The sequence below is a fragment of the Pseudorca crassidens genome, unplaced genomic scaffold (assembly GCF_039906515.1).
Source record: "Pseudorca crassidens isolate mPseCra1 unplaced genomic scaffold, mPseCra1.hap1 Scaffold_46, whole genome shotgun sequence".
In the NCBI taxonomy this organism is placed as follows: domain Eukaryota; kingdom Metazoa; phylum Chordata; class Mammalia; order Artiodactyla; family Delphinidae; genus Pseudorca; species Pseudorca crassidens.
In genome coordinates this window covers 7,702,316-7,774,404 of record NW_027136299.1, presented here as the reverse complement: position 1 = coordinate 7,774,404, position 72,089 = coordinate 7,702,316, and positions in this window count along the sequence as shown.

The window sequence follows — 72,089 nt, the reverse complement described above, 5'->3', positions numbered from 1 at the left end:
ATATGTCTCAGTTTTCCTCCCCTGGTACTCGGGTGCAACATTCCAGACGCTTTACTAACACCCTCCCGACTTGGAGAGTCAGTCCCTTTAACCTCCTGTTTGGCCCAGTTTGCAATTTCTGCGGAAGATGAACAGGAATAGCGAGAACCAATGAGAGACTAGCTGGAGGTGTCTGGACGGGCAAATTTAACTCTCATTTCCCACCAGGAAGAGGAATTAACCAAAGGCTCAGCGTGCCGTGCCGGAACCAGATTAGGGCCTGAAGCCATCCTGCGGTGTTGCGGCCAGCTCAAAAGAAAGCGAGTTGAAGAAAGGAGCTCAGGGGCACTGTAATTCACAAACCTGCAGAGTTATAAATGACAGCTATCGTCCAAAAATATACTGAAGTAAGGCTGCCAAGAGGACTTGAAAGCGGTGCAGAATTGCAGGAAACCGATTTCAGGAGGTAGACTGGAATTGCATTGAAAGCATAGGAAAAGAGGCAGAACGTCCACAATGATGCACTTGGCCAAAAAGGGCGTATGCGTTTTTTCCTGAATATATTCAGGAAAAAACGCATACACCCTTTTTGACCAACCAAGCAAGCTTGCAAAGGAAATCTGCACTACAATGAAGTCTCACTTCCCCCCGGTCAAAAGGGCCATCTGAAAAAAGTGTAAAATCCAGAAAGGCAGGACAGGCCATGGAGAACTGGGAGCCTTGTTATGCTGATGGGCGGGATGTAAATTGCCAACAGACACTCGGGAGAAGTGTATGGTGTTTCCTGAAACATCTAAAAAACAAAGCAACAGAGCCTAGGGCACTTCCACTTATGGTCCTATAGCTTAGGGAAATTAAAATCAAAAAGACACAGCCACCCCAAAGTTTGGGACGCCTCTGTTTACAAGAACCTCGTTTACAGTACAAGTTCAACATCGCAGAAAGTGAAAAATGGATAAAGAAGTTGTGGTATTTACTTACAAAGCAATATCACTCAGCAATGAAATCTATGTCATCAGGCCCTTAGCAGCACAATGAGTGGATTCAGGTATGATGATTCTAACTGATATAAGTCACACAGAAAAAGAAACATCATAAGATATCAGTAATACACGGAATGTAAACTTGGCTACACAGGAACAGAATTACAGAACAGAACAGGGTCTCAAATTTAGAAAACCAACTTATGCTTGCTTAAGGGTAAAGGTGAGTTGGGGTGCTGCATAAAACCAGAGATTGAAATGAGCACAGATAAAGTTCCTTAAGCCAAATATGGAATAGACAAGAGCTACTCCTTGCTCAACGAAATGGACTCAACACCGCATATTAAACGCCTAAGAATGTACCTGACTAGTAAGTATCTTAAAACCTATGGATTGCTATGTCTCCAAAAGAGAATCAAGCGTCTGTACAGGCGGATAAACGCAGCAGTGATAGGATTGGAGAAGTTCGGTGAGCAAATGAAGACCCTTTGAAGTCATATTGCATGGTACCCATTACACGGGTCTCAACTCTCCAGGTTTAAGGTATTCTTCCTTCAGCTAAAACATGCATGTGGAACCCAGAGTATGATCAACCGTGTGAACGGGAGACGTGTTCAAATATGTCTCAGTTTTCGTACCCTGGTACTCGGGTGCAACATTCCAGACGCTTTACTAACACCCTCCCGACTTGGAGAGTCAGTCCCTTTAACCTCCTGTTTGGCCCAGTTTGCAATTTCTGTGGAAGATGAACAGGAATAGCGAGAATCAATGAGAGACTAGCTGGAGGTGTCTGGACGGGCAAATTTAACTCTCATTTCCCACCAGGAAGAGGAATTAACCAAAGGCTCAGCTTGCCGTGCCGGAACCAGATTAGGGCCTGAAGCCATCCTGTGGTGTTGCGGCCAGCTCAAAAGAAAGCGAGTTGAAGAAAGGAGCTCAGGGGCACTGTAATTCACAAACCTGCAGAGTTATAAATGACAGCTATCGTCCAAAAATATACTGAAGTAAGGCTGCCAAGAGGACTTGAAAGCGGGGCAGAATTGCAGGAAACCGATTTCAGGAGGTAGACTGGAATTGCATTGAAAGCATAGGAAAAGAGGCAGAACGTCCACAATGATGCACTTGGCCAAAAAGGGCGTATGCGTTTTTTCCTGAATATATTCAGGAAAAAACGCATACGCCCTTTTTGGCCAACCAAGCAAGCTTGCAAAGGAAATCTGCACTACAATGAAGTCTCACTTCCCCCCGGTCAAAAGGGCCATCTGAAAAAAGTGTAAAATCCAGAAAGGCAGGACAGGCCATGGAGAACTGGGAGCCTTGTTATGCTGATGGGCGGGATGTAAATTGCCAACAGACACTTGGGAGAAGTGTATGGTGTTTCCTGAAACATCTAAAAAACAAAGCAACAGAGCCTAGGGCACTTCCACTTATGGTCCTATAGCTTAGGGAAATTAAAATCAAAAAGACACAGCCACCCCAAAGTTTGGGACGCCTCTGTTTACAAGAACCTCATTTACCGTACAAGTTCAATATCACAGAAAGTGAAAAATGGATAAAGAAGTTGTGGTACTTACGTACAATGCAGTATCACTCAACAATGAAATCTATGTCATCAGGCCCGTAGCAGCATAATGAGTGGATTCAGGTACGATGATTCTAACTGAAATAAGTCACACAGAAAAAGAAACATCATAAGATATCACTAATACACAGAATGTAAACTTGGCTACACAGGAACTGAATTCGAAAACAGAAAAGGGTCTCAAATTTAGAAAACCAACTTATGCTTGCTTAAGCGGAAAGGTGAGTTGGGGTGCTGCATAAAACCAGAGATTGAAATGAGCATAGATAAAGTTCCTTAAGCCAAATATGGAATAGATAAGAGCTACTCCTTGCTCAACGAAATGGACTCAACACCACATATTAAATGCCTAAGAATGTACCTGACTAGTAAGTATCTTAAAACCTATGGATTGCTATGTCTCCGAAAGAGAATGAAGCGTCTGTACAGGGGGATAAACGCAGCAGTGATAGGATTGGAGAAGTTCGGTGAGCAAATGAAGACCCTTTGAAGTCATATTGCATGGTACCCATTCCACGGGTCTCAACTCTCCAGGTTTAAGGTATTCTTCCTTCAGCTAAAACATGCATGTGGAACCCAGAGTATGATCAACCGTGTGAACGGGAGACGTGTTCAAATATGTCTCAGTTTTCCTCCCCTGGTACTCGGGTGCAACATTCCAGATGCTTTACTAACACCCTCCCGACTTGGAGAGTCAGTCCCTTTAACCTCCTGTTTGGCCCAGTTTGCAATTTCTGCGGAAGATGAACAGGAATAGCGAGAACCAATGAGAGACTAGCTGGAGGTGTCTGGACGGGCAAATTTAACTCTCATTTCCCACCAGGAAGAGGAATTAACCAAAGGCTCAGCGTGCCGTGCCGGAACCAGATTAGGGCCTGAAGCCATCCTGCGGTGTTGCGGCCAGCTCAAAAGAAAGCGAGTTGAAGAAAGGAGCTCAGGGGCACTGTAATTCACAAACCTGCAGAGTTATAAATGACAGCTATCGTCCAAAAATATACTGAAGTAAGGCTGCCAAGAGGACTTGAAAGCGGGGCAGAATTGCAGGAAACCGATTTCAGGAGGTAGACTGGAATTGCATTGAAAGCATAGGAAAAGAGGCAGAACGTCCACAATGATGCACTTGGCCAAAAAGGGCGTATGCGTTTTTTCCTGAATATATTCAGGAAAAAACGCATACGCCCTTTTTGGCCAACCAAGCAAGCTTGCAAAGGAAATCTGCACTACAATGAAGTCTCACTTCCCCCCGGTCAAAAGGGCCATCTGAAAAAAGTGTAAAATCCAGAAAGGCAGGACAGGCCATGGAGAACTGGGAGCCTTGTTATGCTGATGGGCGGGATGTAAATTGCCAACAGACACTCGGGAGAAGTGTATGGTGTTTCCTGAAACATCTAAAAAACAAAGCAACAGAGCCTAGGGCACTTCCACTTATGGTCCTATAGCTTAGGGAAATTAAAATCAAAAAGACACAGCCACCCCAAAGTTTGGGACGCCTCTGTTTACAAGAACCTCATTTACCGTACAAGTTCAATATCACAGAAAGTGAAAAATGGATAAAGAAGTTGTGGTACTTACATACAATGCAGTATCACTCAACAATGAAATCTATGTCATCAGGCCCGTAGCAGCATAATGAGTGGATTCAGGTACGATGATTCTAACTGAAATAAGTCACACAGAAAAAGAAACATCATAAGATATCACTAATACACAGAATGTAAACTTGGCTACACAGGAACTGAATTCCAAAACAGAACAGGGTCTCAAATTTAGAAAACCAACTTATGCTTGCTTAAGGGGAAAGGTGAGTTGGGGTGCTGCATAAAACCAGAGATTGAAATGAGCACAGATAAAGTTCCTTAAGCCAAATATGGAATAGACAAGAGCTACTCCTTGCTCAATGAAATGGACTCAACACCCCATATTAAATGCCTAAGAATGTACCTGACTAGTAAGTATCTTAAAACCTATGGATTGCTATGTCTCCAAAAGAGAATCAAGCGTCTGTACAGGGGGATAAACGCAGCAGTGATAGGATTGGAGAAGTTCGGTGAGCAAATGAAGACCCTTTGAAGTCATATTGCATGGTACCCATTACACGGGTCTCAACTCTCCAGGTTTAAGGTATTCTTCCTTCAGCTAAAACATGCATGTGGAACCCAGAGTATGATCAACCGTGTGAACGGGAGACGTGTTCAAATATGTCTCAGTTTTCCTCCCCTGGTACTCGGGTGCAACATTCCAGACGCTTTACTAACACCCTCCCGACTTGGAGAGTCAGTCCCTTTAACCTCCTGTTTGGCCCAGTTTGCAATTTCTGCGGAAGATGAACAGGAATAGCGAGAACCAATGAGAGACTAGCTGGAGGTGTCTGGACGGGCAAATTTAACTCTCATTTCCCACCAGGAAGAGGAATTAACCAAAGGCTCAGCGTGCCGTGCCGGAACCAGATTAGGGCCTGAAGCCATCCTGCGGTGTTGCGGCCAGCTCAAAAGAAAGCGAGTTGAAGAAAGGAGCTCAGGGGCACTGTAATTCACAAACCTGCAGAGTTATAAATGACAGCTATCGTCCAAAAATATACTGAAGTAAGGCTGCCAAGAGGACTTGAAAGCGGTGCAGAATTGCAGGAAACCGATTTCAGGAGGTAGACTGGAATTGCATTGAAAGCATAGGAAAAGAGGCAGAACGTCCACAATGATGCACTTGGCCAAAAAGGGCGTATGCGTTTTTTCCTGAATATATTCAGGAAAAAACGCATACACCCTTTTTGACCAACCAAGCAAGCTTGCAAAGGAAATCTGCACTACAATGAAGTCTCACTTCCCCCCGGTCAAAAGGGCCATCTGAAAAAAGTGTAAAATCCAGAAAGGCAGGACAGGCCATGGAGAACTGGGAGCCTTGTTATGCTGATGGGCGGGATGTAAATTGCCAACAGACACTCGGGAGAAGTGTATGGTGTTTCCTGAAACATCTAAAAAACAAAGCAACAGAGCCTAGGGCACTTCCACTTATGGTCCTATAGCTTAGGGAAATTAAAATCAAAAAGACACAGCCACCCCAAAGTTTGGGACGCCTCTGTTTACAAGAACCTCGTTTACAGTACAAGTTCAACATCGCAGAAAGTGAAAAATGGATAAAGAAGTTGTGGTATTTACTTACAAAGCAATATCACTCAGCAATGAAATCTATGTCATCAGGCCCTTAGCAGCACAATGAGTGGATTCAGGTATGATGATTCTAACTGATATAAGTCACACAGAAAAAGAAACATCATAAGATATCAGTAATACACGGAATGTAAACTTGGCTACACAGGAACAGAATTACAGAACAGAACAGGGTCTCAAATTTAGAAAACCAACTTATGCTTGCTTAAGGGTAAAGGTGAGTTGGGGTGCTGCATAAAACCAGAGATTGAAATGAGCACAGATAAAGTTCCTTAAGCCAAATATGGAATAGACAAGAGCTACTCCTTGCTCAACGAAATGGACTCAACACCGCATATTAAACGCCTAAGAATGTACCTGACTAGTAAGTATCTTAAAACCTATGGATTGCTATGTCTCCAAAAGAGAATCAAGCGTCTGTACAGGCGGATAAACGCAGCAGTGATAGGATTGGAGAAGTTCGGTGAGCAAATGAAGACCCTTTGAAGTCATATTGCATGGTACCCATTCCACGGGTCTCAACTCTCCAGGTTTAAGGTATTCTTCCTTCAGCTAAAACATGCATGTGGAACCCAGAGTATGATCAACCGTGTGAACGGGAGACGTGTTCAAATATGTCTCAGTTTTCCTCCCCTGGTACTCGGGTGCAACATTCCAGATGCTTTACTAACACCCTCCCGACTTGGAGAGTCAGTCCCTTTAACCTCCTGTTTGGCCCAGTTTGCAATTTCTGCGGAAGATGAACAGGAATAGCGAGAACCAATGAGAGACTAGCTGGAGGTGTCTGGACGGGCAAATTTAACTCTCATTTCCCACCAGGAAGAGGAATTAACCAAAGGCTCAGCGTGCCGTGCCGGAACCAGATTAGGGCCTGAAGCCATCCTGCGGTGTTGCGGCCAGCTCAAAAGAAAGCGAGTTGAAGAAAGGAGCTCAGGGGCACTGTAATTCACAAACCTGCAGAGTTATAAATGACAGCTATCGTCCAAAAATATACTGAAGTAAGGCTGCCAAGAGGACTTGAAAGCGGGGCAGAATTGCAGGAAACCGATTTCAGGAGGTAGACTGGAATTGCATTGAAAGCATAGGAAAAGAGGCAGAACGTCCACAATGATGCACTTGGCCAAAAAGGGCGTATGCGTTTTTTCCTGAATATATTCAGGAAAAAACGCATACGCCCTTTTTGGCCAACCAAGCAAGCTTGCAAAGGAAATCTGCACTACAATGAAGTCTCACTTCCCCCCGGTCAAAAGGGCCATCTGAAAAAAGTGTAAAATCCAGAAAGGCAGGACAGGCCATGGAGAACTGGGAGCCTTGTTATGCTGATGGGCGGGATGTAAATTGCCAACAGACACTCGGGAGAAGTGTATGGTGTTTCCTGAAACATCTAAAAAACAAAGCAACAGAGCCTAGGGCACTTGCACTTATGGTCCTATAGCTTAGGGAAATTAAAATCAAAAAGACACAGCCACCCCAAAGTTTGGGACGCCTCTGTTTACAAGAACCTCGTTTACAGTACAAGTTCAACATCGCAGAAAGTGAAAAATGGATAAAGAAGTTGTGGTATTTACTTACAAAGCAATATCACTCAGCAATGAAATCTATGTCATCAGGCCCTTAGCAGCACAATGAGTGGATTCAGGTATGATGATTCTAACTGATATAAGTCACACAGAAAAAGAAACATCATAAGATATCAGTAATACACGGAATGTAAACTTGGCTACACAGGAACTGAATTACAGAACAGAACAGGGTCTCAAATTTAGAAAACCAACTTATGCTTGCTTAAGGGTAAAGGTGAGTTGGGGTGCTGCATAAAACCAGAGATTGAAATGAGCACAGATAAAGTTCCTTAAGCCAAATATGGAATAGACAAGAGCTACTCCTTGCTCAACGAAATGGACTCAACACCGCATATTAAACGCCTAAGAATGTACCTGACTAGTAAGTATCTTAAAACCTATGGATTGCTATGTCTCCGAAAGAGAATCAAGCATGTGTACAGGGGCATAAACGCAGCAGTGATAGGATTGGAGAGGTTCGGTGAGCAAATGAAGACCCTTTGAAGTCATATTGCATGGTACCCATTCCACGGGTTTCAACTACCCAGTTTTAAGGTATTCTACCTTCAGCTAAAACATGCATGTGGAAACTAGAGTATGATCAACCATGTGATCGGGAAACGTGTTCAAATATGTCTCAGTTTTCGTACCCTGGTACTCGGGTGCAACATTCCAGACGCTTTACTAACACCCTCCCGACTTGGAGAGTCAGTCCCTTTAACCTCCTGTTTGGCCCAGTTTGCAATTTCTGTGGAAGATGAACAGGAATAGCGAGAACCAATGAGAGACTAGCTGGAGGTGTCTGGACGGGCAAATTTAACTCTCATTTCCCACCAGGAAGAGGAATTAACCAAAGGCTCAGCTTGCCGTGCCGGAACCAGATTAGGGCCTGAAGCCATCCTGCGGTGTTGCGGCCAGCTCAAAAGAAAGCGAGTTGAAGAAAGGAGCTCAGGGGCACTGTAATTCACAAACCTGCAGAGTTATAAATGACAGCTATCGTCCAAAAATATACTGAAGTAAGGCTGCCAAGAGGACTTGAAAGCGGGGCAGAATTGCAGGAAACCGATTTCAGGAGGTAGACTGGAATTGCATTGAAAGCATAGGAAAAGAGGCAGAACGTCCACAATGATGCACTTGGCCAAAAAGGGCGTATGCGTTTTTTCCTGAATATATTCAGGAAAAAACGCATACGCCCTTTTTGGCCAACCAAGCAAGCTTGCAAAGGAAATCTGCACTACATTGAAGTCTCACTTCCCCCCGGTCAAAAGGGCCATCTGAAAAAAGTGTAAAATCCAGAAAGGCAGGACAGGCCATGGAGAACTGGGAGCCTTGTTATGCTGATGGGCGGGATGTAAATTGCCAACAGCCACTCGGGAGAAGTGTATGGTGTTTCCTGAAACATCTAAAAAACAAAGCAACAGAGCCTAGGGCACTTCCACTTATGGTCCTATAGCTTAGGGAAATTAAAATCAAAAAGACACAGCCACCCCAAAGTTTGGGACGCCTCTGTTTACAAGAACCTCGTTTACAGTACAAGTTCAACATCGCAGAAAGTGAAAAATGGATAAAGAAGTTGTGGTACTTACGTACAATGCAGTATCACTCAACAATGAAATCTATGTCATCAGGCCCTTAGCAGCATAATGAGTGGATTCAGGTACGATGATTCTAACTGAAATAAGTCACACAGAAAAAGAAACATCATAAGATATCACTAATACACAGAATGTAAACTTGGCTACACAGGAACTGAATTCCAAAACAGAACAGGGTCTCAAATTTAGAAAACCAACTTATGCTTGCTTAAGGGGAAAGGTGAGTTGGGGCGCTGCATAAAACCAGAGATTGAAATGAGCACAGATAAAGTTCCTTAAGCCAAATATGGAATAGACAAGAGCTACTCCTTGCTCAACGAAATGGACTCAACACCCCATATTAAATGCCTAAGAATGTACCTGACTAGTAAGTATCTTAAAACCTATGGATTGCTATGTCTCCAAAAGAGAATCAAGCGTCTGTACAGGGGGATAAACGCAGCAGTGATAGGATTGGAGAAGTTCGGTGAGCAAATGAAGACCCTTTGAAGTCATATTGCATGGTACCCATTCCACGGGTCTCAACTCTCCAGGTTTAAGGTATTCTTCCTTCAGCTAAAACATGCATGTGGAACCCAGAGTATGATCAACCGTGTGAACGGGAGACGTGTTCAAATATGTCTCAGTTTTCCTCCCCTGGTACTCGGGTGCAACATTCCAGACGCTTTACTAACACCCTCCCGACTTGGAGAGTCAGTCCCTTTAACCTCCTGTTTGGCCCAGTTTGCAATTTCTGCGGAAGATGAACAGGAATAGCGAGAACCAATGAGAGACTAGCTGGAGGTGTCTGGACGGGCAAATTTAACTCTCATTTCCCACCAGGAAGAGGAATTAACCAAAGGCTCAGCGTGCCGTGCCGGAACCAGATTAGGGCCTGAAGCCATCCTGCGGTGTTGCGGCCAGCTCAAAAGAAAGCGAGTTGAAGAAAGGAGCTCAGGGGCACTGTAATTCACAAACCTGCAGAGTTATAAATGACAGCTATCGTCCAAAAATATACTGAAGTAAGGCTGCCAAGAGGACTTGAAAGCGGGGCAGAATTGCAGGAAACCGATTTCAGGAGGTAGACTGGAATTGCATTGAAAGCATAGGAAAAGAGGCAGAACGTCCACAATGATGCACTTGGCCAAAAAGGGCGTATGCGTTTTTTCCTGAATATATTCAGGAAAAAACGCATACGCACTTTTTGGCCAACCAAGCAAGCTTGCAAAGGAAATCTGCACTACAATGAAGTCTCACTTCCCCCCGGTCAAAAGGGCCATCTGAAAAAAGTGTAAAATCCAGAAAGGCAGGACAGGCCATGGAGAACTGGGAGCCTTGTTATGCTGATGGGCGGGATGTAAATTGCCAACAGACACTCGGGAGAAGTGTATGGTGTTTCCTGAAACATCTAAAAAACAAAGCAACAGAGCCTAGGGCACTTCCACTTATGGTCCTATAGCTTAGGGAAATTAAAATCAAAAAGACACAGCCACCCCAAAGTTTGGGACGCCTCTATTTACAAGAACCTCGTTTACAGTACAAGTTCAACATCGCAGAAAGTGAAAAATGGATAAAGAAGTTGTGGTATTTACTTACAAAGCAATATCACTCAGCAATGAAATCTATGTCATCAGGCCCTTAGCAGCACAATGAGTGGATTCAGGTATGATGATTCTAACTGAAATAAGTCACACAGAAAAAGAAACATCATAAGATATCAGTAATACACGGAATGTAAACTTGGCTACACATGAACTGAATTACAGAACAGAAGAGGGTCTCAAATTTAGAAAACCAACTTATGCTTGCTTAAGGGGAAAGGTGAGTTGGGGTGCTGCATAAAACCAGAGATTGAAATGAGCACAGATAAAGTTCCTTAAGCCAAATATGGAATAGACAAGAGCTACTCCTTGCTCAACGAAATGGACTCAACACCGCATATTAAACGCCTAAGAATGTACCTGACTAGTAAGTATCTTAAAACCTATGGATTGCTATGTCTCCGAAAGAGAATCAAGCATGTGTACAGGGGCATAAACGCAGCAGTGATAGGATTGGAGAGGTTCGGTGAGCAAATGAAGACCCTTTGAAGTCATATTGCATAGTACCCATTCCACGGGTTTCAACTACCCAGGTTTAAGGTATTCTTCCTTCAGCTAAAACATGCATGTGGAACCTAGAGTACGATCAACCATGTGATCGGGAAACGTGTTCAAATATGTCTCAGTTTTCGTACCCTGGTACTCGGGTGCAACATTCCAGACACTTTACTAACACCCTCCCGACTTGGAGAGTCAGTCCCTTTAACCTCCTGTTTGGCCCAGTTTGCAATTTCTGCGGAAGATGAACAGGAATAGCGAGAACCAATGAGAGACTAGCTGGAGGTGTCTGGACGGGCAAATTTAACTCTCATTTCCCACCAGGAAGAGGAATTAACCAAAGGCTCAGCGTGCCGTGCCGGAACCAGATTAGGGCCTGAAGCCATCCTGCGGTGTTGCGGCCAGGTCACAAGAAAGCGAGTTGAAGAAAGGAGCTCAGGGGCACTGTAATTCACAAACCTGCAGAGTTATAAATGACAGCTATCGTCCAAAAATATACTGAAGTAAGGCTGCCAAGAGGACTTGAAAGCGGGGCAGAATTGCAGGAAACCGATTTCAGGAGGTAGACTGGAATTGCATTGAAAGCATAGGAAAAGAGGCAGAACGTCCACAATGATGCACTTGGCCAAAAAGGGCGTATGCGTTTTTTCCTGAATATATTCAGGAAAAAACGCATACGCCCTTTTTGGCCAACCAAGCAAGCTTGCAAAGGAAATCTGCACTACAATGAAGTCTCACTTCCCCCCGGTCAAAAGGGCCATCTGAAAAAAGTGTAAAATCCAGAAAGGCAGGACAGGCCATGGAGAACTGGGAGCCTTGTTATGCTGATGGGCGGGATGTAAATTGCCAACAGCCACTCGGGAGAAGTGTATGGTGTTTCCTGAAACATCTAAAAAACAAAGCAACAGAGCCTAGGGCACTTCCACTTATGGTCCTATAGCTTAGGGAAATTAAAATCAAAAAGACACAGCCACCCCAAAGTTTGGGACGCCTCTGTTTACAAGAACCTCGTTTACAGTACAAGTTCAACATCGCAGAAAGTGAAAAATGGATAAAGAAGTTGTGGTATTTACTTACAAAGCAATATCACTCAGCAATGAAATCTATGTCATCAGGCCCTTAGCAGCACAATGAGTGGATTCAGGTATGATGATTCTAACTGAAATAAGTCACACAGAAAAAGAAACATCATAAGATATCAGTAATACACGGAATGTAAACTTGGCTACACAGGAACTGAATTACAGAACAGAACAGGGTCTCAAATTTAGAAAACCAACTTATGCTTGCTTAAGGGGAAAGGTGAGTTGGGGTGCTGCATAAAACCAGAGATTGAAATGAGCACAGATAAAGTTCCTTAAGCCAAATATGGAATAGATAAGAGCTACTCCTTGCTCAACGAAATGGACTCAACACCGCATATTAAACGCCTAAGAATGTACCTGACTAGTAAGTATCTTAAAACCTATGGATTGCTATGTCTCCGAAAGAGAATCAAGCATGTGTACAGGGGCATAAACGCAGCAGTGATAGGATTGGAGAGGTTCGGTGAGCAAATGAAGACCCTTTGAAGTCATATTGCATGGTACCCATTCCACGGGTTTCAACTACCCAGGTTTAAGGTATTCTACCTTCAGCTAAAACATGCATGTGGAAACTAGAGTATGATCAACCATGTGATCGGGAAACGTGTTCAAATATGTCTCAGTTTTCGTACCCTGGTACTCGGGTGCAACATTCCAGACGCTTTACTAACACCCTCCCGACTTGGAGAGTCAGTCCCTTTAACCTCCTGTTTGGCCCAGTTTGCAATTTCTGTGGAAGATGAACAGGAATAGCGAGAACCAATGAGAGACTAGCTGGAGGTGTCTGGACGGGCAAATTTAACTCTCATTTCCCACCAGGAAGAGGAATTAACCAAAGGCTTAGCTTGCCATGTCGGAACCAGATTAGGGCCTGAAGCCATCCTGCGGTGTTGCGGCCAGGTCACAAGAAAGCGAGTTGAAGAAAGGAGCTCAGGGGCACTGTAATTCACAAACCTGCAGAGTTATAAATGACAGCTATCGTCCAAAAATATACTGAAGTAAGGCTGCCAAGAGGACTTGAAAGCGGGGCAGAATTGCAGGAAACCGATTTCAGGAGGTAGACTGGAATTGCATTGAAAGCATAGGAAAAGAGGCAGAACGTCCACAATGATGCACTTGGCCAAAAGGGGCGTATGCGTTTTTTCCTGAATATATTCAGGAAAAAACGCATACGCCCTTTTTGGCCAACCAAGCAAGCTTGCAAAGGAAATCTGCACTACAATGAAGTCTCACTTCCCCCCGGTCAAAAGGGCCATCTGAAAAAAGTGTAAAATCCAGAAAGGCAGGACAGGCCATGGAGAACTGGGAGCCTTTTTATGCTGATGGGAGGGATGTAAATTGCCAACAGCCACTCGGGAGAAGTGTATGGTGTTTCCTGAAACATCTAAAAAACAAAGCAACAGAGCCTAGGGCACTTCCACTTATGGTCCTATAGCTTAGGGAAATTAAAATCAAAAAGACACAGCCACCCCAAAGTTTGGGACGCCTCTGTTTACAAGAACCTCATTTACCGTACAAGTTCAATATCACAGAAAGTGAAAAATGGATAAAGAAGTTGTGGTACTTACGTACAATGCAGTATCACTCAACAATGAAATCTATGTCATCAGGACCGTAGCAGCATAATGAGTGGATTCATGTACGATGATTCTAACTGAAATAAGTCACACAGAAAAAGAAACATCATAAGATATCACTAATACACAGAATGTAAACTTGGCTACACAGGAACTGAATTCCAAAACAGAACAGGGTCTCAAATTTAGAAAACCAACTTATGCTTGCTTAAGGGGAAAGGTGAGTTGGGGTGCTGCATAAAACCAGAGATTGAAATGAGCACAGATAAAGTTCCTTAAGCCAAATATGGAATAGACAAGAGCTACTCCTTGCTCAACGAAATGGACTCAACACCGCATATTAAACGCCTAAGAATGTACCTGACTAGTAAGTATCTTAAAACCTATGGATTGCTATGTCTCCGAAAGAGAATCAAGCATGTGTACAGGGGCATAAACGCAGCAGTGATAGGATTGGAGAGGTTCGGTGAGCAAATGAAGACCCTTTGAAGTCATATTGCATGGTACCCATTCCACGGGTTTCAACTACCCAGGTTTAAGGTATTCTACCTTCAGCTAAAACATGCATGTGGAAACTAGAGTATGATCAACCATGTGATCGGGAAACGTGTTCAAATATGTCTCAGTTTTCGTACCCTGGTACTCGGGTGCAACATTCCAGACGCTTTACTAACACCCTCCCGGCTTTGAGAGTCAGTCCCTTTAACCTCCTGTTTGGCCCAGTTTGCAATTTCTGTGGAAGATGAACAGGAATAGCGAGAACCAATGAGAGACTAGCTGGAGGTGTCTGGACGGGCAAATTTAACTCTCATTTCCCACCAGGAAGAGGAATTAACCAAAGTCTCAGAGTGCCGTGCCGGAACCAGATTAGGGCCTGAAGCCATCCTGCAGTGTTGCGGCCAGGTCACAAGAAAGCGAGTTGAAGAAAGGAGCTCAGGGGCACTGTAATTCACAAACCTGCAGAGTTATAAATGACAGCTATCGTCCAAAAATATACTGAAGTAAGGCTGCCAAGAGGACTTGAAAGCGGGGCAGAATTGCAGGAAACCGATTTCAGGAGGTAGACTGGAATTGCATTGAAAGCATAGGAAAAGAGGCAGAACGTCCACAATGATGCACTTGGCCAAAAAGGGCGTATGCATTTTTTCCTGAATATATTCAGGAAAAAACGCATACGCCCTTTTTGGCCAACCAAGCAAGCTTGCAAAGGAAATCTGCACTACAATGAAGTCTCACTTCCCCCCGGTCAAAAGGGCCATCTGAAAAAAGTGTAAAATCCAGAAAGGCAGGACAGGCCATGGAGAACTGGGAGCCTTTTTATGCTGATGGGAGGGATGTAAATTGCCAACAGCCACTCGGGAGAAGTGTATGGTGTTTCCTGAAACATCTAAAAAACAAAGCAACAGAGCCTAGGGCACTTCCACTTATGGTCCTATAGCTTAGGGAAATTAAAATCAAAAAGACACAGCCACCCCAAAGTTTGGGACACCTCTGTTTACAAGAACCTCATTTACCGTACAAGTTCAATATCACAGAAAGTGAAAAATGGATAAAGAAGTTGTGGTACTTACGTACAATGCAGTATCACTCAACAATGAAATCTATGTCATCAGGCCCGTAGCAGCATAATGAGTGGATTCAGGTACGATGATTCTAACTGAAATAAGTCACACAGAAAAAGAAACATCATAAGATATCACTAATACACAGAATGTAAACTTGGCTACACAGGAACTGAATTCCAAAACAGAACAGGGTCTCAAATTTAGAAAACCAACTTATGCTTGCTTAAGGGGAAAGGTGAGTTGGGGTGCTGCATAAAACCAGAGATTGAAATGAGCACAGATAAAGTTCCTTAAGCCAAATATGGAATAGACAAGAGCTACTCCTTGCTCAACGAAATGGACTCAACACCGCATATTAAACGCCTAAGAATGTACCTGACTAGTAAGTATCTTAAAACCTATGGATTGCTATGTCTCCAAAAGAGAATCAAGCGTCTGTACAGGGTGATAAACGCAGCAGTGATAGGATTGGAGAAGTTCGGTGAGCAAATGAAGACCCTTTGAAGTCATATTGCATGGTACCCATTACACGGGTCTCAACTCTCCAGGTTTAAGGTATTCTTCCTTCAGCTAAAACATGCATGTGGAACACAGAGTATGATCAACCGTGTGAACGGGAGACGTGTTCAAATATGTCTCAGTTTTCCTCCCCTGGTACTCGGGTGCAACATTCCAGACGCTTTACTAACACCCTCCCGACTTGGAGAGTCAGTCCCTTTAACCTCCTGTTTGGCCCAGTTTGCAATTTCTGCGGAAGATGAACAGGAATAGCGAGAACCAATGAGAGACTAGCTGGAGGTGTCTGGACGGGCAAATTTAACTCTCATTTCCCACCAGGAAGAGGAATTAACCAAAGGCTCAGCGTGCCGTGCCGGAACCAGATTAGGGCCTGAAGCCATCCTGCGGTGTTGCGGCCAGCTCAAAAGAAAGCGAGTTGAAGAAAGGAGCTCAGGGGCACTGTAATTCACAAACCTGCAGAGTTATAAATGACAGCTATCGTCCAAAAATATACTGAAGTAAGGCTGCCAAGAGGACTTGAAAGCGGGGCAGAATTGCAGGAAACCGATTTCAGGAGGTAGACTGGAATTGCATTGAAAGCATAGGAAAAGAGGCAGAACGTCCACAATGATGCACTTGGCCAAAAAGGGCGTATGCGTTTTTTCCTGAATATATTCAGGAAAAAACGCATACGCCCTTTTTGGCCAACCAAGCAAGCTTGCAAAGGAAATCTGCACTACAATGAAGTCTCACTTCCCCCCGGTCAAAAGGGCCATCTGAAAAAAGTGTAAAATCCAGAAAGGCAGGACAGGCCATGGAGAACTGGGAGCCTTGTTATGCTGATGGGCGGGATGTAAATTGCCAACAGCCACTCGGGAGAAGTGTATGGTGTTTCCTGAAACATCTAAAAAACAAAGCAACAGAGCCTAGGGCACTTCCACTTATGGTCCTATAGCTTAGGGAAATTAAAATCAAAAAGACACAGCCACCCCAAAATTTGGGACGCCTCTGTTTACAAGAACCTCGTTTACAGTACAAGTTCAACATCGCAGAAAGTGAAAAATGGATAAAGAAGTTGTGGTATTTACTTACAAAGCAATATCACTCAGCAATGAAATCTATGTCATCAGGCCCTTAGCAGCACAATGAGTGGATTCAGGTATGATGATTCTAGCTGATATAAGTCACACAGAAAAAGAAACATCATAAGATATCAGTAATACACGGAATGTAAACTTGGCTACACAGGAACTGAATTACAGAACAGAACAGGGTCTCAAATTTAGAAAACCAACTTATGCTTGCTTAAGGGTAAAGGTGAGTTGGGGTGCTGCATAAAACCAGAGATTGAAATGAGCACAGATAAAGTTCCTTAAGCCAAATATGGAATAGACAAGAGCTACTCCTTGCTCAACGAAATGGACTCAACACCGCATATTAAACGCCTAAGAATGTACCTGACTAGTAAGTATCTTAAAACCTATGGATTGCTATGTCTCCAAAAGAGAATCAAGCGTCTGTACAGGGGGATAAACGCAGCAGTGATAGGATTGGAGAAGTTCGGTGAGCAAATGAAGACCCTTTGAAGTCATATTGCATGGTACCCATTACACGGGTCTCAACTCTCCAGGTTTAAGGTATTCTTCCTTCAGCTAAAACATGCATGTGGAACCCAGAGTATGATCAACCGTGTGAACGGGAGACGTGTTCAAATATGTCTCAGTTTTCCTCCCCTGGTACTCGGGTGCAACATTCCAGACGCTTTACTAACACCCTCCCGACTTGGAGAGTCAGTCCCTTTAACCTCCTGTTTGGCCCAGTTTGCAATTTCTGCGGAAGATGAACAGGAATAGCGAGAACCAATGAGAGACTAGCTGGAGGTGTCTGGACGGGCAAATTTAACTCTCATTTCCCACCAGGAAGAGGAATTAACCAAAGGCTCAGCATGCCGTGCCGGAACCAGATTAGGGCCTGAAGCCATCCTGCGGTGTTGCGGCCAGCTCAAAAGAAAGCGAGTTGAAGAAAGGAGCTCAGGGGCACTGTAATTCACAAACCTGCAGAGTTATAAATGACAGCTATCGTCCAAAAATATACTGAAGTAAGGCTGCCAAGAGGACTTGAAAGCGGGGCAGAATTGCAGGAAACCGATTTCAGGAGGTAGACTGGAATTGCATTGAAAGCATAGGAAAAGAGGCAGAACGTCCACAATGATGCACTTGGCCAAAAGGGGCGTATGCATTTTTTCCTGAATATATTCAGGAAAAAACGCATACGCCCTTTTTGGCCAACCAAGCAAGCTTGCAAAGGAAATCTGCACTACAATGAAGTCTCACTTCCCCCCGGTCAAAAGGGCCATCTGAAAAAAGTGTAAAATCCAGAAAGGCAGGACAGGCCATGGAGAACTGGGAGCCTTGTTATGCTGATGGGCGGGATGTAAATTGCCAACAGACACTCGGGAGAAGTGTATGGTGTTTCCTGAAACATCTAAAAAACAAAGCAACAGAGCCTAGGGCACTTCCACTTATGGTCCTATAGCTTAGGGAAATTAAAATCAAAAAGACACAGCCACCCCAAAGTTGGGGACGCCTCTGTTTACAAGAACCTCATTTACAGTACAAGTTCACCATCGCAGAAAGTGAAAAATGGATAAAGAAGTTGTGGTATTTACTTACAAAGCAATATCACTCAGCAATGGAATCTATGTCATCAGGCCCTTAGCAGCACAATGAGTGGATTCAGGTATGATGATTCTAGCTGATATAAGTCACACAGAAAAAGAAACATCATAAGATATCAGTAATACACGGAATGTAAACTTGGCTACACAGGAACTGAATTACAGAACAGAACAGGGTCTCAAATTTAGAAAACCAACTTATGCTGGCTTAAGGGTAAAGGTGAGTTGGGGTGCTGCATAAAACCAGAGATTGAAATGAGCACAGATAAAGTTCCTTAAGCCAAATATGGAATAGACAAGAGCTACTCCTTGCTCAACGAAATGGACTCAACACCGCATATTAAACGCCTAAGAATGTACCTGACTAGTAAGTATCTTAAAACCTATGGATTGCTATGTCTCCGAAAGAGAATCAAGCATGTGTACAGGGGCATAAACGCAGCAGTGATAGGATTGGAGAGGTTCGGTGAGCAAATGAAGACCCTTTGAAGTCATATTGCATAGTACCCATTCCACGGGTTTCAACTACCCAGGTTTAAGGTATTCTTCCTTCAGCTAAAACATGCATGTGGAACCTAGAGTATGATCAACCATGTGATCGGGAAACGTGTTCAAATATGTCTCAGTTTTCGTACACTGGTACTCGGGTGCAACATTCCAGACGCTTTACTAACACCCTCCCGACTTGGAGAGTCAGTCCCTTTAACCTCCTGTTTGGCCCAGTTTGCAATTTCTGCGGAAGATGAACAGGAATAGCGAGAACCAATGAGAGACTAGCTGGAGGTGTCTGGACGGGCAAATTTAACTCTCATTTCCCACCAGGAAGAGGAATTAACCAAAGGCTCAGCATGCCGTGCCGGAACCAGATTAGGGCCTGAAGCCATCCTGCGGTGTTGCGGCCAGCTCAAAAGAAAGCGAGTTGAAGAAAGGAGCTCAGGGGCACTGTAATTCACAAACCTGCAGAGTTATAAATGACAGCTATCGTCCAAAAATATACTGAAGTAAGGCTGCCAAGAGGACTTGAAAGCGGGGCAGAATTGCAGGAAACCGATTTCAGGAGGTAGACTGGAATTGCATTGAAAGCATAGGAAAAGAGGCAGAACGTCCACAATGATGCACTTGGCCAAAAAGGGCGTATGCGTTTTTTCCTGAATATATTCAGGAAAAAACGCATACGCCCTTTTTGGCCAACCAAGCAAGCTTGCAAAGGAAATCTGCACTACAATGAAGTCTCACTTCCCCCCGGTCAAAAGGGCCATCTGAAAAAAGTGTAAAATCCAGAAAGGCAGGGCAGGCCATGGATAACTGGGAGCCTTGTTATGCTGATGGGCGGGATGTAAATTGCCAACAGCCACTCGGGAGAAGTGTATGGTGTTTCCTGAAACATCTAAAAAACAAAGCAACAGAGCCTAGGGCACTTCCACTTATGGTCCTATAGCTTAGGGAAATTAAAATCAAAAAGACACAGCCACCCCAAAGTTTGGGACGCCTCTGTTTACAAGAACCTCATTTACCGTACAAGTTCAATATCACAGAAAGTGAAAAATGAATAAAGAAGTTGTGGTACTTACGTACAATGCAGTATCACTCAACAATGAAATCTATGTCATCAGGCCAGTAGCAGCATAATGAGTGGATTCAGGTACGATGATTCTAACTGAAATAAGTCACACAGAAAAAGAAACATCATAAGATATCACTAATACACAGAATGTAAACTTGGCTACACAGGAACTGAATTCCAAAACAGAACAGGGTCTCAAATTTAGAAAACCAACTTATGCTTGCTTAAGGGGAAAGGTGAGTTGGGGTGCTGCATAAAACCAGAGATTGAAATGAGCACAGATAAAGTTCCTTAAGCCAAATATGGAATAGACAAGAGCTACTCCTTGCTCAACGAAATGGACTCAACACCGCATATTAAACGCCTAAGAATGTACCTGACTAGTAAGTATCTTAAAACCTATGGATTGCTATGTCTCCGAAAGAGAATCAAGCATGTGTACAGGGGCATAAACGCAGCAGTGATAGGATTGGAGAGGTTCGGTGAGCAAATGAAGACCCTTTGAAGTCATATTGCATGGTACCCATTACACGGGTCTCAACTCTCCAGGTTTAAGGTATTCTTCCTTCAGCTAAAACATGCATGTGGAACCCAGAGTATGATCAACCGTTTGAACTGGAGATGTGTTCAAATATGTCTCAGTTTTCCTCCCCTGGTACTCGGGTGCAACATTCCAGATGCTTTACTAACACCCTCCCGACTTGGAGAGTCAGTCCCTTTAACCTCCTGTTTGGCCCAGTTTGCAATTTCTGCAGAAGATGAACAGGAATAGCGAGAACCAATGAGAGACTAGCTGGAGGTGTCTGGACGGGCAAATTTAACTCTCATTTCCCACCAGGAAGAGGAATTAACCAAAGGCTCAGCGTGCCGTGCCGGAACCAGATTAGGGCCTGAAGCCATCCTGCGGTGTTGCGGCCAGCTCAAAAGAAAGCGAGTTGAAGAAAGGAGCTCAGGGGCACTGTAATTCACAAACCTGCAGAGTTATAAATGACAGCTATCGTCCAAAAATATACTGAAGTAAGGCTGCCAAGAGGACTTGAAAGCGGGGCAGAATTGCAGGAAACCGATTTCAGGAGGTAGACTGGAATTGCATTGAAAGCATAGGAAAAGAGGCAGAACGTCCACAATGATGCACTTGGCCAAAAAGGGCGTATGCGTTTTTTCCTGAATATATTCAGGAAAAAACGCATACGCCCTTTTTGGCCAACCAAGCAAGCTTGCAAAGGAAATCTGCACTACAATGAAGTCTCACTTCCCCCCGGTCAAAAGGGCCATCTGAAAAAAGTGTAAAATCCAGAAAGGCAGGACAGGCCATGGAGAACTGGGAGCCTTGTTATGCTGATGGGCGGGATGTAAATTGCCAACAGCCACTCGGGAGAAGTGTATGGTGTTTCCTGAAACATCTAAAAAACAAAGCAACAGAGCCTAGGGCACTTCCACTTATGGTCCTATAGCTTAGGGAAATTAAAATCAAAAAGACACAGCCACCCCAAAGTTTGGGACGCCTCTGTTTACAAGAACCTCGTTTACAGTACAAGTTCAACATCGCAGAAAGTGAAAAATGGATAAAGAAGTTGTGGTATTTACTTACAAAGCAATATCACTCAGCAATGGAATCTATGTCATCAGGCCCTTAGCAGCACAATGAGTGGATTTAGGTATGATGATTCTAACTGAAATAAGTCACACAGAAAAAGAAACATCATAAGATATCAGTAATACACGGAATGTAAACTTGGCTACACAGGAACTGAATTACAGAACAGAACAGGGTCTCAAATTTAGAAAACCAACTTATGCTTGCTTAAGGGTAAAGGTGAGTTGGGGTGCTGCATAAAACCAGAGATTGAAATGAGCACAGGTAAAGTTCCTTAAGCCAAATATGGAATAGACAAGAGCTACTCCTTGCTCAACGAAATGGACTCAACACCGCATATTAAACGCCTAAGAATGTACCTGACTAGTAAGTATCTTAAAACCTATGGATTGCTATGTCTCCGAAAGAGAATCAAGCATGTGTACAGGGGCATAAACGCAGCAGTGATAGGATTGGAGAGGTTCGGTGAGCAAATGAAGACCCTTTGAAGTCATATTGCATGGTACCCATTCCACGGGTTTCAACTACCCAGGTTTAAGGTATTCTACCTTCAGCTAAAACATGCATGTGGAAACTAGAGTATGATCAACCATGTGATCGGGAAACTTGTTCAAATATGTCTCAGTTTTCGTACCCTGGTACTCGGGTGCAACATTCCAGACGCTTTACTAACACCCTCCTGACTTTTAGAGTCAGTCCCTTTAACCTCCTGTTTGGCCCAGTTTGCAATTTCTGTGGAAGATGAACAGGAATAGCGAGAACCAATGAGAGACTAGCTGGAGGTGTCTGGACGGGCAAATTTAACTCTCATTTCCCACCAGGAAGAGGAATTAACCAAAGGCTCAGCTTGCCGTGCCGGAACCAGATTAGGGCCTGAAGCCATCCTGCGGTGTTGCGGCCAGCTCAAAAGAAAGCGAGTTGAAGAAAGGAGCTCAGGGGCACTGTAATTCACAAACCTGCAGAGTTATAAATGACAGCTATCGTCCAAAAATATACTGAAGTAAGGCTGCCAAGAGGACTTGAAAGCGGGGCAGAATTGCAGGAAACCGATTTCAGGAGGTAGACTGGAATTGCATTGAAAGCATAGGAAAAGAGGCAGAACGTCCACAATGATGCACTTGGCCAAAAAGGGCGTATGCGTTTTTTCCTGAATATATTCAGGAAAAAACGCATACGCCCTTTTTGGCCAACCAAGCAAGCTTGCAAAGGAAATCTGCACTACAATGAAGTCTCACTTCCCCCCGGTCAAAAGGGCCATCTGAAAAAAGTGTAAAATCCAGAAAGGCAGGACAGGCCATGGAGAACTGGGAGCCTTGTTATGCTGATGGGCGGGATGTAAATTGCCAACAGACACTCGGGAGAAGTGTATGGTGTTTCCTGAAACATCTAAAAAACAAAGCAACAGAGCCTAGGGCACTTCCACTTATGGTCCTATAGCTTAGGGAAATTAAAATCAAAAAGACACAGCCACCCCAAAGTTTGGGACGCCTCTGTTTACAAGAACCTCATTTACCGTACAAGTTCAATATCACAGAAAGTGAAAAATGGATAAAGAAGTTGTGGTACTTACGTACAATGCAGTATCACTCAACAATGAAATCTATGTCATCAGGCCCGTAGCAGCATAATGAGTGGATTCAGGTACGATGATTCTAACTGAAATAAGTCACACAGAAAAAGAAACATCATAAGATATCACTAATACACAGAATGTAAACTTGGCTACACAGGAACTGAATTCCAAAACAGAACAGGGTCTCAAATTTAGAAAACCAACTTATGCTTGCTTAAGGGGAAAGGTGAGTTGGGGTGCTGCATAAAACCAGAGATTGAAATGAGCACAGATAAAGTTCCTTAAGCCAAATATGGAATAGACAAGAGCTACTCCTTGCTCAACGAAATGGACTCAACACCCCATATTAAATGCCTAAGAATGTACCTGACTAGTAAGTATCTTAAAACCTATGGATTGCTATGTCTCCGAAAGAGAATCAAGCGTCTGTACAGGGGGATAAACGCAGCAGTGATAGGATTGCAGAAGTTCGGTGAGCAAATGAAGACCCTTTGAAGTCATATTGCATGGTACCCATTACACGGGTCTCAACTCTCCAGGTTTAAGGTATTCTTCCTTCAGCTAAAACATGCATGTGGAACCCAGAGTATGATCAACCGTGTGAACGGGAGATGTGTTCAAATATGTCTCAGTTTTCCTCCCCTGGTACTCGGGTGCAACATTCCAGACGCTTTACTAACACCCTCCCGACTTGGAGAGTCAGTCCCTTTAACCTCCTGTTTGGCCCAGTTTGCAATTTCTGCGGAAGATGAACAGGAATAGCGAGAACCAATGAGAGACTAGCTGGAGGTGTCTGGACGGGCAAATTTAACTCTCATTTCCCACCAGGAAGAGGAATTAACCAAAGGCTCAGCGTGCCGTGCCGGAACCAGATTAGGGCCTGAAGCCATCCTGCGGTGTTGCGGCCAGGTCACAAGAAAGCGAGTTGAAGAAAGGAGCTCAGGGGCACTGTAATTCACAAACCTGCAGAGTTATAAATGACAGCTATCGTCCAAAAATATACTGAAGTAAGGCTGCCAAGAGGACTTGAAAGCGGGGCAGAATTGCAGGAAACCGATTTCAGGAGGTAGACTGGAATTGCATTGAAAGCATAGGAAAAGAGGCAGAACGTCCACAATGATGCACTTGGCCAAAAAGGGCGTATGCGTTTTTTCCTGAATATATTCAGGAAAAAACGCATACGCCCTTTTTGGCCAACCAAGCAAACTTGCAAAGGAAATCTGCACTACAATGAAGTCTCACTTCCCCCCGGTCAAAAGGGCCATCTGAAAAAAGTGTAAAATCCAGAAAGGCAGGACAGGCCATGGAGAACTGGGAGCCTTGTTATGCTGATGGGCGGGATGTAAATTGCCAACAGACACTCGGGAGAAGTGTATGGTGTTTCCTGAAACATCTAAAAAACAAAGCAACAGAGCCTAGGGCACTTCCACTTATGGTCCTATAGCTTAGGGAAATTAAAATCAAAAAGACACAGCCACCCCAAAGTTTGGGATGCCTCTGTTTACAAGAACCTCGTTTACAGTACAAGTTCAACATCGCAGAAAGTGAAAAATGGATAAAGAAGTTGTGGTATTTACTTACAAAGCAATATCACTCAGCAATAGAATCTTTGTCATCAGGCCCTTAGCAGCACAATGAGTGGATTCAGGTATGATGATTCTAACTGATATAAGTCACACAGAAAAAGAAACATCATAAGATATCAGTAATACACGGAATGTAAACTTGGCTACACAGGAACTGAATTACAGAACAGAACAGGGTCTCAAATTTAGAAAACCAACTTATGCTTGCTTAAGGGTAAAGGTGAGTTGGGGTGCTGCATAAAACCAGAGATTGAAATGAACACAGATAAAGTTCCTTAAGCCAAATATGGAATAGACAAGAGCTACTCCTTGCTCAACGAAATGGACTCAACACCGCATATTAAACGCCTAAGAATGTACCTGACTAGTAAGTATCTTAAAACCTATGGATTGCTATGTCTCCGAAAGAGAATCAAGCATGTGTACAGGGGCATAAACGCAGCACTGATAGGATTGGAGAGGTTCGGTGAGCAAATGAAGACCCTTTGAAGTCATATTGCATGGTACCCATTCCACGGGTTTCAACTACCCAGGTTTAAGGTATTCTACCTTCAGCTAAAACATGCATGTGGAAACTAGAGTATGATGAACCATGTGATCGGGAAACGTGTTCAAATATGTCTCAGTTTTCGTACCCTGGTACTCGGGTGCAACATTCCAGACGCTTTACTAACACCCTCCCGACTTGGAGAGTCAGTCCCTTTAACCTCCTGTTTGGCCCAGTTTGCAATTTCTGTGGAAGATGAACAGGAATAGCGAGAACCAATGAGAGACTAGCTGGAGGTGTCTGGACGGGCAAATTTAACTCTCATTTCCCACCAGGAAGAGGAATTAACCAAAGGCTCAGCTTGCCGTGCCGGAACCAGATTAGGGCCTGAAGCCATCCTGCGGTGTTGCGGCCAGCTCAAAAGAAAGCGAGTTGAAGAAAGGAGCTCAGGGGCACTGTAATTCACAAACCTGCAGAGTTATAAATGACAGCTATCGTCCAAAAATATACTGAAGTAAGGCTGCCAAGAGGACTTGAAAGCGGGGCAGAATTGCAGGAAACCGATTTCAGGAGGTAGACTGGAATTGCATTGAAAGCATAGGAAAAGAGGCAGAACGTCCACAATGATGCACTTGGCCAAAAAGGGCGTATGCGTTTTTTCCTGAATATATTCAGGAAAAAACGCATACGCCCTTTTTGGCCAACCAAGCAAGCTTGCAAAGGAAATCTGCACTACAATAAAGTCTCACTTCCCCCCAGTCAAAAGGGCCATCTGAAAAAAGTGTAAAATCCAGAAAGGCAGGACAGGCCATGGAGAACTGGGAGCCTTGTTATGCTGATGGGCGGGATGTAAATTGCCAACAGACACTCGGGAGAAGTGTATGGTGTTTCCTGAAACATCTAAAAAACAAAGCAACAGAGCCTAGGGCACTTCCACTTATGGTCCTATAGCTTAGGGAAATTAAAATCAAAAAGACACAGCCACCCCAAAGTTGGGGACGCCTCTGTTTACAAGAACCTCATTTACAGTACAAGTTCACCATCGCAGAAAGTGAAAAATGGATAAAGAAGTTGTGGTATTTACTTACAAAGCAATATCACTCAGCAATGGAATCTATGTCATCAGGCCCTTAGCAGCACAATGAGTGGATTCAGGTATGATGATTCTAGCTGATATAAGTCACACAGAAAAAGAAACATCATAAGATATCAGTAATACACGGAATGTAAACTTGGCTACACAGGAACTGAATTACAGAACAGAACAGGGTCTCAAATTTAGAAAACCAACTTATGCTGGCTTAAGGGTAAAGGTGAGTTGGGGTGCTGCATAAAACCAGAGATTGAAATGAGCACAGATAAAGTTCCTTAAGCCAAATATGGAATAGACAAGAGCTACTCCTTGCTCAACGAAATGGACTCAACACCGCATATTAAACGCCTAAGAATGTACCTGACTAGTAAGTATCTTAAAACCTATGGATTGCTATGTCTCCGAAAGAGAATCAAGCATGTGTACAGGGGCATAAACGCAGCAGTGATAGGATTGGAGAGGTTCGGTGAGCAAATGAAGACCCTTTGAAGTCATATTGCATAGTACCCATTCCACGGGTTTCAACTACCCAGGTTTAAGGTATTCTTCCTTCAGCTAAAACATGCATGTGGAACCTAGAGTATGATCAACCATGTGATCGGGAAACGTGTTCAAATATGTCTCAGTTTTCGTACACTGGTACTCGGGTGCAACATTCCAGACGCTTTACTAACACCCTCCCGACTTGGAGAGTCAGTCCCTTTAACCTCCTGTTTGGCCCAGTTTGCAATTTCTGCGGAAGATGAACAGGAATAGCGAGAACCAATGAGAGACTAGCTGGAGGTGTCTGGACGGGCAAATTTAACTCTCATTTCCCACCAGGAAGAGGAATTAACCAAAGGCTCAGCATGCCGTGCCGGAACCAGATTAGGGCCTGAAGCCATCCTGCGGTGTTGCGGCCAGCTCAAAAGAAAGCGAGTTGAAGAAAGGAGCTCAGGGGCACTGTAATTCACAAACCTGCAGAGTTATAAATGACAGCTATCGTCCAAAAATATACTGAAGTAAGGCTGCCAAGAGGACTTGAAAGCGGGGCAGAATTGCAGGAAACCGATTTCAGGAGGTAGACTGGAATTGCATTGAAAGCATAGGAAAAGAGGCAGAACGTCCACAATGATGCACTTGGCCAAAAAGGGCGTATGCGTTTTTTCCTGAATATATTCAGGAAAAAACGCATACGCCCTTTTTGGCCAACCAAGCAAGCTTGCAAAGGAAATCTGCACTACAATGAAGTCTCACTTCCCCCCGGTCAAAAGGGCCATCTGAAAAAAGTGTAAAATCCAGAAAGGCAGGGCAGGCCATGGATAACTGGGAGCCTTGTTATGCTGATGGGCGGGATGTAAATTGCCAACAGCCACTCGGGAGAAGTGTATGGTGTTTCCTGAAACATCTAAAAAACAAAGCAACAGAGCCTAGGGCACTTCCACTTATGGTCCTATAGCTTAGGGAAATTAAAATCAAAAAGACACAGCCACCCCAAAGTTTGGGACGCCTCTGTTTACAAGAACCTCATTTACCGTACAAGTTCAATATCACAGAAAGTGAAAAATGAATAAAGAAGTTGTGGTACTTACGTACAATGCAGTATCACTCAACAATGAAATCTATGTCATCAGGCCAGTAGCAGCATAATGAGTGGATTCAGGTACGATGATTCTAACTGAAATAAGTCACACAGAAAAAGAAACATCATAAGATATCACTAATACACAGAATGTAAACTTGGCTACACAGGAACTGAATTCCAAAACAGAACAGGGTCTCAAATTTAGAAAACCAACTTATGCTTGCTTAAGGGGAAAGGTGAGTTGGGGTGCTGCATAAAACCAGAGATTGAAATGAGCACAGATAAAGTTCCTTAAGCCAAATATGGAATAGACAAGAGCTACTCCTTGCTCAACGAAATGGACTCAACACCGCATATTAAACGCCTAAGAATGTACCTGACTAGTAAGTATCTTAAAACCTATGGATTGCTATGTCTCCGAAAGAGAATCAAGCATGTGTACAGGGGCATAAACGCAGCAGTGATAGGATTGGAGAGGTTCGGTGAGCAAATGAAGACCCTTTGAAGTCATATTGCATGGTACCCATTACACGGGTCTCAACTCTCCAGGTTTAAGGTATTCTTCCTTCAGCTAAAACATGCATGTGGAACCCAGAGTATGATCAACCGTTTGAACTGGAGATGTGTTCAAATATGTCTCAGTTTTCCTCCCCTGGTACTCGGGTGCAACATTCCAGATGCTTTACTAACACCCTCCCGACTTGGAGAGTCAGTCCCTTTAACCTCCTGTTTGGCCCAGTTTGCAATTTCTGCAGAAGATGAACAGGAATAGCGAGAACCAATGAGAGACTAGCTGGAGGTGTCTGGACGGGCAAATTTAACTCTCATTTCCCACCAGGAAGAGGAATTAACCAAAGGCTCAGCGTGCCGTGCCGGAACCAGATTAGGGCCTGAAGCCATCCTGCGGTGTTGCGGCCAGCTCAAAAGAAAGCGAGTTGAAGAAAGGAGCTCAGGGGCACTGTAATTCACAAACCTGCAGAGTTATAAATGACAGCTATCGTCCAAAAATATACTGAAGTAAGGCTGCCAAGAGGACTTGAAAGCGGGGCAGAATTGCAGGAAACCGATTTCAGGAGGTAGACTGGAATTGCATTGAAAGCATAGGAAAAGAGGCAGAACGTCCACAATGATGCACTTGGCCAAAAAGGGCGTATGCGTTTTTTCCTGAATATATTCAGGAAAAAACGCATACGCCCTTTTTGGCCAACCAAGCAAGCTTGCAAAGGAAATCTGCACTACAATGAAGTCTCACTTCCCCCCGGTCAAAAGGGCCATCTGAAAAAAGTGTAAAATCCAGAAAGGCAGGACAGGCCATGGAGAACTGGGAGCCTTTTTATGCTGATGGGCGGGATGTAAATTGCCAACAGCCACTCGGGAGAAGTGTATGGTGTTTCCTGAAACATCTAAAAAACAAAGCAACAGAGCCTAGGGCACTTCCACTTATGGTCCTATAGCTTAGGGAAATTAAAATCAAAAAGACACAGCCACCCCAAAGTTTGGGACGCCTCTGTTTACAAGAACCTCGTTTACAGTACAAGTTCAACATCGCAGAAAGTGAAAAATGGATAAAGAAGTTGTGGTATTTACTTACAAAGCAATATCACTCAGCAATGGAATCTATGTCATCAGGCCCTTAGCAGCACAATGAGTGGATTTAGGTATGATGATTCTAACTGAAATAAGTCACACAGAAAAAGAAACATCATAAGATATCAGTAATACACGGAATGTAAACTTGGCTACACAGGAACTGAATTACAGAACAGAACAGGGTCTCAAATTTAGAAAACCAACTTATGCTTGCTTAAGGGTAAAGGTGAGTTGGGGTGCTGCATAAAACCAGAGATTGAAATGAGCACAGGTAAAGTTCCTTAAGCCAAATATGGAATAGACAAGAGCTACTCCTTGCTCAACGAAATGGACTCAACACCGCATATTAAACGCCTAAGAATGTACCTGACTAGTAAGTATCTTAAAACCTATGGATTGCTATGTCTCCGAAAGAGAATCAAGCATGTGTACTGGGGCATAAACGCAGCAGTGATAGGATTGGAGAGGTTCGGTGAGCAAATGAAGACCCTTTGAAGTCATATTGCATGGTACCCATTCCACGGGTTTCAACTACCCAGGTTTAAGGTATTCTACCTTCAGCTAAAACATGCATGTGGAAACTAGAGTATGATCAACCATGTGATCGGGAAACTTGTTCAAATATGTCTCAGTTTTCGTACCCTGGTACTCGGGTGCAACATTCCAGACGCTTTACTAACACCCTCCTGACTTTTAGAGTCAGTCCCTTTAACCTCCTGTTTGGCCCAGTTTGCAATTTCTGTGGAAGATGAACAGGAATAGCGAGAACCAATGAGAGACTAGCTGGAGGTGTCTGGACGGGCAAATTTAACTCTCATTTCCCACCAGGAAGAGGAATTAACCAAAGGCTCAGCTTGCCGTGCCGGAACCAGATTAGGGCCTGAAGCCATCCTGCGGTGTTGCGGCCAGCTCAAAAGAAAGCGAGTTGAAGAAAGGAGCTCAGGGGCACTGTAATTCACAAACCTGCAGAGTTATAAATGACAGCTATCGTCCAAAAATATACTGAAGTAAGGCTGCCAAGAGGACTTGAAAGCGGGGCAGAATTGCAGGAAACCGATTTCAGGAGGTAGACTGGAATTGCATTGAAAGCATAGGAAAAGAGGCAGAACGTCCACAATGATGCACTTGGCCAAAAAGGGCGTATGCGTTTTTTCCTGAATATATTCAGGAAAAAACGCATACGCCCTTTTTGGCCAACCAAGCAAGCTTGCAAAGGAAATCTGCACTACAATGAAGTCTCACTTCCCCCCGGTCAAAAGGGCCATCTGAAAAAAGTGTAAAATCCAGAAAGGCAGGACAGGCCATGGAGAACTGGGAGCCTTGTTATGCTGATGGGCGGGATGTAAATTGCAAACAGACACTCGGGAGAAGTGTATGGTGTTTCCTGAAACATCTAAAAAACAAAGCAACAGAGCCTAGGGCACTTCCACTTATGGTCCTATAGCTTAGGGAAATTAAAATCAAAAAGACACAGCCACCCCAAAGTTTGGGACGCCTCTGTTTACAAGAACCTCATTTACCGTACAAGATCAATATCACAGAAAGTGAAAAATGGATAAAGAAGTTGTGGTACTTACGTACAATGCAGTATCACTCAACAATGAAATCTATGTCATCAGGCCCGTAGCAGCATAATGAGTGGATTCAGGTACGATGATTCTAACTGAAATAAGTCACACAGAAAAAGAAACATCATAAGATATCACTAATACACAGAATGTAAACTTGGCTACACAGGAACTGAATTCCAAAACAGAACAGGGTCTCAAATTTAGAAAACCAACTTATGCTTGCTTAAGGGGAAAGGTGAGTTGGGGTGCTGCATAAAACCAGAGATTGAAATGAGCACAGATAAAGTTCCTTAAGCCAAATATGGAATAGACAAGAGCTACTCCTTGCTCAACGAAATGGACTCAACACCCCATATTAAATGCCTAAGAATGTACCTGACTAGTAAGTATCTTAAAACCTATGGATTGCTATGTCTCCGAAAGAGAATCAAGCGTCTGTACAGGGGGATAAACGCAGCAGTGATAGGATTGCAGAAGTTCGGTGAGCAAATGAAGACCCTTTGAAGTCATATTGCATGGTACCCATTACACGGGTCTCAACTCTCCAGGTTTAAGGTATTCTTCCTTCAGCTAAAACATGCATGTGGAACCCAGAGTATGATCAACCGTGTGAACGGGAGATGTGTTCAAATATGTCTCAGTTTTCCTCCCCTGGTACTCGGGTGCAACATTCCAGACGCTTTACTAACACCCTCCCGACTTGGAGAGTCAGTCCCTTTAACCTCCTGTTTGGCCCAGTTTGCAATTTCTGCGGAAGATGAACAGGAATAGCGAGAACCAATGAGAGACTAGCTGGAGGTGTCTGGACGGGCAAATTTAACTCTCATTTCCCACCAGGAAGAGGAATTAACCAAAGGCTCAGCGTGCCGTGCCGGAACCAGATTAGGGCCTGAAGCCATCCTGCGGTGTTGCGGCCAGGTCACAAGAAAGCGAGTTGAAGAAAGGAGCTCAGGGGCACTGTAATTCACAAACCTGCAGAGTTATAAATGACAGCTATCGTCCAAAAATATACTGAAGTAAGGCTGCCAAGAGGACTTGAAAGCGGGGCAGAATTGCAGGAAACCGATTTCAGGAGGTAGACTGGAATTGCATTGAAAGCATAGGAAAAGAGGCAGAACGTCCACAATGATGCACTTGGCCAAAAAGGGCGTATGCGTTTTTTCCTGAATATATTCAGGAAAAAACGCATACGCCCTTTTTGGCCAACCAAGCAAACTTGCAAAGGAAATCTGCACTACAATGAAGTCTCACTTCCCCCCGGTCAAAAGGGCCATCTGAAAAAAGTGTAAAATCCAGAAAGGCAGGACAGGCCATGGAGAACTGGGAGCCTTGTTATGCTGATGGGCGGGATGTAAATTGCCAACAGACACTCGGGAGAAGTGTATGGTGTTTCCTGAAACATCTAAAAAACAAAGCAACAGAGCCTAGGGCACTTCCACTTATGGTCCTATAGCTTAGGGAAATTAAAATCAAAAAGACACAGCCACCCCAAAGTTTGGGATGCCTCTGTTTACAAGAACCTCGTTTACAGTACAAGTTCAACATCGCAGAAAGTGAAAAATGGATAAAGAAGTTGTGGTATTTACTTACAAAGCAATATCACTCAGCAATAGAATCTTTGTCATCAGGCCCTTAGCAGCACAATGAGTGGATTCAGGTATGATGATTCTAACTGATATAAGTCACACAGAAAAAGAAACATCATAAGATATCAGTAATACACGGAATGTAAACTTGGCTACACAGGAACTGAATTACAGAACAGAACAGGGTCTCAAATTTAGAAAACCAACTTATGCTTGCTTAAGGGTAAAGGTGAGTTGGGGTGCTGCATAAAACCAGAGATTGAAATGAACACAGATAAAGTTCCTTAAGCCAAATATGGAATAGACAAGAGCTACTCCTTGCTCAACGAAATGGACTCAACACCGCATATTAAACGCCTAAGAATGTACCTGACTAGTAAGTATCTTAAAACCTATGGATTGCTATGTCTCCGAAAGAGAATCAAGCATGTGTACAGGGGCATAAACGCAGCACTGATAGGATTGGAGAGGTTCGGTGAGCAAATGAAGACCCTTTGAAGTCATATTGCATGGTACCCATTCCACGGGTTTCAACTACCCAGGTTTAAGGTATTCTACCTTCAGCTAAAACATGCATGTGGAAACTAGAGTATGATGAACCATGTGATCGGGAAACGTGTTCAAATATGTCTCAGTTTTCGTACCCTGGTACTCGGGTGCAACATTCCAGACGCTTTACTAACACCCTCCCGACTTGGAGAGTCAGTCCCTTTAACCTCCTGTTTGGCCCAGTTTGCAATTTCTGTGGAAGATGAACAGGAATAGCGAGAACCAATGAGAGACTAGCTGGAGGTGTCTGGACGGGCAAATTTAACTCTCATTTCCCACCAGGAAGAGGAATTAACCAAAGGCTCAGCTTGCCGTGCCGGAACCAGATTAGGGCCTGAAGCCATCCTGCGGTGTTGCGGCCAGCTCAAAAGAAAGCGAGTTGAAGAAAGGAGCTCAGGGGCACTGTAATTCACAAACCTGCAGAGTTATAAATGACAGCTATCGTCCAAAAATATACTGAAGTAAGGCTGCCAAGAGGACTTGAAAGCGGGGCAGAATTGCAGGAAACCGATTTCAGGAGGTAGACTGGAATTGCATTGAAAGCATAGGAAAAGAGGCAGAACGTCCACAATGATGCACTTGGCCAAAAAGGGCGTATGCGTTTTTTCCTGAATATATTCAGGAAAAAACGCATACGCCCTTTTTGGCCAACCAAGCAAGCTTGCAAAGGAAATCTGCACTACAATAAAGTCTCACTTCCCCCCAGTCAAAAGGGCCATCTGAAAAAAGTGTAAAATCCAGAAAGGCAGGACAGGCCATGGAGAACTGGGAGCCTTGTTATGCTGATGGGCGGGATGTAAATTGCCAACAGACACTCGGGAGAAGTGTATGGTGTTTCCTGAAACATCTAAAAAACAAAGCAACAGAGCCTAGGGCACTTCCACTTATGGTCCTATAGCTTAGGGAAATTAAAATCAAAAAGACACAGCCACCCCAAAGTTTGGGACGCCTCTGTTTACAAGAACCTCATTTACCGTACAAGTTCAATATCACAGAAAGTGAAAAATGGATAAAGAAGTTGTGGTACTTACGTACAATGCAGTATCACTCAACAATGAAATCTATGTCATCAGGCCCGTAGCAGCATAATGAGTGGATTCAGGTACGATGATTCTAACTGAAATAAGTCACACAGAAAAAGAAACATCATAAGATATCACTAATACACAGAATGTAAACTTGGCTACACAGGAACTGAATTCCAAAACAGAACAGGGTCTCAAATTTAGAAAACCAACTTATGCTTGCTTAAGGGGAAAGGTGAGTTGGGGTGCTGCATAAAACCAGAGATTGAAATGAGCACAGATAAAGTTCCTTAAGCCAAATATGGAATAGACAAGAGCTACTCCTTGCTCAACGAAATGGACTCAACACCCCATATTAAATGCCTAAGAATGTACCTGACTAGTAAGTATCTTAAAACCTATGGATTGCTATGTCTCCAAAAGAGAATCAAGCGTCTGTACAGGGGGATAAACGCAGCAGTGATAGGATTGGAGAAGTTCGGTGAGCAAATGAAGACCCTTTGAAGTCATATTGCATGGTACCCATTACACGGGTCTCAACTCTCCAGGTTTAAGGTATTCTTCCTTCAGCTAAAACATGCATGTGGAACCCAGAGTATGATCAACCGTGTGAACGGGAGATGTGTTCAAATATGTCTCAGTTTTCCTCCCCTGGTACTCGGGTGCAACATTCCAGACGCTTTACTAACACCCTCCCGACTTGGAGAGTCAGTCCCTTTAACCTCCTGTTTGGCCCAGTTTGCAATTTCTGCGGAAGATGAACAGGAATAGCGAGAACCAATGAGAGACTAGCTGGAGGTGTCTGGACGGGCAAATTTAACTCTCATTTCCCACCAGGAAGAGGAATTAACCAAAGGCTCAGCGTGCCGTGCCGGAACCAGATTAGGGCCTGAAGCCATCCTGCGGTGTTGCGGCCAGCTCAAAAGAAAGCGAGTTGAAGAAAGGAGCTCAGGGGCACTGTAATTCACAAACCTGCAGAGTTATAAATGACAGCTATCGTCCAAAAATATACTGAAGTAAGGCTGCCAAGAGGACTTGAAAGCGGGGCAGAATTGCAGGAAACCGATTTCAGGAGGTAGACTGGAATTGCATTGAAAGCATAGGAAAAGAGGCAGAACGTCCACAATGATGCACTTGGCCAAAAAGGGCGTATGCGTTTTTTCCTGAATATATTCAGGAAAAAACGCATACGCCCTTTTTGGCCAACCAAGCAAGCTTGCAAAGGAAATCTGCACTACAATGAAGTCTCACTTCCCCCCGGTCAAAAGGGCCATCTGAAAAAAGTGTAAAATCCAGAAAGGCAGGACAGGCCATGGAGAACTGGGAGCCTTGTTATGCTGATGGGCGGGATGTAAATTGCCAACAGACACTCGGGAGAAGTGTATGGTGTTTCCTGAAACATCTAAAAAACAAAGCAACAGAGCCTAGGGCACTTCCACTTATGGTCCTATAGCTTAGGGAAATTAAAATCAAAAAGACACAGCCACCCCAAAGTTTGGGACGCCTCTGTTTACAAGAACCTCGTTTACAGTACAAGTTCAACATCGCAGAAAGTGAAAAATGGATAAAGAAGTTGTGGTATTTACTTACAAAGCAATATCACTCAGCAATGAAATCTATGTCATCAGGCCCTTAGCAGCACAATGAGTGGATTCAGGTATGATGATTCTAACTGATATAAGTCACACAGAAAAAGAAACATCATAAGATATCAGTAATACACGGAATGTAAACTTGGCTACACAGGAACTGAATTACAGAACAGAACAGGGTCTCAAATTTAGAAAACCAACTTATGCTTGCTTAAGGGTAAAGGTGAGTTGGGGTGCTGCATAAAACCAGAGATTGAAATGAGCACAGATAAAGTTCCTTAAGCCAAATATGGAATAGACAAGAGCTACTCCTTGCTCAACGAAATGGACTCAACACCGCATATTAAACGCCTAAGAATGTACCTGACTAGTAAGTATCTTAAAACCTATGGATTGCTATGTCTCCGAAAGAGAATCAAGCATGTGTACAGGGGCATAAACGCAGCAGTGATAGGATTGGACAGGTTCGGTGAGCAAATGAAGACCCTTTGAAGTCATATTGCATGGTACCCATTCCACGGGTCTCAACTCTCCAGGTTTAAGGTATTCTTCCTTCAGCTAAAACATGCATGTGGAACCCAGAGTATGATCAACCGTGTGAACGGAGACGTGTTCAAATATGTCTCAGTTTTGGTCCCCTGATACTCGGGTGCAACATTCCTGACACTTTACTAACACTCTCCCCACTTGGAGAGTCAGCGCCTTTAACCTCCTGTTTGGCCCAGTTTGCAATTTCGGCGGACGATGAACAGGAATAGGGAGAACCAATGAGAGACTAGCTGGAGGTGTCTGGACGGGCAAATTTAACTCTCATTTCCCACCAGGAAGAGGAAATAACCAAAGGCTCAGCGTGCCGTGCCGGAACAAGATTAGGGCCTGAAGCCATCCTGCGGTGTTGCGGCCAGCTCAAAAGAAAGCGAGTTGAAGAAAGGAGCTCAGGGGCACTGTAATTCACAAACCTGCAGAGTTATAAATGACAGCTATCGTCCAAAAATATACTGAAGTAAGGCTGCCAAGAGGACTTGAAAACGGGGCAGAATTGCAGGAAACCGATTTCAGGAGGTAGACTGGAATTGCATTGAAAGCATAGGAAAAGAGGCAGAACGTCCACAATGATGCACTTGGCCAAAAAGGGCGTATGCGTTTTTTCCTGAATATATTCAGGAAAAAACGCATACGCCCTTTTTGGCCAACCAAGCAAGCTTGCAAAGGAAATCTGCACTACAATGAAGTCTCACTTCCCCCCGGTCAAAAGGGCCATCTGAAAAAAGTGTAAAATCCAGAAAGGCAGGACAGGCCATGGAGAACTGGGAGCCTTTTTATCCTGATGGGAGGGACGTAAATTGCCAACAGCCCCTCGGCAGAAGTGTATGGTGTTTCCTGAAACATCTAAAAAACAAAGCAACAGAGCCTAGGGCACTTCCACTTATGGTCCTATAGCTTAGGGAAATTAAAATCAAAAAGACACAGCCACCCCAAAGATTGGGACGCCTCTGTTTACAAGAACCTCATTTACCGTACAAGTTCAATATCACAGAAAGTGAAAAATGGATAAAGAAGTTGTGGTACTTACGTACAATGCAGTATCACTCAACAATGAAATCTATGTCATCAGGCCCGTAGCAGCATAATGAGTGGATTCAGGTACGATGATTCTAACTGAAATAAGTCACACAGAAAAAGAAACATCATAAGATATCACTAATACACAGAATGTAAACTTGGCTACACAGGAACTGAATTCCAAAACAGAACAGGGTCTCAAATTTAGAAAACCAACTTATGCTTGCTTAAGCGGAAAGGTGAGTTGGGGTGCTGCATAAAACCAGAGATTGAAATGAGCACAGATAAAGTTCCTTAAGCCAAATATGGAATAGACAAGAGCTACTCCTTGCTCAACGAAATGTACTCAACACCCCATATTAAATGCCTAAGAATGTACCTGACTAGTAAGTATCTTAAAACCTATGGATTGCTATGTCTCCAAAAGAGAATCAAGCGTCTGTACAGGGGGATAAACGCAGCAGTGATAGGATTGGAGAAGTTCGGTGAGCAAATGAAGACCCTTTGAAGTCATATTGCATGGTACCCATTACACGGGTCTCAACTCTCCAGGTTTAAGGTATTCTTCCTTCAGCTAAAACATGCATGTGGAACCCAGAGTATGATCAACCGTGTGAACGGGAGACGTGTTCAAATATGTCTCAGTTTTCCTCCCCTGGTACTCGGGTGCAACATTCCAGACGCTTTACTAACACCCTCCCGACTTGGAGAGTCAGTCCCTTTAACCTCCTGTTTGGCCCAGTTTGCAATTTCTGCGGAAGATGAACAGGAATAGCGAGAACCAATGAGAGACTAGCTGGAGGTGTCTGGACGGGCAAATTTAACTCTCATTTCCCACCAGGAAGAGGAATTAACCAAAGGCTCAGCGTGCCGTGCCGGAACCAGATTAGGGCCTGAAGCCATCCTGCGGTGTTGCGGCCAGCTCAAAAGAAAGCGAGTTGAAGAAAGGAGCTCAGGGGCACTGTAATTCACAAACCTGCAGAGTTATAAATGACAGCTATCGTCCAAAAATATACTGAAGTAAGGCTGCCAAGAGGACTTGAAAGCGGGGCAGAATTGCAGGAAACCGATTTCAGGAGGTAGACTGGAATTGCATTGAAAGCATAGGAAAAGAGGCAGAACGTCCACAATGATGCACTTGGCCAAAAAGGGCGTATGCGTTTTTTCCTGAATATATTCAGGAAAAAACGCATACGCCCTTTTTGGCCAACCAAGCAAGCTTGCAAAGGAAATCTGCACTACAATGAAGTCTCACTTCCCCCCGGTCAAAAGGGCCATCTGAAAAAAGTGTAAAATCCAGAAAGGCAGGACAGGCCATGGAGAACTGGGAGCCTTGTTATGCTGATGGGCGGCATGTAAATTGCCAACAGCCACTCGGGAGAAGTGTATGGTGTTTCCTGAAACATCTAAAAAACAAAGCAACAGAGCCTAGGGCACTTCCACTTATGGTCCTATAGCTTAGGGAAATTAAAATCAAAAAGACACAGCCACCCCAAAGTTTGGGACGCCTCTGTTTACAAGAACCTCGTTTACAGTACAAGTTCAACATCGCAGAAAGTGAAAAATGGATAAAGAAGTTGTGGTATTTACTTACAAAGCAATATCACTCAGCAATGAAATCTATGTCATCAGGCCCTTAGCAGCACAATGAGTGGATTCAGGTATGATGATTCTAACTGAAATAAGTCACACAGAAAAAGAAACATCATAAGATATCAGTAATACACGGAATGTAAACTTGGCTACACAGGAACTGAATTACAGAACAGAACAGGGTCTCAAATTTAGAAAACCAAATTATGCTTGCTTAAGGGTAAAGGTGAGTTGGGGTGCTGCATAAAACCAAAGATTGAAATGAGCACAGATAAGGTTCCTTAAGCCAAATATGGAATAGACAAGAGCTACTCCTTGCTCAACGAAATGGACTCAACACCGCATATTAAACGCCTTAGAATGTACCTGACTAGTAAGTATCTTAAAACCTATGGATTGCTATGTCTCCGAAAGAGAATCAAGCATGTGTACAGGAGCATAAACGCAGCAGTGATAGGATTGGAGAGGTTCGGTGAGCAAATGAAGACCCTTTGAAGTCATATTGCATGGTACCCATTCCACGGGTTTCAACTACCCAGGTTTAAGGTATTCTACCTTCAGCTAAAACATGCATGTGGAAACTAGAGTATGATCAACCATGTGATCGGGAAACTTGTTCAAATATGTCTCAGTTTTCGTACCCTGGTACTCGGGTGCAACATTCCAGACGCTTTACTAACACCCTCCTGACTTTTAGAGTCAGTCCCTTTAACCTCCTGTTTGGCCCAGTTTGCAATTTCTGTGGAAGATGAACAGGAATAGCGAGAACCAATGAGAGACTAGCTGGAGGTGTCTGGACGGGCAAATTTAACTCTCATTTCCCACCAGGAAGAGGAATTAACCAAAGGCTCAGCTTGCCGTGCCGGAACCAGATTAGGGCCTGAAGCCATCCTGCGGTGTTGCGGCCAGCTCAAAAGAAAGCGAGTTGAAGAAAGGAGCTCAGGGGCACTGTAATTCACAAACCTGCAGAGTTATAAATGACAGCTATCGTCCAAAAATATACTGAAGTAAGGCTGCCAAGAGGACTTGAAAGCGGGGCAGAATTGCAGGAAACCGATTTCAGGAGGTAGACTGGAATTGCATTGAAAGCATAGGAAAAGAGGCAGAACGTCCACAATGATGCACTTGGCCAAAAAGGGCGTATGCGTTTTTTCCTGAATATATTCAGGAAAAAACGCATACGCCCTTTTTGGCCAACCAAGCAAGCTTGCAAAGGAAATCTGCACTACAATGAAGTCTCACTTCCCCCCGGTCAAAAGGGCCATCTGAAAAAAGTGTAAAATCCAGAAAGGCAGGACAGGCCATGGAGAACTGGGAGCCTTGTTATGCTGATGGGCGGGATGTAAATTGCAAACAGACACTCGGGAGAAGTGTATGGTGTTTCCTGAAACATCTAAAAAACAAAGCAACAGAGCCTAGGGCACTTCCACTTATGGTCCTATAGCTTAGGGAAATTAAAATCAAAAAGACACAGCCACCCCAAAGTTTGGGACGCCTCTGTTTACAAGAACCTCATTTACCGTACAAGTTCAATATCACAGAAAGTGAAAAATGGATAAAGAAGTTGTGGTACTTACGTACAATGCAGTATCACTCAACAATGAAATCTATGTCATCAGGCCCGTAGCAGCATAATGAGTGGATTCAGGTACGATGATTCTAACTGAAATAAGTCACACAGAAAAAGAAACATCATAAGATATCACTAATACACAGAATGTAAACTTGGCTACACAGGAACTGAATTCCAAAACAGAACAGGGTCTCAAATTTAGAAAACCAACTTATGCTTGCTTAAGGGGAAAGGTGAGTTGGGGTGCTGCATAAAACCAGAGATTGAAATGAGCACAGATAAAGTTCCTTAAGCCAAATATGGAATAGACAAGAGCTACTCCTTGCTCAACGAAATGGACTCAACACCCCATATTAAATGCCTAAGAATGTACCTGACTAGTAAGTATCTTAAAGCCTATGGATTGCTATGTCTCCGAAAGAGAATCAAGCGTCTGTACAGGGGGATAAACGCAGCAGTGATAGGATTGCAGAAGTTCGGTGAGCAAATGAAGACCCTTTGAAGTCATATTGCATGGTACCCATTACACGGGTCTCAACTCTCCAGGTTTAAGGTATTTTTCCTTCAGCTAAAACATGCATGTGGAACCCAGAGTATGATCAACCGTGTGAACGGGAGATGTGTTCAAATATGTCTCAGTTTTCCTCCCCTGGTACTCGGGTGCAACATTCCAGACGCTTTACTAACACCCTCCCGACTTGGAGAGTCAGTCCCTTTAACCTCCTGTTTGGCCCAGTTTGCAATTTCTGCGGAAGATGAACAGGAATAGCGAGAACCAATGAGAGACTAGCTGGAGGTGTCTGGACGGGCAAATTTAACTCTCATTTCCCACCAGGAAGAGGAATTAACCAAAGGCTCAGCGTGCCGTGCCGGAACCAGATTAGGGCCTGAAGCCATCCTGCGGTGTTGCGGCCAGGTCACAAGAAAGCGAGTTGAAGAAAGGAGCTCAGGGGCACTGTAATTCACAAACCTGCAGAGTTATAAATGACAGCTATCGTCCAAAAATATACTGAAGTAAGGCTGCCAAGAGGACTTGAAAGCGGGGCAGAATTGCAGGAAACCGATTTCAGGAGGTAGACTGGAATTGCATTGAAAGCATAGGAAAAGAGGCAGAACGTCCACAATGATGCACTTGGCCAAAAAGGGCGTATGCGTTTTTTCCTGAATATATTCAGGAAAAAACGCATACGCCCTTTTTGGCCAACCAAGCAAACTTGCAAAGGAAATCTGCACTACAATGAAGTCTCACTTCCCCCCGGTCAAAAGGGCCATCTGAAAAAAGTGTAAAATCCAGAAAGGCAGGACAGGCCATGGAGAACTGGGAGCCTTGTTATGCTGATGGGCGGGATGTAAATTGCCAACAGACACTCGGGAGAAGTGTATGGTGTTTCCTGAAACATCTAAAAAACAAAGCAACAGAGCCTAGGGCACTTCCACTTATGGTCCTATAGCTTAGGGAAATTAAAATCAAAAAGACACAGCCACCCCAAAGTTTGGGATGCCTCTGTTTACAAGAACCTCGTTTACAGTACAAGTTCAACATCGCAGAAAGTGAAAAATGGATAAAGAAGTTGTGGTATTTACTTACAAAGCAATATCACTCAGCAATAGAATCTTTGTCATCAGGCCCTTAGCAGCACAATGAGTGGATTCAGGTATGATGATTCTAACTGATATAAGTCACACAGAAAAAGAAACATCATAAGATATCAGTAATACACGGAATGTAAACTTGGCTACACAGGAACTGAATTACAGAACAGAACAGGGTCTCAAATTTAGAAAACCAACTTATGCTTGCTTAAGGGTAAAGGTGAGTTGGGGTGCTGCATAAAACCAGAGATTGAAATGAACACAGATAAAGTTCCTTAAGCCAAATATGGAATAGACAAGAGCTACTCCTTGCTCAACGAAATGGACTCAACACCGCATATTAAACGCCTAAGAATGTACCTGACTAGTAAGTATCTTAAAACCTATGGATTGCTATGTCTCCGAAAGAGAATCAAGCATGTGTACAGGGGCATAAACGCAGCACTGATAGGATTGGAGAGGTTCGGTGAGCAAATGAAGACCCTTTGAAGTCATATTGCATGGTACCCATTCCACGGGTTTCAACTACCCAGGTTTAAGGTATTCTACCTTCAGCTAAAACATGCATGTGGAAACTAGAGTATGATGAACCATGTGATCGGGAAACGTGTTCAAATATGTCTCAGTTTTCGTACCCTGGTACTCGGGTGCAACATTCCAGACGCTTTACTAACACCCTCCCGACTTGGAGAGTCAGTCCCTTTAACCTCCTGTTTGGCCCAGTTTGCAATTTCTGTGGAAGATGAACAGGAATAGCGAGAACCAATGAGAGACTAGCTGGAGGTGTCTGGACGGGCAAATTTAACTCTCATTTCCCACCAGGAAGAGGAATTAACCAAAGGCTCAGCTTGCCGTGCCGGAACCAGATTAGGGCCTGAAGCCATCCTGCGGTGTTGCGGCCAGCTCAAAAGAAAGCGAGTTGAAGAAAGGAGCTCAGGGGCACTGTAATTCACAAACCTGCAGAGTTATAAATGACAGCTATCGTCCAAAAATATACTGAAGTAAGGCTGCCAAGAGGACTTGAAAGCGGGGCAGAATTGCAGGAAACCGATTTCAGGAGGTAGACTGGAATTGCATTGAAAGCATAGGAAAAGAGGCAGAACGTCCACAATGATGCACTTGGCCAAAAAGGGCGTATGCGTTTTTTCCTGAATATATTCAGGAAAAAACGCATACGCCCTTTTTGGCCAACCAAGCAAGCTTGCAAAGGAAATCTGCACTACAATAAAGTCTCACTTCCCCCCAGTCAAAAGGGCCATCTGAAAAAAGTGTAAAATCCAGAAAGGCAGGACAGGCCATGGAGAACTGGGAGCCTTGTTATGCTGATGGGCGGGATGTAAATTGCCAACAGACACTCGGGAGAAGTGTATGGTGTTTCCTGAAACATCTAAAAAACAAAGCAACAGAGCCTAGGGCACTTCCACTTATGGTCCTATAGCTTAGGGAAATTAAAATCAAAAAGACACAGCCACCCCAAAGTTTGGGACGCCTCTGTTTACAAGAACCTCATTTACCGTACAAGTTCAATATCACAGAAAGTGAAAAATGGATAAAGAAGTTGTGGTACTTACGTACAATGCAGTATCACTCAACAATGAAATCTATGTCATCAGGCCCGTAGCAGCATAATGAGTGGATTCAGGTACGATGATTCTAACTGAAATAAGTCACACAGAAAAAGAAACATCATAAGATATCACTAATACACAGAATGTAAACTTGGCTACACAGGAACTGAATTCCAAAACAGAACAGGGTCTCAAATTTAGAAAACCAACTTATGCTTGCTTAAGGGGAAAGGTGAGTTGGGGTGCTGCATAAAACCAGAGATTGAAATGAGCACAGATAAAGTTCCTTAAGCCAAATATGGAATAGACAAGAGCTACTCCTTGCTCAACGAAATGGACTCAACACCCCATATTAAATGCCTAAGAATGTACCTGACTAGTAAGTATCTTAAAACCTATGGATTGCTATGTCTCCAAAAGAGAATCAAGCGTCTGTACAGGGGGATAAACGCAGCAGTGATAGGATTGGAGAAGTTCGGTGAGCAAATGAAGACCCTTTGAAGTCATATTGCATGGTACCCATTACACGGGTCTCAACTCTCCAGGTTTAAGGTATTCTTCCTTCAGCTAAAACATGCATGTGGAACCCAGAGTATGATCAACCGTGTGAACGGGAGATGTGTTCAAATATGTCTCAGTTTTCCTCCCCTGGTACTCGGGTGCAACATTCCAGACGCTTTACTAACACCCTCCCGACTTGGAGAGTCAGTCCCTTTAACCTCCTGTTTGGCCCAGTTTGCAATTTCTGCGGAAGATGAACAGGAATAGCGAGAACCAATGAGAGACTAGCTGGAGGTGTCTGGACGGGCAAATTTAACTCTCATTTCCCACCAGGAAGAGGAATTAACCAAAGGCTCAGCGTGCCGTGCCGGAACCAGATTAGGGCCTGAAGCCATCCTGCGGTGTTGCGGCCAGCTCAAAAGAAAGCGAGTTGAAGAAAGGAGCTCAGGGGCACTGTAATTCACAAACCTGCAGAGTTATAAATGACAGCTATCGTCCAAAAATATACTGAAGTAAGGCTGCCAAGAGGACTTGAAAGCGGGGCAGAATTGCAGGAAACCGATTTCAGGAGGTAGACTGGAATTGCATTGAAAGCATAGGAAAAGAGGCAGAACGTCCACAATGATGCACTTGGCCAAAAAGGGCGTATGCGTTTTTTCCTGAATATATTCAGGAAAAAACGCATACGCCCTTTTTGGCCAACCAAGCAAGCTTGCAAAGGAAATCTGCACTACAATGAAGTCTCACTTCCCCCCGGTCAAAAGGGCCATCTGAAAAAAGTGTAAAATCCAGAAAGGCAGGACAGGCCATGGAGAACTGGGAGCCTTGTTATGCTGATGGGCGGGATGTAAATTGCAAACAGACACTCGGGAGAAGTGTATGGTGTTTCCTGAAACATCTAAAAAACAAAGCAACAGAGCCTAGGGCACTTCCACTTATGGTCCTATAGCTTAGGGAAATTAAAATCAAAAAGACACAGCCACCCCAAAGTTTGGGACGCCTCTGTTTACAAGAACCTCGTTTACAGTACAAGTTCAACATCGCAGAAAGTGAAAAATGGATAAAGAAGTTGTGGTATTTACTTACAAAGCAATATCACTCAGCAATGAAATCTATGTCATCAGGCCCTTAGCAGCACAATGAGTGGATTCAGGTATGATGATTCTAACTGATATAAGTCACACAGAAAAAGAAACATCATAAGATATCAGTAATACACGGAATGTAAACTTGGCTACACAGGAACTGAATTACAGAACAGAACAGGGTCTCAAATTTAGAAAACCAACTTATGCTTGCTTAAGGGTAAAGGTGAGTTGGGGTGCTGCATAAAACCAGAGATTGAAATGAGCACAGATAAAGTTCCTTAAGCCAAATATGGAATAGACAAGAGCTACTCCTTGCTCAACGAAATGGACTCAACACCGCATATTAAACGCCTAAGAATGTACCTGACTAGTAAGTATCTTAAAACCTATGGATTGCTATGTCTCCGAAAGAGAATCAAGCATGTGTACAGGGGCATAAACGCAGCAGTGATAGGATTGGACAGGTTCGGTGAGCAAATGAAGACCCTTTGAAGTCATATTGCATGGTACCCATTCCACGGGTCTCAACTCTCCAGGTTTAAGGTATTCTTCCTTCAGCTAAAACATGCATGTGGAACCCAGAGTATGATCAACCGTGTGAACGGAGACGTGTTCAAATATGTCTCAGTTTTGGTCCCCTGATACTCGGGTGCAACATTCCTGACACTTTACTAACACTCTCCCCACTTGGAGAGTCAGCGCCTTTAACCTCCTGTTTGGCCCAGTTTGCAATTTCGGCGGAAGATGAACAGGAATAGGGAGAACCAATGAGAGACTAGCTGGAGGTGTCTGGACGGGCAAATTTAACTCTCATTTCCCACCAGGAAGAGGAAATAACCAAAGGCTCAGCGTGCCGTGCCGGAACAAGATTAGGGCCTGAAGCCATCCTGCGGTGTTGCGGCCAGCTCAAAAGAAAGCGAGTTGAAGAAAGGAGCTCAGGGGCACTGTAATTCACAAACCTGCAGAGTTATAAATGACAGCTATCGTCCAAAAATATACTGAAGTAAGGCTGCCAAGAGGACTTGAAAACGGGGCAGAATTGCAGGAAACCGATTTCAGGAGGTAGACTGGAATTGCATTGAAAGCATAGGAAAAGAGGCAGAACGTCCACAATGATGCACTTGGCCAAAAAGGGCGTATGCGTTTTTTCCTGAATATATTCAGGAAAAAACGCATACGCCCTTTTTGGCCAACCAAGCAAGCTTGCAAAGGAAATCTGCACTACAATGAAGTCTCACTTCCCCCCGGTCAAAAGGGCCATCTGAAAAAAGTGTAAAATCCAGAAAGGCAGGACAGGCCATGGAGAACTGGGAGCCTTTTTATCCTGATGGGAGGGACGTAAATTGCCAACAGCCCCTCGGCAGAAGTGTATGGTGTTTCCTGAAACATCTAAAAAACAAAGCAACAGAGCCTAGGGCACTTCCACTTATGGTCCTATAGCTTAGGGAAATTAAAATCAAAAAGACACAGCCACCCCAAAGATTGGGACGCCTCTGTTTACAAGAACCTCATTTACCGTACAAGTTCAATATCACAGAAAGTGAAAAATGGATAAAGAAGTTGTGGTACTTACGTACAATGCAGTATCACTCAACAATGAAATCTATGTCATCAGGCCCGTAGCAGCATAATGAGTGGATTCAGGTACGATGATTCTAACTGAAATAAGTCACACAGAAAAAGAAACATCATAAGATATCACTAATACACAGAATGTAAACTTGGCTACACAGGAACTGAATTCCAAAACAGAACAGGGTCTCAAATTTAGAAAACCAACTTATGCTTGCTTAAGCGGAAAGGTGAGTTGGGGTGCTGCATAAAACCAGAGATTGAAATGAGCACAGATAAAGTTCCTTAAGCCAAATATGGAATAGACAAGAGCTACTCCTTGCTCAACGAAATGTACTCAACACCCCATATTAAATGCCTAAGAATGTACCTGACTAGTAAGTATCTTAAAACCTATGGATTGCTATGTCTCCAAAAGAGAATCAAGCGTCTGTACAGGGGGATAAACGCAGCAGTGATAGGATTGGAGAAGTTCGGTGAGCAAATGAAGACCCTTTGAAGTCATATTGCATGGTACCCATTACACGGGTCTCAACTCTCCAGGTTTAAGGTATTCTTCCTTCAGCTAAAACATGCATGTGGAACCCAGAGTATGATCAACCGTGTGAACGGGAGACGTGTTCAAATATGTCTCAGTTTTCCTCCCCTGGTACTCGGGTGCAACATTCCAGACGCTTTACTAACACCCTCCCGACTTGGAGAGTCAGTCCCTTTAACCTCCTGTTTGGCCCAGTTTGCAATTTCTGCGGAAGATGAACAGGAATAGCGAGAACCAATGAGAGACTAGCTGGAGGTGTCTGGACGGGCAAATTTAACTCTCATTTCCCACCAGGAAGAGGAATTAACCAAAGGCTCAGCGTGCCGTGCCGGAACCAGATTAGGGCCTGAAGCCATCCTGCGGTGTTGCGGCCAGCTCAAAAGAAAGCGAGTTGAAGAAAGGAGCTCAGGGGCACTGTAATTCACAAACCTGCAGAGTTATAAATGACAGCTATCGTCCAAAAATATACTGAAGTAAGGCTGCCAAGAGGACTTGAAAGCGGGGCAGAATTGCAGGAAACCGATTTCAGGAGGTAGACTGGAATTGCATTGAAAGCATAGGAAAAGAGGCAGAACGTCCACAATGATGCACTTGGCCAAAAAGGGCGTATGCGTTTTTTCCTGAATATATTCAGGAAAAAACGCATACGCCCTTTTTGGCCAACCAAGCAAGCTTGCAAAGGAAATCTGCACTACAATGAAGTCTCACTTCCCCCCGGTCAAAAGGGCCATCTGAAAAAAGTGTAAAATCCAGAAAGGCAGGACAGGCCATGGAGAACTGGGAGCCTTGTTATGCTGATGGGCGGGATGTAAATTGCCAACAGCCACTCGGGAGAAGTGTATGGTGTTTCCTGAAACATCTAAAAAACAAAGCAACAGAGCCTAGGGCACTTCCACTTATGGTCCTATAGCTTAGGGAAATTAAAATCAAAAAGACACAGCCACCCCAAAGTTTGGGACGCCTCTGTTTACAAGAACCTCGTTTACAGTACAAGTTCAACATCGCAGAAAGTGAAAAATGGATAAAGAAGTTGTGGTATATACTTACAAAGCAATATCACTCAGCAATGAAATCTATGTCATCAGGCCCTTAGCAGCACAATGAGTGGATTCAGGTATGATGATTCTAACTGAAATAAGTCACACAGAAAAAGAAACATCATAAGATATCAGTAATACACGGAATGTAAACTTGGCTACACAGGAACTGAATTACAGAACAGAACAGGGTCTCAAATTTAGAAAACCAAATTATGCTTGCTTAAGGGTAAAGGTGAGTTGGGGTGCTGCATAAAACCAAAGATTGAAATGAGCACAGATAAGGTTCCTTAAGCCAAATATGGAATAGACAAGAGCTACTCCTTGCTCAACGAAATGGACTCAACACCGCATATTAAACGCCTTAGAATGTACCTGACTAGTAAGTATCTTAAAACCTATGGATTGCTATGTCTCCGAAAGAGAATCAAGCATGTGTACAGGAGCATAAACGCAGCAGTGATAGGATTGGAGAGGTTCGGTGAGCAAATGAAGACCCTTTGAAGTCATATTGCATGGTACCCATTCCACGGGTTTCAACTACCCAGGTTTAAGGTATTCTACCTTCAGCTAAAACATGCATGTGGAACCCAGAGTATGATCAACCATGTGAATGGGAGACGTGTTCAAATATGTCTCAGTTTTCGTACCCTGGTACTCGGGTGCAACATTCCAGACGCTTTACTAACACCCTCCCGACTTGGAGAGTCAGTCCCTTTAACCTCCTGTTTGGCCCAGTTTGCAATTTCTGCGGAAGATGAACAGGAATAGCGAGAACCAATGAGAGACTAGCTGGAGGTGTCTTGACGGGCAAATTTAACTCTCATTTCCCACCAGGAAGAGGAATTAACCAAAGGCTCAGCGTGCCGTGCCGGAACCAGATTAGGGCCTGAAGCCATCCTGCGGTGTTGCGGCCAGCTCAAAAGAAAGCGAGTTGAAGAAAGGAGCTCAGGGGCACTGTAATTCACAAACCTGCAGAGTTATAAATGACAGCTATCGTCCAAAAATATACTGAAGTAAGGCTGCCAAGAGGACTTGAAAGCGGGGCAGAATTGCAGGAAACCGATTTCAGGAGGTAGACTGGAATTGCATTGAAAGCATAGGAAAAGAGGCAGAACGTCCACAATGATGCACTTGGCCAAAAAGGGCGTATGCGTTTTTTCCTGAATATATTCAGGAAAAAACGCATACGCCCTTTTTGGCCAACCAAGCAAGCTTGCAAAGGAAATCTGCACTACAATGAAGTCTCACTTCCCCCCGGTCAAAAGGGCCATCTGAAAAAAGTGTAAAATCCAGAAAGGCAGGACAGGCCATGGAGAACTGGGAGCCTTGTTATGCTGATGGGCGGGATGTAAATTGCCAACAGCCACTCGGGAGAAGTGTATGGTGTTTCCTGAAACATCTAAAAAACAAAGCAACAGAGCCTAGGGCACTTCCACTTATGGTCCTATAGCTTAGGGAAATTTAAATCTAAAAGACACAGCCACCCCAAAGTTTGGGACGCCTCTGTTTACAAGAACCTCATTTACCGTACAAGTTCAATATCACAGAAAGTGAAAAATGGATAAAGAAGTTGTGGTACTTACGTACAATGCAGTATCACTCAGCAATGAAATCTATGTCATCAGGCCCGTAGCAGCATAATGAGTGGATTCAGGTACGATGATTCTAACTGAAATAAGTCACACAGAAAAAGAAACATCATAAGATATCACTAATACACAGAATGTAAACTTGGCTACACAGGAACTGAATTCCAAAACAGAACAGGGTCTCAAATTTAGAAAACCAACTTATGCTTGCTTAAGCGGAAAGGTGAGTTGGGGTGCTGCATAAAACCAGAGATTGAAATGAGCACAGATAAAGTTCCTTAAGCCAAATATGGAATAGACAAGAGCTACTCCTTGCTCAACGAAATGGACTCAACACCCCATATTAAATGCCTAAGAAAGTACCTGACTAGTAAGTATCTTAAAACCTATGGATTGCTATGTCTCCAAAAGAGAATCAAGCGTCTGTACAGGGGGATAAACGCAGCAGTGATAGGATTGGAGAAGTTTGGTGAGCAAATGAAGACCCTTTGAAGACATATTGCATGGTACCCATTACACGGGTCTCAACTCTCCAGGTTTAAGGTATTCTTCCTTCAGCTAAAACATGCATGTGGAACCCAGAGTATGATCAACCGTGTGAACGGGAGACGTGTTCAAATATGTCTCAGTTTTCCTCCCCTGGTACTCGGGTGCAACATTCCAGACGCTTTACTAACACCCTCCCGACTTGGAGAGTCAGTCCCTTTAACCTCCTGTTTGGCCCAGTTTGCAATTTCTGCGGAAGATGAACAGGAATAGCGAGAACCAATGAGAGACTAGCTGGAGGTGTCTGGACGGGCAAATTTAACTCTCATTTCCCACCAGGAAGAGGAATTAACCAAAGGCTCAGCGTGCCGTGCCGGAACCAGATTAGGGCCTGAAGCCATCCTGCGGTGTTGCGGCCAGGTCACAAGAAAGCGAGTTGAAGAAAGGAGCTCAGGGGCACTGTAATTCACAAACCTGCAGAGTTATAAATGACAGCTATCGTCCAAAAATATACTGAAGTAAGGCTGCCAAGAGGACTTGAAAGCGGGGCAGAATTGCAGGAAACCGATTTCAGGAGGTAGACTGGAATTGCATTGAAAGCATAGGAAAAGAGGCAGAACGTCCACAATGATGCACTTGGCCAAAAAGGGCGTATGCGTTTTTTCCTGAATATATTCAGGAAAAAACGCATACGCCCTTTTTGGCCAACCAAGCAAGCTTGCAAAGGAAATCTGCACTACAATGAAGTCTCACTTCCCCCCGGTCAAAAGGGCCATCTGAAAAAACTGTAAAATCCAGAAAGGCAGGACAGGCCATGGAGAACTGGGAGCCTTGTTATGCTGATGGGCGGGATGTAAATTGCCAACAGACACTCGGGAGAAGTGTACAGTGTTTCATGAAACATCTAAAAAACAAAGCAACAGAGCCTAGGGCACTTCCACTTATGGTCCTATAGCTTAGGGAAATTAAAATCAAAAAGACACAGCCACCCCAAAGTTTGGGACGCCTCTGTTTACAAGAACCTCGTTTACAGTACAAGTTCAACATCGCAGAAAGTGAAAAATGGATAAAGAAGTTGTGGTATTTACTTACAAAGCAATATCACTCAGCAATGAAATCTATGTCATCAGGCCCTTAGCAGCACAATGAGTGGATTCAGGTATGATGATTCTAACTGATATAAGTCACACAGAAAAAGAAACATCATAAGATATCAGTAATACACGGAATGTAAACTTGGCTACACAGGAACTGAATTACAGAACAGAACAGGGTCTCAAATTTAGAAAACCAACTTATGCTTGCTTAAGGGTAAAGGTGAGTTGGGGTGCTGCATAAAACCAGAGATTGAAATGAGCACAGATAAAGTTCCTTAAGCCAAATATGGAATAGACAAGAGCTACTCCTTGCTCAACGAAATGGACTCAACACCGCATATTAAACGCCTAAGAATGTACCTGACTAGCAAGTATCTTAAAACCTATGGATTGCTATGTCTCCGAAAGAGAATCAAGCATGTGTACAGGGGCATAAACGCAGCAGTGATAGGATTGGAGAGGTTCGGTGAGCAAATGAAGACCCTTTGAAGTCATATTGCATAGTACCCATTCCACGGGTTTCAACTACCCAGGTTTAAGGTATTCTACCTTCAGCTAAAACATGCATGTGGAAACTAGAGTATGATGAACCATGTGATCGGGAAACGTGTTCAAATATGTCTCAGTTTTCGTACCCTGGAACTCGGGTGCAACATTCCAGACGCTTTACTAACACCCTCCCGACTTGGAGAGTCAGTCCCTTTAACCTCCTGTTTGGCCCAGTTTGCAATTTCTGTGGAAGATGAACAGGAATAGCGAGAACCAATGAGAGACTAGCTGGAGGTGTCTGGACGGGCAAATTTAACTCTCATTTCCCACCAGGAAGAGGAATTAACCAAAGGCTCAGCTTGCCGTGCCGGAACAAGATTAGGGCCTGAAGCCATCCTGCGGTGTTGCGGCCAGCTCAAAAGAAAGCGAGTTGAAGAAAGGAGCTCAGGGGCACTGTAATTCACAAACCTGCAGAGTTATAAATGACAGCTATCGTCCAAAAATATACTGAAGTAAGGCTGCCAAGAGGACTTGAAAGCGGGGCAGAATTGCAGGAAACCGATTTCAGGAGGTAGACTGGAATTGCATTGAAAGCATAGGAAAAGAGGCAGAACGTCCACAATGATGCACTTGGCCAAAAAGGGCGTATGCGTTTTTTCCTGAATATATTCAGGAAAAAACGCATACGCCCTTTTTGGCCAACCAAGCAAGCTTGCAAAGGAAATCTGCACTACAATGAAGTCTCACTTCCCCCCGGTCAAAAGGGCCATCTGAAAAAAGTGTAAAATCCAGAAAGGCAGGACAGGCCATGGAGAACTGGGAGCCTTGTTATGCTGATGGGCGGGATGTAAATTGCCAACAGACACTCGGGAGAAGTGTATGGTGTTTCCTGAAACATCTAAAAAACAAAGCAACAGAGCCTAGGGCACTTCCACTTATGGTCCTATAGCTTAGGGAAATTAAAATCAAAAAGACACAGCCACCCCAAAGTTTGGGACGCCTCTGTTTACAAGAACCTCATTTACCGTACAAGTTCAATATCACAGAAAGTGAAAAATGGATAAAGAAGTTGTGGTACTTACGTACAATGCAGTATCACTCAACAATGAAATCTATGTCATCAGGCCCATAGCAGCATAATGAGTGGATTCAGGTATGATGATTCTAACTGAAATAAGTCACACAGAAAAAGAAACATCATAAGATATCACTAATACACAGAATGTAAACTTGGCTACACAGGAACTGAATTCCAAAACAGAACAGGGTCTCAAATTTAGAAAACCAACTTATGCTTGCTTAAGGGGAAAGGTGAGTTGGGGTGCTGCATAAAACCAGAGATTGAAATGAGCACAGATAAAGTTCCTTAAGCCAAATATGGAATAGACAAGAGCTACTCCTTGCTCAACGAAATGGACTCAACACCCCATATTAAATGCCTAAGAATGTACCTGACTAGTAAGTATCTTAAAACCTATGGATTGCTATGTCTCCAAAAGAGAATCAAGCGTCTGTACAGGGGGATAAACGCAGCAGTGATAGGATTGGAGAAGTTCGGTGAGCAAATGAAGACCCTTTGAAGTCATATTTCATGGTACCCATTACACGGGTCTCAACTCTCCAGGTTTAAGGTATTCTTCCTTCAGCTAAAACATGCATGTGGAACCCAGAGTATGATCAACCGTGTGAACGGGAGACGTGTTCAAATATGTCTCAGTTTTCCTCCCCTGGTACTCGGGTGCAACATTCCAGACGCTTTACTAACACCCTCCCGACTTGGAGAGTCAGTCCCTTTAACCTCCTGTTTGGCCCAGTTTGCAATTTCTGCGGAAGATGAACAGGAATAGCGAGAACCAATGAGAGACTAGCTGGAGGTATCTGGACGGGCAAATTTAACTCTCATTTCCCACCAGGAAGAGGAATTAACCAAAGGCTCAGCGTGCCGTGCCGGAACCAGATTAGGGCCTGAAGCCATCCTGCGGTGTTGCGGCCAGGTCACAAGAAAGCGAGTTGAAGAAAGGAGCTCAGGGGCACTGTAATTCACAAACCTGCAGAGTTATAAATGACAGCTATCGTCCAAAAATATACTGAAGTAAGGCTGCCAAGAGGACTTGAAAGCGGGGCAGAATTGCAGGAAACCGATTTCAGGAGGTAGACTGGAATTGCATTGAAAGCATAGGAAAAGAGGCAGAACGTCCACAATGATGCACTTGGCCAAAAAGGGCGTATGCGTTTTTTCCTGAATATATTCAGGAAAAAACGCATACGCCCTTTTTGGCCAACCAAGCAAGCTTGCAAAGGAAATCTGCACTACAATGAAGTCTCACTTCCCCCCGGTCAAAAGGGCCATCTGAAAAAAGTGTAAAATCCAGAAAGGCAGGACAGGCCATGGAGAACTGGGAGCCTTGTTATGCTGATGGGCGGGATGTAAATTGCCAACAGACACTCGGGAGAAGTGTACGGTGTTTCCTGAAACATCTAAAAAACAAAGCAACAGAGCCTAGGGCACTTCCACTTATGGTCCTATAGCTTAGGGAAATTAAAATCAAAAAGACACAGCCACCCCAAAGTTTGGGACGCCTCTGTTTACAAGAACCTCGTTTACAGTACAAGTTCAACATCGCAGAAAGTGAAAAATGGATAAAGAAGTTGTGGTATTTACTTACAAAGCAATATCACTCAGCAATGAAATCTATGTCATCAGGCCCTTAGCAGCACAATGAGTGGATTCAGGTATGATGATTCTAACTGATATAAGTCACACAGAAAAAGAAACATCATAAGATATCAGTAATACATGGAATGTAAACTTGGCTACACAGGAACTGAATTACAGAACAGAACAGGGTCTCAAATTTAGAAAACCAACTTATGCTTGCTTAAGGGTAAAGGTGAGTTGGGGTGCTGCATAAAACCAGAGATTGAAATGAGCACAGATAAAGTTCCTTAAGCCAAATATGGAATAGACAAGAGCTACTCCTTGCTCAACGAAATGGACTCAACACCGCATATTAAACGCCTAAGAATGTACCTGACTAGTAAGTATCTTAAAACCTATGGATTGCTATGTCTCCGAAAGAGAATCAAGCATGTGTACAGGGGCATAAACGCAGCAGTGATAGGACTGGAGAGGTTCGGTGAGCAAATGAAGACCCTTTGAAGTCATATTGCATGGTACCCATTCCACGGGTTTCAACTACCCAGGTTTAAGGTATTCTACCTTCAGCTAAAACATGCATGTGGAAACTAGAGTATGATCAACCATGTGATCGGGAGACGTGTTCAAATATGTCTCAGTTTTCGTACCCTGGTACTCGGGTGCAACATTCCAGACGCTTTACTAACACCCTCCCGACTTGGAGAGTCAGTCCCTTTAACCTCCTGTTTGGCCCAGTTTGCAATTTCTGTGGAAGATGAACAGGAATAGCGAGAACCAATGAGAGACTAGCTGGAGGTGTCTGGACGGGCAAATTTAACTCTCATTTCCCACCAGGAAGAGGAATTAACCAAAGGCTCAGCTTGCCGTGCCGGAACCAGATTAGGGCCTGAAGCCATCCTGCGGTGTTGCGGCCAGGTCACAAGAAAGCGAGTTGAAGAAAGGAGCTCAGGGGCACTGTAATTCACAAACCTGCAGAGTTATAAATGACAGCTATCGTCCAAAATATACTGAAGTAAGGCTGCCAAGAGGACTTGAAAGCGGGGCAGAATTACAGGAAACCGATTTCAGGAGGTAGACTGGAATTGCATTGAAAGCATAGGAAAAGAGGCAGAACGTCCACAATGATGCACTTGGCCAAAAAGGGCGTATGCGTTTTTTCCTGAATATATTCAGGAAAAAACGCATACGCCCTTTTTGGCCAACCAAGCAAGCTTGCAAAGGAAATCTGCACTACAATGAAGTCTCATTTCCCCCCGGTCAAAAGGGCCATCTGAAAAAAGTGTAAAATCCAGAAAGGCAGGACAGTCCATGGAGAACTGGGAGCCTTGTTATGCTGATGGGCGGGATGTAAATTGCCAACAGACACTCGGGAGAAGTGTATGGTGTTTCCTGAAACATCTAAAAAACAAAGCAACAGAGCCTAGGGCACTTCCACTTATGGTCCTATAGTTTAGGGAAATTAAAATCAAAAAGACACAGCCACCCCAAAGTTTGGGACGCCTCTGTTTACAAGAACCTCATTTACAGTACAAGTTCAACATCGCAGAAAGTGAAAAATGGATAAAGAAGTTGCGGTATTTACTTACAAAGCAATATCACTCAGCAATGAAATCTATGTCATCAGGCCCTTAGCAGCACAATGAGTGGATTCAGGTATGATGATTCTAACTGAAATAAGTCACACAGAAAAAGAAACATCATAAGATATCAGTAATACACGGAATGTAAACTTGGCTACACAGGAACTGAATTACAGAACAGAACAGGGTCTCAAATTTAGAAAACCAACTTATGCCTGCTTAAGGGTAAAGGTGAGTTGGGGTGCTGCATAAAACCAGAGATTGAAATGAGCACAGATAAAGTTCCTTAAGCCAAATATGGAATAGACAAGAGCTACTCCTTGCTCAACGAAATGGACTCAACACCGCATATTAAACGACTAAGAATGTACCTGACTAGTAAGTATCTTAAAACCTATGGATTGCTATGTCTCCGAAAGAGAATCAAGCATGTGTACAGGGGCATAAACGCAGCAGTGATAGGATTGGAGAGGTTCGGTGAGCAAATGAAGACCCTTTGAAGTCATATTGCATAGTTCCCATTCCACGGGTTTCAACTACCCAGGTTTAAGGTATTCTTCCTTCAGCTAAAACATGCATGTGGAAACTAGAGTACGATCAACCATGTGATCGGGAAACGTGTTCAAATATGTCTCAGTTTTCGTACCCTGGTACTCGGGTGCAACATTCCAGACGCTTTACTAACACCCTCCCGACTTGGAGAGTCAGTCCCTTTAACCTCCTGTTTGGCCCAGTTTGCAATTTCTGCGGAAGATGAACAGGAATAGCGAGAACCAATGAGAGACTAGCTGGAGGTATCTGGATGGGCAAATTTAACTCTCATTTCCCACCAGGAAGAGGAATTAACCAAAGGCTCAGCGTGCCGTGCCGGAACCAGATTAGGGCCTGAAGCCATCCTGCGGTGTTGCGGCCAGGTCACAAGAAAGCGAGTTGAAGAAAGGAGCTCAGGGGCACTGTAATTCACAAACCTGCAGAGTTATAAATGACAGCTATCGTCCAAAAATATACTGAAGTAAGGCTGCCAAGAGGACTTGAAAGCGGGGCAGAATTGCAGGAAACCGATTTCAGGAGGTAGACTGGAATTGCATTGGAAGCATAGGAAAAGAGGCAGAACGTCCACAATGATGCACTTGGCCAAAAAGGGCGTATGCGTTTTTTCCTGAATATATTAAGGAAAAAACGCATACGCCCTTTTTGGCCAACCAAGCAAGCTTGCAAAGGAAATCTGCACTACAATGAAGTCTCACTTCCCCCCGGTCAAAAGGGCCATCTGAAAAAAGTGTAAAATCCAGAAAGGCAGGACAGGCCATGGAGAACTGGGAGCCTTGTTATGCTGATGGGCGGGATGTAAATTGCCAACAGCCACTCGGGAGAGGTGTATGGTGTTTCCTGAAACATCTAAAAAACAAAGCAACAGAGCCTAGGGCACTTCCACTTATGGTCCTATAGCTTAGGGAAATTAAAATCAAAAAGACACAGCCACCCCAAAGTTTGGGACGCCTCTGTTTACAAGAACCTCATTTACCGTACAAGTTCAATATCACAGAAAGTGAAAAATGGATAAAGAAGTTGTGGTACTTACGTACAATGCAGTATCACTCAACAATGAAATCTATGTCATCAGGCCCGTAGCAGCATAATGAGTGGATTCAGGTACGATGATTCTAACTGAAATAAGTCACACAGAAAAAGAAACATCATAAGATATCACTAATACACAGAATGTAAACTTGGCTACACAGGAACTGAATTCCAAAACAGAACAGGGTCTCAAATTTAGAAAACCAACTTATGCTTGCTTAAGGGTAAAGGTGAGTTGGGGTGCTGCATAAAACCAGAGATTGAAATGAGCACAGATAAAGTTCCTTAAGCCAAATATGGAATAGACAAGAGCTACTCCTTGCTCAACGAAATGGACTCAACACCGCATATTAAATGCCTAAGAATGTACCTGACTAGTAAGTATCTTAAAACCTATGGATTGCTATGTCTCCAAAAGAGAATCAAGCGTCTGTACAGGGGGATAAACGCAGCAGTGATAGGATTGGAGAAGTTCGGTGAGCAAATGAAGACCCTTTGAAGTCATATTGCATGGTACCCATTCCACGGGTCTCAACTCTCCAGGTTTAAGGTATTCTTCCTTCAGCTAAAACATGCATGTGGAACCCAGAGTATGATCAACCGTGTGAACGGGAGACGTGTTCAAATATGTCTCAGTTTTCGTACCCTGGTACTCGGGTGCAACATTCCAGACGCTTTACTAACACCCTCCCGACTTGGAGAGTCAGTCCCTTTAACCTCCTGTTTGGCCCAGTTTGCAATTTCTGCGGAAGATGAACAGGAATAGCGAGAACCAATGAGAGACTAGCTGGAGGTGTCTGGACGGGCAAATTTAACTCTCATTTCCCACCAGGAAGAGGAATTAACCAAAGGCTCAGCGTGCCGTGCCGGAACCAGATTAGGGCCTGAAGCCATCCTGCGGTGTTGCGGCCAGGTCACAAGAAAGCGAGTTGAAGAAAGGAGCTCAGGGGCACTGTAATTCACAAACCTGCAGAGTTATAAATGACAGCTATCGTCCAAAAATATACTGAAGTAAGGCTGCCAAGAGGACTTGAAATCGGTGCAGAATTGCAGGAAACCGATTTCAGGAGGTAGACTGGAATTGCATTGAAAGCATAGGAAAAGAGGCAGAACGTCCACAATGATGCACTTGGCCAAAAAGGGCGTATGCGTTTTTTCCTGAATATATTCAGGAAAAAACGCATACGCCCTTTTTGGCCAACCAAGCAAGCTTGCAAAGGAAATCTGCACTACAATGAAGTCTCACTTCCCCCCGGTCAAAAGGGCCATCTGAAAAAAGTGTAAAATCCAGAAAGGCAGGACAGGCCATGGAGAACTGGGAGCCTTGTTATGCTGATGGGCGGGATGTAAATTGCCAACAGCCACTCGGGAGAAGTGTATGGTGTTTCCTGAAACATCTAAAAAACAAAGCAACAGAGCCTAGGGCACTTCCATTTATGGTCCTATAGCTTAGGGAAATTAAAATCAAAAAGACACAGCCACCCCAAAGTTTGGGACGCCTCTGTTTACAAGAACCTCGTTTACAGTACAAGTTCAACATCGCAGAAAGTGAAAAATGGATAAAGAAGTTGTGGTATTTACTTACAAAGCAATATCACTCAGCAATGAAATCTATGTCATCAGGCCCTTAGCAGCACAATGAGTGGATTCAGGTATGATGATTCTAACTGAAATAAGTCACACAGAAAAAGAAACATCATAAGATATCAGTAATACACGGAATGTAAACTTGGCTACACAGGAACTGAATTACAGAACAGAACAGGGTCTCAAATTTAGAAAACCAACTTATGCTTGCTTAAGGGGAAAGGTGAGTTGGGGTGCTGCATAAAACCAGAGATTGAAATGAGCACAGATAAAGTTCCTTAAGCCAAATATGGAATAGACAAGAGCTACTCCTTGCTCAACGAAATGGACTCAACACCGCATATTAAACGCCTAAGAATGTAACTGACTAGTAAGTATCTTAAAACCTATGGATTGCTATGTCTCCAAAAGAGAATCAAGCATGTGTACAGGGACATAAACGCAGCAGTGATAGGATTGGAGAGGTTCGGTGAGCAAATGAAGACCCTTTGAAGTCATATTGCATGGTACCCATTCCACGGGTCTCAACTCTCCAGGTTTAAGGTATTCTACCTTCAGCTAAAACATGCATGTGGAAACTAGAGTATGATGAACCATGTGATCGGGAAACGTGTTCAAATATGTCTCAGTTTTCGTACCCTGGTACTCGGGTGCAACATTCCAGACGCTTTACTAACACCCTCCAGACTTGGAGAGTCAGTCCCTTTAACCTCCTGTTTGGCCCAGTTTGCAATTTCTGCGGAAGATGAACAGGAATAGCGAGAACAAATGAGAGACTAGCTGGAGGTGTCTGGACGGGCAAATTTAACTCTCATTTCCCACCAGGAAGAGGAATTAACCAAAGGCTCAGCGTGCCGTGCCGGAACCAGATTAGGGCCTGAAGCCATCCTGCGGTGTTGCGGCCAGCTCAAAAGAAAGCGAGTTGAAGAAAGGAGCTCAGGGGCACTGTAATTCACAAACCTGCAGAGTTATAAATGACAGCTATCGTCCAAAAATATACTGAAGTAAGGCTGCCAAGAGGACTTGAAAGCGGGGCAGAATTGCAGGAAACCGATTTCAGGAGGTAGACTGGAATTGCATTGGAAGCATAGGAAAAGAGGCAGAACGTCCACAATGATGCACTTGGCCAAAAAGGGCGTATGCGTTTTTTCCTGAATATATTCAGGAAAAAACGCATACGCCCTTTTTGGCCAACCAAGCAAGCTTGCAAAGGAAATCTGCACTACAATGAAGTCTCACTTCCCCCCGGTCAAAAGGGCCATCTGAAAAAAGTGTAAAATCCAGAAAGGCAGGACAGGCCATGGAGAACTGGGAGCCTTGTTATGCTGATGGGCAGGATGTAAATTGCCAACAGCCACTCGGGAGAAGTGTATGGTGTTTCCTGAAACATCTAAAAAACAAAGCAACAGAGCCTAGGGCACTTCCACTTATGGTCCTATAGCTTAGGGAAATTAAAATAAAAAAGACACAGCCACCCCAAAGTTTGGGACGCCTCTGTTTACAAGAACCTCGTTTACAGTACAAGTTCAACATCGCAGAAAGTGAAAAATGGATAAAGAAGTTGTGGTATTTACTTACAAAGCAATATCACTCAGCAATGAAATCTATGTCATCAGGCCCTTAGCAGCACAATGAGTGGATTCAGGTATGATGATTCTAACTGAAATAAGTCACACAGAAAAAGAAACATCATAAGATATCAGTAATACACGGAATGTAAACTTGGCTACACAGGAACTGAATTACAGAACAGAACAGGGTCTCAAATTTAGAAAACCAACTTATGCTTGCTTAAGGGTAAAGGTGAGTTGGGGTGCTGCATAAAACCAGAGATTGAAATGAGCACAGATAAAGTTCCTTAAGCCAAATATGGAATAGACAAGAGCTACTCCTTGCTCAACGAAATGGACTCAACACCGCATATTAAACGCCTAAGAATGTACCTGACTAGTAAGTATCTTAAAACCTATGGATTGCTATGTCTCCAAAAGAGAATCAAGCGTCTGTACAGGGGGATAAACGCAGCAGTGATAGGATTGGAGAAGTTCGGTGAGCAAATGAAGACCCTTTGAAGTCATATTGCATGGTACCCATTCCACGGGTCTCAACTCTCCAGGTTTAAGGTATTCTTCCTTCAGCTAAAACATGCATGTGGAACCCAGAGTATGATCAACCGTGTGAACGGGAGACGTGTTCAAATATGTCTCAGTTTTCCTCCCCTGGTACTCGGGTGCAACATTCCAGACGCTTTACTAACACCCTCCCGACTTGGAGAGTCAGTCCCTTTAACCTCCTGTTTGGCCCAGTTTGCAATTTCTGCGGAAGATGAACAGGAATAGCGAGAACCAATGAGAGACTAGCTGGAGGTGTCTGGACGGGCAAATTTAACTCTCATTTCCCACCAGGAAGAGGAATTAACCAAAGGCTCAGCGTGCCGTGCCGGAACCAGATTAGGGCCTGAAGCCATCCTGCGGTGTTGCGGCCAGGTCACAAGAAAGCGAGTTGAAGAAAGGAGCTCAGGGGCACTGTAATTCACAAACCTGCAGAGTTATAAATGACAGCTATCGTCCAAAAATATACTGAAGTAAGGCTGCCAAGAGGACTTGAAAGCGGGGCAGAATTGCAGGAAACCGATTTCAGGAGGTAGACTGGAATTGCATTGAAAGCATAGGAAAAGAGGCAGAACGTCCACAATGATGCACTTGGCCAAAAAGGGCGTATGCGTTTTTTCCTGAATATATTCAGGAAAAAACGCATACGCCCTTTTTGGCCAACCAAGCAAGCTTGCAAAGGAAATCTGCACTACAATGAAGTCTCACTTCCCCCCGGTCAAAAGGGCCATCTGAAAAAAGTGTAAAATCCAGAAAGGCAGGACAGGCCATGGAGAACTGGGAGCCTTGTTATGCTGATGGGCGGGATGTAAATTGCCAACAGACACTCGGGAGAAGTGTATGGTGTTTCCTGAAACATCTAAAAAACAAAGCAACAGAGCCTAGGGCACTTCCACTTATGGTCCTATAGCTTAGGGAAATTAAAATCAAAAAGACACAGCCACCCCAAAGTTTGGGACGCCTCTGTTTACAAGAACCTCGTTTACAGTACAAGTTCAACATCGCAGAAAGTGAAAAATGGATAAAGAAGTTGTGGTATTTACTTACAAAGCAATATCACTCAGCAATGAAATCTATGTCATCAGGCCCTTAGCAGCACAATGAGTGGATTCAGGTATGATGATTCTAACTGAAATAAGTCACACAGAAAAGGAAACATCATAAGATATCAGTAATACACGGAATGTAAACTTGGCTACACAGGAACTGAATTACAGAACAGAACAGGGTCTCAAATTTAGAAAACCAACTTATGCTTGCTTAAGGGGAAAGGTGAGTTGGGGTGCTGCATAAAACCAGAGATTGAAATGAGCACAGATAAAGTTCCTTAAGCCAAATATGGAATAGACAAGAGCTACTCCTTGCTCAACGAAATGGACTCAACACCGCATATTAAACGCCTAAGAATGTACCTGACTAGTAAGTATCTTAAAACCTATGGATTGCTATGTCTCCAAAAGAGAATCAAGCATGTGTACAGGGACATAAACGCAGCAGTGATAGGATTGGAGAGGTTCGGTGAGCCAATGAAGACCCTTTGAAGTCATATTGCATGGTACCCATTCCACGGGTCTCAACTCTCCAGGTTTAAGGTATTCTACCTTCAGCTAAAACATGCATGTGGAAACTAGAGTATGATGAACCATGTGATCGGGAAACGTGTTCAAATATGTCTCAGTTTTCGTACCCTGGTACTCGGGTGCAACATTCCAGACGCTTTACTAACACCTTCCAGACTTGGAGAGTCAGTCCCTTTAACCTCCTGTTTGGCCCAGTTTGCAATTTCTGCGGAAGATGAACAGGAATAGCGAGAACCAATGAGAGACTAGCTGGAGGTGTCTGGACGGGCAAATTTAACTCTCATTTCCCACCAGGAAGAGGAATTAACCAAAGGCTCAGCGTGCCGTGCCGGAACCAGATTAGGGCCTGAAGCCATCCTGCGGTGTTGCGGCCAGCTCAAAAGAAAGCGAGTTGAAGAAAGGAGCTCAGGGGCACTGTAATTCACAAACCTGCAGAGTTATAAATGACAGCTATCGTCCAAAAATATACTGAAGTAAGGCTGCCAAGAGGACTTGAAAGCGGGGCAGAATTGCAGGAAACCGATTTCAGGAGGTAGACTGGAATTGCATTGGAAGCATAGGAAAAGAGGCAGAACGTCCACAATGATGCACTTGGCCAAAAAGGGCGTATGCGTTTTTTCCTGAATATATTCAGGAAAAAACGCATACGCCCTTTTTGGCCAACCAAGCAAGCTTGCAAAGGAAATCTGCACTACAATGAAGTCTCACTTCCCCCCGGTCAAAAGGGCCATCTGAAAAAAGTGTAAAATCCAGAAAGGCAGGACAGGCCATGGAGAACTGGGAGCCTTGTTATGCTGATGGGCAGGATGTAAATTGCCAACAGCCACTCGGGAGAAGTGTATGGTGTTTCCTGAAACATCTAAAAAACAAAGCAACAGAGCCTAGGGCACTTCCACTTATGGTCCTATAGCTTAGGGAAATTAAAATAAAAAAGACACAGCCACCCCAAAGTTTGGGACGCCTCTGTTTACAAGAACCTCGTTTACAGTACAAGTTCAACATCGCAGAAAGTGAAAAATGGATAAAGAAGTTGTGGTATTTACTTACAAAGCAATATCACTCAGCAATGAAATCTATGTCATCAGGCCCTTAGCAGCACAATGAGTGGATTCAGGTATGATGATTCTAACTGAAATAAGTCACACAGAAAAAGAAACATCATAAGATATCAGTAATACACGGAATGTAAACTTGGCTACACAGGAACTGAATTACAGAACAGAACAGGGTCTCAAATTTAGAAAACCAACTTATGCTTGCTTAAGGGTAAAGGTGAGTTGGGGTGCTGCATAAAACCAGAGATTGAAATGAGCACAGATAAAGTTCCTTAAGCCAAATATGGAATAGACAAGAGCTACTCCTTGCTCAACGAAATGGACTCAACACCGCATATTAAACGCCTAAGAATGTACCTGACTAGTAAGTATCTTAAAACCTATGGATTGCTATGTCTCCAAAAGAGAATCAAGCGTCTGTACAGGGGGATAAACGCAGCAGTGATAGGATTGGAGAAGTTCGGTGAGCAAATGAAGACCCTTTGAAGTCATATTGCATGGTACCCATTCCACGGGTCTCAACTCTCCAGGTTTAAGGTATTCTTCCTTCAGCTAAAACATGCATGTGGAACCCAGAGTATGATCAACCGTGTGAACGGGAGACGTGTTCAAATATGTCTCAGTTTTCCTCCCCTGGTACTCGGGTGCAACATTCCAGACGCTTTACTAACACCCTCCCGACTTGGAGAGTCAGTCCCTTTAACCTCCTGTTTGGCCCAGTTTGCAATTTCTGCGGAAGATGAACAGGAATAGCGAGAACCAATGAGAGACTAGCTGGAGGTGTCTGGACGGGCAAATTTAACTCTCATTTCCCACCAGGAAGAGGAATTAACCAAAGGCTCAGCGTTCCGTGCCGGAACCAGATTAGGGCCTGAAGCCATCCTGCGGTGTTGCGGCCAGGTCACAAGAAAGCGAGTTGAAGAAAGGAGCTCAGGGGCACTGTAATTCACAAACCTGCAGAGTTATAAATGACAGCTATCGTCCAAAAATATACTGAAGTAAGGCTGCCAAGAGGACTTGAAAGCGGGGCAGAATTGCAGGAAACCGATTTCAGGAGGTAGACTGGAATTGCATTGAAAGCATAGGAAAAGAGGCAGAACGTCCACAATGATGCACTTGGCCAAAAAGGGCGTATGCGTTTTTTCCTGAATATATTCAGGAAAAAACGCATACGCCCTTTTTGGCCAACCAAGCAAGCTTGCAAAGGAAATCTGCACTACAATGAAGTCTCACTTCCCCCCGGTCAAAAGGGCCATCTGAAAAAAGTGTAAAATCCAGAAAGGCAGGACAGGCCATGGAGAACTGGGAGCCTTGTTATGCTGATGGGCGGGATGTAAATTGCCAACAGCCACTCGGGAGAAGTGTATGGTGTTTCCTGAAACATCTAAAAAACAAAGCAACAGAGCCTAGGGCACTTCCACTTATGGTCCTATAGCTTAGGGAAATTAAAATCAAAAAGACACAGCCACCCCAAAGTTTGGGACGCCTCTGTTTACAAGAACCTCGTTTACAGTACAAGTTCAACATCGCAGAAAGTGAAAAATGGATAAAGAAGTTGTGGTATTTACTTACAAAGCAATATCACTCAGCAATGAAATCTATGTCATCAGGCCCTTAGCAGCACAATGAGTGGATTCAGGTATGATGATTCTAACTGAAATAAGTCACACAGAAAAGGAAACATCATAAGATATCAGTAATACACGGAATGTAAACTTGGCTACACAGGAACTGAATTACAGAACAGAACAGGGTCTCAAATTTAGAAAACCAACTTATGCTTGCTTAAGGGGAAAGGTGAGTTGGGGTGCTGCATAAAACCAGAGATTGAAATGAGCACAGATAAAGTTCCTTAAGCCAAATATGGAATAGACAAGAGCTACTCCTTGCTCAACGAAATGGACTCAACACCGCATATTAAACGCCTAAGAATGTACCTGACTAGTAAGTATCTTAAAACCTATGGATTGCTATGTCTCCAAAAGAGAATCAAGCATGTGTACAGGGACATAAACGCAGCAGTGATAGGATTGGAGAGGTTCGGTGAGCCAATGAAGACCCTTTGAAGTCATATTGCATGGTACCCATTCCACGGGTCTCAACTCTCCAGGTTTAAGGTATTCTACCTTCAGCTAAAACATGCATGTGGAAACTAGAGTATGATGAACCATGTGATCGGGAAACGTGTTCAAATATGTCTCAGTTTTCGTACCCTGGTACTCGGGTGCAACATTCCAGACGCTTTACTAACACCTTCCAGACTTGGAGAGTCAGTCCCTTTAACCTCCTGTTTGGCCCAGTTTGCAATTTCTGCGGAAGATGAACAGGAATAGCGAGAACCAATGAGAGACTAGCTGGAGGTGTCTGGACGGGCAAATTTAACTCTCATTTCCCACCAGGAAGAGGAATTAACCAAAGGCTCAGCGTGCCGTGCCGGAACCAGATTAGGGCCTGAAGCCATCCTGCGGTGTTGCGGCCAGCTCAAAAGAAAGCGAGTTGAAGAAAGGAGCTCAGGGGCACTGTAATTCACAAACCTGCAGAGTTATAAATGACAGCTATCGTCCAAAAATATACTGAAGTAAGGCTGCCAAGAGGACTTGAAAGCGGGGCAGAATTGCAGGAAACCGATTTCAGGAGGTAGACTGGAATTGCATTGAAAGCATAGGAAAAGAGGCAGAACGTCCACAATGATGCACTTGGCCAAAAAGGGCGTATGCGTTTTTTCCTGAATATATTCAGGAAAAAACGCATACGCCCTTTTTGGCCAACCAAGCAAGCTTGCAAAGGAAATCTGCACTACAATGAAGTCTCACTTCCCCCCGGTCAAAAGGGCCATCTGAAAAAAGTGTAAAATCCAGAAAGGCAGGACAGGCCATGGAGAACTGGGAGCCTTGTTATGCTGATGGGCGGGATGTAAATTGCCAACAGCCACTCGGGAGAAGTGTATGGTGTTTCCTGAAACATCTAAAAAACAAAGCAACAGAGCCTAGGGCACTTCCACTTATGGTCCTATAGCTTAGGGAAATTAAAATCAAAAAGACACAGCCACCCCAAAGTTTGGGACGCCTCTGTTTACAAGAACCTCGTTTACAGTACAAGTTCAACATCGCAGAAAGTGAAAAATGGATAAAGAAGTTGTGGTATTTACTTACAAAGCAATATCACTCAGCAATGAAATCTATGTCATCAGGCCCTTAGCAGCACAATGAGTGGATTCAGGTATGATGATTCTAACTGAAATAAGTCACACAGAAAAGGAAACATCATAAGATATCAGTAATACACGGAATGTAAACTTGGCTACACAGGAACTGAATTACAGAACAGAACAGGGTCTCAAATTTAGAAAACCAACTTATGCTTGCTTAAGGGTAAAGGTGAGTTGGGGTGCTGCATAAAACCAGAGATTGAAATGAGCACAGATAAAGTTCCTTAAGCCAAATATGGAATAGACAAGAGCTACTCCTTGCTCAACGAAATGGACTCAACACCGCATATTAAACGCCTAAGAATGTACCTGACTAGTAAGTATCTTAAAACCTATGGATTGCTATGTCTCCGAAAGAGAATCAAGCATGTGTACAGGGACATAAACGCAGCAGTGATAGGATTGGAGAGGTTCGGTGAGCAAATGAAGACCCTTTGAAGTCATATTGCATGGTACCCATTCCACGGGTTTCAACTACCCAGGTTTAAGGTATTCTACCTTCAGCTAAAACATGCATGTGGAAACTAGAGTATGATGAACCATGTGATCGGGAAACGTGTTCAAATATGTCTCAGTTTTCGTACCCTGGTACTCGGGTGCAACATTCCAGACGCTTTACTAACACCCTCCCGACTTGGAGAGTCAGTCCCTTTAACCTCCTGTTTGGCCCAGTTTGCAATTTCTGTGGAAGATGAACAGGAATAGCGAGAACCAATGAGAGACTAGCTGGAGGTGTCTGGACGGGCAAATTTAACTCTCATTTCCCACCAGGAAGAGGAATTAACCAAAGGCTCAGCTTGCCGTGCCGGAACCAGATTAGGGCCTGAAGCCATCCTGCGGTGTTGCGGCCAGCTCAAAAGAAAGCGAGTTGAAGAAAGGAGCTCAGGGGCACTGTAATTCACAAACCTGCAGAGTTATAAATGACAGCTATCGTCCAAAAATATACTGAAGTAAGGCTGCCAAGAGGACTTGAAAGCGGGGCAGAATTGCAGGAAACCGATTTCAGGAGGTAGACTGGAATTGCATTGAAAGCATAGGAAAAGAGGCAGAACGTCCACAATGATGCACTTGGACAAAAAGGGCGTATGCGTTTTTTCCTGAATATATTCAGGAAAAAACGCATACGCCCTTTTTGGCCAACCAAGCAAGCTTGCAAAGGAAATCTGCACTACAATGAAGTCTCACTTCCCCCCGGTCAAAAGGGCCATCTGAAAAAAGTGTAAAATCCAGAAAGGCAGGACAGGCCATGGAGAACTGGGAGCCTTGTTATGCTGATGGGCGGGATGTAAATTGCCAACAGACACTCGGGAGAAGTGTATGGTGTTTCCTGAAACATCTAAAAAACAAAGCAACAGAGCCTAGGGCACTTCCACTTATGGTCCTATAGCTTAGGGAAATTAAAATAAAAAAGACACAGCCACCCCAAAGTTTGGGACGCCTCTGTTTACAAGAACCTCGTTTACAGTACAAGTTCAACATCGCAGAAAGTGAAAAATGGATAAAGAAGTTGTGGTATTTACTTACAAAGCAATATCACTCAGCAATGAAATCTATGTCATCAGGCCCTTAGCAGCATAATGAGTGGATTCAGGTACGATGATTCTAACTGAAATAAGTCACACAGAAAAAGAAACATCATAAGATATCAGTAATACACAGAATGTAAACTTGGCTACACAGGAACTGAATTCCAAAACAGAACAGGGTCTCAAATTTAGAAAACCAACTTATGCTTGCTTAAGGGGAAAGGTGAGTTGGGGTGCTGCATAAAACCAGAGATTGAAATGAGCACAGATAAAGTTCCTTAAGCCAAATATGGAATAGACAAGAGCTACTCCTTGCTCAACGAAATGGACTCAACACCCCATATTAAATGCCTAAGAATGTACCTGACTAGTAAGTATCTTAAAACCTATGGATTGCTATGTCTCCAAAAGAGAATCAAGCGTCTGTACAGGGGGATAAACGCAGCAGTGATAGGATTGGAGAAGTTTGGTGAGCAAATGAAGACCCTTTGAAGTCATATTGCATGGTACCCATTACACGGGTCTCAACTCTCCAGGTTTAAGGGATTCTTCCTTCAGCTAAAACATGCATGTGGAACCCAGAGTATGATCAACCGTGTGAACGGGAGACGTGTTCAAATATGGCTCAGTTGTCCTCCCCTGGTACTCGGGTGCAACATTCCAGACGCTTTACTAACACCCTCCCGACTTGGAGAGTCAGTCCCTTTAACCTCCTGTTTGGCCCAGTTTGCAATTTCTGCGGAAGATGAACAGGAATAGCGAGAACCAATGAGAGACTAGCTGGAGGTGTCTGGACGGGCAAATTTAACTCTCATTTCCCACCAGGAAGAGGAATTAACCAAAGGCTCAGCGTGCCGTGCCGGAACCAGATTAGGGCCTGAAGCCATCCTGCGGTGTTGCGGCCAGCTCAAAAGAAAGCGAGTTGAAGAAAGGAGCTCAGGGGCACTGTAATTCACAAACCTGCAGAGTTATAAATGACAGCTATCGTCCAAAAATATACTGAAGTAAGGCTGCCAAGAGGACTTGAAAGCGGGGCAGAATTGCAGGAAACCGATTTCAGGAGGTAGACTGGAATTGCATTGAAAGCATAGGAAAAGAGGCAGAACGTCCACAAGGATGCACTTGGCCAAAAAGGGCGTATGCGTTTTTTCCTGAATATATTCAGGAAAAAACGCATACGCCCTTTTTGGCCAACCAAGCAAGCTTGCAAAGGAAATCTGCACTACAATGAAGTCTCACTTCCCCCCGGTCAAAAGGGCCATCTGAAAAAAGTGTAAAATCCAGAAAGGCAGGACAGGCCATGGAGAACTGGGAGCCTTGTTATGCTGATGGGCGGGATGTAAATTGCCAACAGACACTCGGGAGAAGTGTATGGTGTTTCCTGAAACATCTAAAAAACAAAGCAACAGAGCCTAGGGCACTTCCACTTATGGTCCTATAGCTTAGGGAAATTAAAATCAAAAAGACACAGCCACCCCAAAGTTTGGAACGCCTCTGTTTACAAGAACCTCGTTTACAGTACAAGTTCAACATCGCAGAAAGTGAAAAATGGATAAAGAAGTTGTGGTATTTACTTACAAAGCAATATCACTCAGCAATGAAATCTATGTCATCAGGCCCTTAGCAGCACAATGAGTGGATTCAGGTATGATGATTCTAACTGAAATAAGTCACACAGAAAAAGAAACATCATAAGATATCAGTAATACACGGAATGTAAACTTGGCTCCACAGGAACTGAATTACAGAACAGAACAGGGTCTCAAATTTAGAAAACCAACTTATGCTTGCTTAAGGGGAAAGGTGAGTTGGGGTGCTGCATAAAACCAGAGATTGAAATGAGCACAGATAAAGTTCCTTAAGCCAAATATGGAATAGACAAGAGCTACTCCTTGCTCAACGAAATGGACTCAACACCGCATATTAAACGCCTAAGAATGTAACTGACTAGTAAGTATCTTAAAATCTATGGATTGCTATGTCTCCAAAAGAGAATCAAGAATGTGTACAGGGACATAAACGCAGCAGTGATAGGATTGGAGAGGTTCGGTGAGCAAATGAAGACCCTTTGAAGTCATATTGCATGGTACCCATTCCACGGGTTTCAACTACCCAGGTTTAAGGTATTCTACCTTCAGCTAAAACATGCATGTGGAAACTAGAGTATGATGAACCATGTGATCGGGAAACGTGTTCAAATATGTCTCAGTTTTCGTACCCTGGTACTCGGGTGCAACATTCCAGACGCTTTACTAACACCCTCCCGACTTGGAGAGTCAGTCCCTTTAACCTCCTGTTTGGCCCAGTTTGCAATTTCTGCGGAAGATGAACAGGAATAGCGAGAACCAATGAGAGACTAGCTGGAGGTGTCTGGACGGGCAAATTTAACTCTCATTTCCCACCAGGAAGAGGAATTAACCAAAGGCTCAGCGTGCCGTGCCGGAACCAGATTAGGGCCTGAAGCCATCCTGCGGTGTTGCGGCCAGCTCAAAAGAAAGCGAGTTGAAGAAAGGAGCTCAGGGGCACTGTAATTCACAAACCTGCAGAGTTATAAATGACAGCTATCGTCCAAAAATATACTGAAGTAAGGCTGCCAAGAGGACTTGAAAGCGGGGCAGAATTGCAGGAAACCGATTTCAGGAGGTAGACTGGAATTGCATTGGAAGCATAGGAAAAGAGGCAGAACGTCCACAATGATGCACTTGGCCAAAAAGGGCGTATGCGTTTTTTCCTGAATATATTCAGGAAAAAACGCATACGCCCTTTTTGGCCAACCAAGCAAGCTTGCAAAGGAAATCTGCACTACAATGAAGTCTCACTTCCCCCCGGTCAAAAGGGCCATCTGAAAAAAGTGTAAAATCCAGAAAGGCAGGACAGGCCATGGAGAACTGGGAGCCTTGTTATGCTGATGGGCAGGATGTAAATTGCCAACAGCCACTCGGGAGAAGTGTATGGTGTTTCCTGAAACATCTAAAAAACAAAGCAACAGAGCCTAGGGCACTTCCACTTATGGTCCTATAGCTTAGGGAAATTAAAATCAAAAAGACACAGCCACCCCAAAGTTTGGGACGCCTCTGTTTACAAGAACCTCGTTTACAGTACAAGTTCAACATCGCAGAAAGTGAAAAATGGATAAAGAAGTTGTGGTATTTACTTACAAAGCAATATCACTCAGCAATGAAATCTATGT